The sequence below is a fragment of the Erigeron canadensis genome, chromosome 6 (genome assembly GCF_010389155.1).
Source record: "Erigeron canadensis isolate Cc75 chromosome 6, C_canadensis_v1, whole genome shotgun sequence".
Lineage (NCBI taxonomy): Eukaryota > Viridiplantae > Streptophyta > Magnoliopsida > Asterales > Asteraceae > Erigeron > Erigeron canadensis.
This window is the reverse complement of record NC_057766.1, coordinates 3,827,795-3,899,883: the sequence shown is the minus strand read 5'-3', so window position 1 is coordinate 3,899,883 and position 72,089 is coordinate 3,827,795. Positions and strand designations below refer to the sequence as shown.

The window sequence follows — 72,089 nt, the reverse complement described above, 5'->3', positions numbered from 1 at the left end:
TAAACTCAGTCATGACTTAATCAAAAGTACTTAATCTATTAACTCATCAAAAGTATTTGTTTTCTTGACTTATAAACAAAAAACAAATACATTGACTTTTTCTATACAAACATCATTTATCCATTCAGCCACTTAATGGTTAGAAAACAAACAACTAAAAAAAACATATAATTTAATACTAAAAATCTTTCCTAAATATGCAAATAAAAAATTAAATGATTATTTTATATCAATAAAATAAATATTCCCTCCGTCCTATTTTAATTGTCTTATTTTGACTAGTTAAGTTTTTTTCTTCCGATTTTGACCGTAAATATCTTTGTTTATGTTATATATTAGTTGATGAAAGTTATACCAATGAAAAGTACATTTAAAACTCAATCAATTGATATATGTTATATCAAGTGTTATATAACACAAACAAATATATTTACAGTCAAAGTTGAAAGAAAAAGACTCAAAAAGTCAAACTATAATACTTAGTATGGGACAGAGGGAGTAATAAATATTACAATCTATAAAACCAATTAACACTGTTTTCTTCCATATCCAAATATAAAGATTTAATATTGTACTTTTAATTTTCAAATATGTAAACCAATTAATGTACGATCAGTTTTAAAAATCTTAAATGGGTATATGTGATTTTTTTACTATATCTTTATCTTCGACTAATAATATTATATATTATGACTATGATTAAATGAAACATTCCAACATGGCACTAAATATCGCATTAGCTCAGTAGTTGTACCATCATATTTACAAGCTGCATGTTTTGAGTTCGAAACATGAAAAAACATTTAAAAAAGAAATCTCATAAAAAAGTCGTTCGGTGAAATAAGTTCTAGTCCTGCAGAGGAGCAGAGTTTTATCTCAATTAAATGTCGTGTCTTCTAGCGGTTTAGTTGGAGAATTTTCCTTCTACAAGGTATTAAGGGTGAAGGACTCTCTAATGTGGACCTGGTTAACACAACTTAAACTAGATCTCCTGAGAAATTGATCCACACCTTAAAAAAAATAGAATAAATAATATGATTGCATAATAACTAAGTTAAAATCCAATATGAAAATCAAAATATTAACGCCGACTAAGCCTATATTTATCATTTTTTTAGTTATATACTAGATTTTAGACCCGTGTCCAACACTGGACACGGGATTTACGATATTAACAATATTATATATTCATACATTTAAGTCATAAAAAACTTACAATTTTAAAAAAACACGGTTTTAAGTGTTATATTTTGCAAGTTGTAGTACAATAATCATAGGTTCCTCACTGTCATTATTAGCATATACATATTGATGAAATTGTTTGTCGTAGTCATTCCACAAGGCACATGCTATATATAATAATTTCTCCATTATAATATATTTTGAAACAGATGTACTCATAATATGATATTATTAGGAAAAATAATTAAGAATTAAAAAATAAACATATTTGTGATCCCGAACTTGACATTCAAGTATATGTATTTAATCATGATGCGCGTTCATAACACGCATATGTTTATTTTCAAACACTTGTTCTATGATAATATGATAACAATTAGGATTGTTTTTATATTCTTTGATAACAATTAGGACTCTTCTAATATTTGTTAATAAGTCATTAGGTTTTCAAATAATTTTTTTAGAAAATATTTCATATGTTAAAATTTTTTTTATTTAATTAAATGATTGTAAATTTTAAAAAATTCTATATGACTAAAAATAAATATAAATTAAGTATTCAAGGCTAATAAGTGTAAATTATTGATGGAAAACAAAAAAGTGTAAATTAATGAGACTTTTTCTACAAATTAATATAAATATTAATATAATAATATATTTGGATAATGATTATTAGGATTTTTAATTTATAGCTTATCTAAATGATGACATCATCAAAAGTCAATTTGATGAAACCAAACGATGTGATTAGTTAATTAGTCATTAGTTCAACTGTCTTATAGTATATATTAAGATTTCAGAAAAACATAATGCGTATCATAAAGATGATGTAATCTCTATATATAATAAAACAAGATTGTTTTTTACAAGTATTCTTAGAAAGTTTTTGATGTGGCAAATCCATATTTCATCTTAAAAAAGTTTTTTTTATTTATGATGTCATATGTAAATAAAATAGAAATAGCTCTTTACATGTTTTATAAATATATTAATCATTTATTTAAAGAATAAAAAATATCACTTATATAATATTACAAAAGACAATGTCTTTTTATTTAGTTGATTTATTAACTATATCATTATTGTGTTAGTTGAATTATTAAATTTATACCAAGTTATAATGTTTTAAGAAAAACATTACATAATTTTGTTTATAGTTTATAATTTAAAATTTTAATTAACATACCTGGGTTGAACCCGAGTTAATTAACTAGTTATTTAATTAGAGAAGAACTTGGTGTGGAAACAACTTTGTAAGTTTAAAAGGTTGATTGGTTTACATAGTTTATATATTTGGTAGAATAAAGTTTAAATTTCTTTTCATGTCATGGTAAGTTAACATATGAAAATATAAATTTATTTTAATCACATGTGACCTTGTCGTATTACATCAGGATTTGAATTTCATTTTTACATTTATAAATGATTTAATTTCAAGTTTGTGTTTGTTGTGGATGTGGTTCTAACCGGGGCATATATCTAAAAAGATTTATGCTACAACTATTGTTAACAGCTAACTACCAGCTAGCAACTATCAGCTATTTTTGTCAATCATACACAATTTTGCTATCTACCACTAAAAAAAATATATATAACTCAAAAATTCAATAGAAAGATCGTATAAAAAAGTAGTCAGTCGAAGTCTCAAAAATTAAAAGAATGTGGCCCAGTTGGATCAGCCCTAAAAATTTATAGTTTGTTGCCCAAATATTTAACCGCCCAGTAATTAAAATACTGTAGGATATATTGTGAGAATTTTTTTTTTGCAGAGTGTGAAATTTATTTTTGCAGAGTGAAAAAAAAAATTGTTCGCTTGATCGTGACTATAACAACGGACCTCTTACCACGAACCTCACAATGAGACAGCCACAATGGTGTGGGCTCATGGTGCAGGCACATAACATGCCAGTCTAAGATGCAATGGCTTAAAAAGTTCCTGTCAATTTTTCCGACTGAATCTAACTATCTAGCTTTTCCTCAACTGACTACTAACCTTCATATTTCTAAAGTACAAGAATTTAAAGTTTGTACATCCAAATGCATATCTTTGACAAAAATTTGCATTTCTGAACTGGAAAGACAGATATATAAACATTGATATATTGGGAAATTTACGAAAAAAGGTGAAGTACGTCGCCAAAAACAAGATGCTAATCTACATAACATGTTTAAAGACAAAAGCAGAACATGTATGAAGACAAGCAGAAGCCACCATGGCCAAAAAAGACAGACCAGCTGTATTGTTGGTTAGCAAAAAACCCAAAAGCAACACCAGAAGCAGCCTGTATTCATAAACGCAACCTACATTAGAGCTTTGGATTCATCAGAACATTCAAAAATATCTTGAAAATTGAACAATTATAGATGACTTGTTTTCGGTGGACTTCATTGCTCAACTTTCACCACGGACTTCTTGATGTGATTCTTTGGAACATGTCCACTCCTTTCAATTCTAATACTGTTTTTACTACAGGATGATAGTGACTCAGCCGAAACAACTAGTATACCATTGGCATCTAAGTTAAAGCACACTTTTATCTTCTGTTGACGTGCAGGGGCTGGCGGAATGCCATGAAGAGTGAATTTGTCAAGGAAGATGTTTTCGCTTAATTTTTTGCCCTCACCCTCATATACAGCGATGATTATGGCTGTTTGGTTGTCTACGCTTGTATGACAAATCCCTTTTTGGAGTGGATGACAAATCCCTTTTTGCTTTCTCGCAAGCTATTTTCAACCTCATCATTGCTCTAGCATTCATGCTTATATCCTTCCCTTCTTTTCTCTTGAATTCTTGCGCACAATGATTCACCATTAACTTGTCAAAATCTTCTCCACCAAGATGAGTGTCACCACCCACTGCCTTAACGGTAATGGTACCGTCTTGTCTTATATTGAGAAGAGACACGTCAAATGTACCCCCACCCATATCAAAGACCAACACAGTTTTCTCTTTTGGGCAATTTATGTCAGCACTCTTATCTAGACCATACGCAATTGCTGCTGCTGTTGGCTCGTTAACTAAACGCATGACATTTAGCCCAGCCAGCGTACCTGCATCCTTGGTTGCCTGTCGTTGCTTGTCACTAAAATATGCAGGAACAGTGATAACTGCATCTTTAACTATTGTTCCAAGATAAGCTTCAGCCGCTTCTTTCAAATCTTTTAGAATCATAGAAGATGTTTCTTCAGGAGAAAAAGTTTTTACAACTGAATCGTGTTCAAAGACAATCATTGGCTTCTCTTCACTTCCTTCAGTTACCTTAAAAGGCCATGACTCTATGTCCTTCTTCACACTACTATTACTGAATCTACTCCCCATTAAGCGTTTAACATCTGAATAAAGTAATAATATCCATAATTAGAGGTTCCTGAGTCCCAAAGACACATATTAAGATATTTAATCTAAAATCGAAAAAACGAAGAAATAATCTGGTCGACCAAGATATGGCAAGACATATTAGAGTGAATGTAGTGGTTCACGCCAACACACCAAAACATCGGCAACCACACACTATACTACACTACATTACACTACTAAACTACTGCTAACAATCACAAAATACTATAGATCCACAGTACCCTACATACCCACAAATATACAATAACCAAAAAAAAAAAAAAACCATTAACCACTTTGTTCCACTTGTTGTGGTTGTGGCAACGTTGAGCGCGACGACACCGACCTACGAGCGTCGTTGGAACCCATGTAGCTGACATCGTCAAGCCACTACAATCACTCTTAGAGCAAACGAAGGTGAAGTGAGACAAATTCTCCAAGTACCATTCTAACTTCCTAGGGTTTGGACTTTGGAGAATCCACACATCACCATATGTTGACAAACGATTTCAATTTTCGTAGTTTCAATTTTTGTTTTGTCATTTCTTTTGTAATTTCTGGTTGGTAACGGTTAAAACAAAAATGGTTTAATAGTATTATGGTTAGATAAGACAAAAAATATCACACTACAACAAAAATACTATCATTTATCTACACTTATCTTATTTTTTCATACTTTAAAAAATAACAATATATATACTTACTTTTATTCACTTGTATAATTGTGAAAATTTGGATACCCACAAAAGGTACTCCTATTTCCATCTCTGCCTAAATATACCTCTCAAGATACAATAATACTCGTATTGACATGTGCAGATCGAATATCACAATGGAAGATCTAGACTACGTTGTCTTAACCGGGTCCACATTAGAGAGTCTCTCACCTAATACCTAGGAGGAGGTAAACCCCCTAATAGTCCGTCCAAAGGCACAACAACATATTAGGGGAACACCTGCGTCTCCCCAAATCCATGCCCTAACTTGTGATATTTATTTGAATTTCTTCACACTTACAAAATTACTCGTATAATGTAAAGATTTTATACACAAAGTTATCTATACTATATTATAAAGCAAATAAGGTGTTCAACTTTCAACATGCTAATGCATGTTGTAGACTATTTCAAAGCCACATTAAATCAATAATCAACACTACTCGCCGCCAACAACGCCACCACCACCACTACCACAAGCAATCGCCGCCACCACCACCACACCACTGATAGGTTTACGAAGAAAACCTACAAACTCCCAAGATAAAACTCGTAGAGTGGGTGAGACTCCAAAAACAAAGAGAGAAGAACAGACTAAACTTCCATATATATTTCATTCATTCATACTTCACAAATGAGAATTTACAGACCTTAAATAGACAAAACATAAGACGTTGGTTAGTCCAACGTGTAGCACTACTAACATGAAAATAGGAGAATACATGGACTAATATGTAAAACGTGCAGTACTACTAACTGCCAAATACAAAGCATCCTTAATTTAAAATAGTAAAACTAATATGTAAAGCTATAGAGCCTGCGGTTACTATGTTGACCGGGATATTAACCGATAGGGACGTATCAACCCGGCCCCCATCACCTCCACCGCCATAATACCGCTGCATCGAGCGAGTACTATTCTTGTATGTAAAAAAAGATAACATTTATACAATTTTGAAGAGTGTTAAACAATAGAGGTAATCAAATGACGTTTTGTTGAAATGTAAGTTTGAAAAAACTGAAAAATAAGTTACTAAAGATAAATAAAAGTCACAAATAATCTTGTTACTTACCAAAAGCAGTGTTTTTTGAGTTTCTGGCGATTTGATTTTTGGCAGCCTCGCCAACTAAGAGGTAGGTCCCATTCCAAGCAACACAAGGAGGAGTATATATTAGAGTAATTGTAGTGGTACATATCACTATACCCAAATAAGCAACACGTACCACATACTAGTATACTACACTGGTAACTATCATAGGATACTAGACCCAACATAAAAATGTGGTTGTGCGTTGTAGCAACGCTCAAAGGGACAATACTGAAAAACTGGCGACATTGAAAGTCATGTCGCCAACGTTTCACAGTTCCTCTGAGTCAGCTTATAGGAGAATTCCACATCACCATAATAATGGTTCAAAAGAAAAAGGTTTAAAACCAATACAGTTCAAATAACAAAAAATAAAAATGATTTAATCACTCTGAATCACCAACGTACTTTTTTTTTTAAAACATGATTGCACCATAAAATTTGTAACCTAATTACATGGTTTGGAAAAAGAAAAATAGGTTGCTACTACAGATAAATAAACCACAATGAATCAATACACACATATATATATAAATAATCTTGTTACTAACCAAAAATAAATAAACCACAATGAATCAATACACATATATATATAAATAATCTTGTTACTAACCAAAAGCAGTGTTTTTTGGATTTCTGGTGATTTGATTTTTGGCAGCCTCGCCAACTAAGAGGTGGGTCCCATTCCAAGCAACGCATGACGGCGTAATCCTGTTGCCTTGCTGATTTGGAATGATCTCGACGCGGTTGTACTGATCGAACCACGCCGCGAAGCACGAGTATGTTGTTCCAAGATCAATTCCGATTGCTGTTTCTCGAACCCTTTTTGACATCTTGATAAACCCACTACGAATACTATTAACGAAGAGAAGGAATATTAGGTCTGGATGAATGATAATAATTATAATAATAATTTTTATTATTTATTATTATTATTATTATTATTATTATCCGTATATATACTATACTTCTTTTTTTTTTAACAATTTGTCGATAAGAACACCTCACTGTATAATGGTGAAGCTATGTAAACTATAAGTCGTTACAAGTGATTCAGGGAAAAAACCATAGACTTGTCACTCCTAAAAGTCGAAACCAAAACCTGTGGGAAAAACCAGAGATACATCTGCCAGTTGAGCTATCATAAACTTTTAAAAACCTGATATGTCTAATTTACCCTCCATATTAATACATCTTTATTTTCATTCTATACAGTCTGACTAAAATTCTCTTACAAAAATTTCAGACTTTATTACAATTCTCTTTGTTCGCCAAATATTTTTTTTGTTTGCTATAGTAAAAAACTATCATGTAAATAAAAGTTCCGATTAAGTATTTGATTTGAAATTAACATTTTCACAACACCTCAACGTTGTCTATTTTTGTTGCTACAACGTGCGGGCACCCATCTAGTCTTATAAAAAAAACTAACACTTTACTTATAAAAGTGTTGAAAACTTGTTCTATAATATCTTATATATCACCCTTTACTATATTTTCACTTACATTATTCTCTTTAATATTGATAATTAAATTACACTATGTATTATTTATTTTATAAAATATCTTCATTAATTCTTTACATGAATTACTTTTACATCAATAATCTACAACACTCATCTCCACCTCCACTGCCAACAGTCGTCCACACCACCACACCATCGCCGCTATGACTACTACAACTGTGCGCTGGTACCGTGCTAATACTATATTATAATATACATATATGATACAAACGATCAAAACTCGGGGGGTTAAGATCGAATATTTGCGATCTATTAAATCTTAGTAAATTCGTTTACTGTAACACCCGTCATTTAAAAATATGGATTTCCAAAAACTTTCGCCTAACGGCGTCAAAGAAAGCGGAATTAAACTTTAAAAGTCCAAACCAGCAAAATCTGTTTGGTTTATTTATTAAATGGTGTTACTAGTCATATCATCAAAACAAGTCTAAATGGAAATCCATCGGTTGCCCAACATTAAACAACCGACATTATAGTAAATACAAATCATAAATATCTAAACATAAATCAACGTCTAATGCGAATAGCCACTATGGGTAAACTACAGCCAGCTTCAAGATCATCTACCCATGCCTCACATCTTCTCACATCAACCTGCTCACTAATGTTGGACCCGAAGGCACAACACATTTTAAAAGAGCAAGTGTTAGATAACGAATTAGCTAAGTAAGATGACACCTCATTAATAAAACATTTGTCCATTTAAACATTATATAAAAGTCATATTAAATCGTTAAGGCACATATCACATCAATGCATCACATCATCCATAACATATCATCGCAGCAAACATCATCATAATAGGTTGAATCACCCTAGATGTGCCTAGTCATTTTTTATATCACATAACATATAAGCATCGTCGTATAGTGTGACATAAGTCACTTACATTAGGTGTGACATAAGTCACTAATCACATATAAGGTGTAAGTTTGTGTGTAGGCGATCACAAGACCTAACAGGGAACCTCACACCCGACTGGATGGATAAGCCTTTCAGCAGTCCATCAGTGTCGTTAAGGAATGGCAAGCCAATCCAGGAGTAGTCCGTATGTTCAAAGACATTGGTGGGTAATCACTCCACCCGGAGATACTCAAACCACGTAATTACGTTGCAAGGAGCCACCCAAGCAACTATATACGCACCCGCCGGGCAAGGGCAAGTACGGGTTAAGCTTAACACTTTCATATCGTATACGAGTTCGGTTTACATCACATATAGTTTAGGTGTCCACGTTACCTAAACATCGTCACATATCATCTTTTACGTTTGGGCCCTTAAACGTGCACGTGTCATGGCAACTTAATCAGTCTAGTGAACTAGATGAACAAGCCATGTAGTCATGCACATTATACATATGATCAACATATAACACATTTCAATTCATCTCAAGACATTACAGAGCATTTCGTAGCATATCATTACATCGCACACATTGTTACATCACGTACATCATCATATATCATTGCATATCGTATATCATTACAACATTGCATATCATTTATCATCTCAGATCGTACATCATTTCATATCATCTTTTGTTGCAAATCATCTATCATATCATATCATATATCATTTCATATCTTTATCATCTATTAAGCAAACATAGCATCTCATATCAGTACATATCATTGGGGTAGCATTTCAGGCTTCAATATGCATCTACATAGTCCATATCACCTCCCGTATAATCCCGAATACCCATAAGCAAACAAGATACCATTTGGGGAAGTTATTATATGAAAACTATGTTTTTGTGGAACCCCCAGCGTGTGAAAGTTGTGTATCTTACCTTATATCAGCTCACAACAACCTAAAGTAAGCTTACGGTGCTTGATAAGTACTCCCCGGAACTTAGAAACGAAATATAGGAAAACTAATTATCAACACGAGTTTTCAACATAAATAGGCTAGGTGCGCCTCACCCCTACCCATGGTGTGCCACACCAACTGAAAGAAAGTTGGGAGGAACATAAAGGTGTGTCGCACCCTATAACGCTCTATCGCACCTCTCCTCGGCCTCAGTTAGTGCGCCGCACCTATTGAGAGGTGCGCCGCACCTACTGATGAAAATTGCCACACTTCCTTTCAAAACACTAGGTGCGCCGCACCTATTGGACGAACCAGCAACCCTCATTAGTTTTTCACCCAAAACGAAAGCTAGTCAAAACCAAACGATCCCAAACCCCATGAACGACTTTTAACCCTCAAAATTCATCCTTTTAAGACTCTAATGATGCCATGAAAACAACCCTTAACATCCAATTGATTTGCAACACAATAACAATCGTTTTAGGTTATCGAATCGATTAAAACTCACGATTTAGACTCCAATCAACCCTCTAAAGACCTAGATCAGTTATGAAACAAATCAAGGGATTGAAAGGACATGAAATCAATGTAATAATACCTCAGAAACCTGTAGATTACAAGAAGGATGCAAACTATGGATCAGAACCTCTTCAAATCACCAAGAAACGATCGTAACACACAAGATTTGATCAAGGGAAGGGAGGGGGTGGTTCTAGGGATAGAGAAGTGTGTGTGTGAGATCTGAATAATGAAAGAATTAGGGCTAATCACCCCCTAATCTGCTGGACAAACTTTCTTAAGCTCACACTTAGGCCCCTCAACTTTACAACTTTACATTTAGGGCTTAAACGACTTAACGAGAATACTTACCGACACATTTAACACATCTTAATCATCTTTGACATCTTAAACACATTAACATATACGTCATTAAGGCATTGAAGCCTTCCACATATAGCACATTAATCACATATAAACATTAAATCTCCTAGAGACTTCACGGACACGTTGTGTTGACTTAACGACTCAAGTCAACCATTAATTAAAAATTTTGGGATGTTACATTTACTCAATAAGCGGGATAACTGGAGGGGTGCCCTGAGTACTTATTATATTAGAATTTATATTAATTTGTAGAAAAAGTCTCATTAATTTATATTTTTTTGGTTTTCATCAATAATTTACACTTTTTAGCCCTGAATACTTATTTTATATTTATTTTTAGCCATAAACTTGAGAGGATTTTTTGAATTTATAATCATTTAATTAATTAAAATTTTTTCAACATAATCTCTCATTAAAAGAGTACATAATCTTATCCTTTTTTATATATTAACTTTGTGTATTAATGTTTAAAGTTATAATTGTCACTCAAATCAAGAGTCCTATTCGTATTATAGACCCGCATCATGATCAAATATATATACTTGAATGTCAACTACAGGATCACAAGTATGTTTATAGATTAATTTTTAATTATTTTATTCGTAATAATATCAAATCACGAGTAAATCTGGTTTCAAAAAATTCTATGATAAAGAAATTATAGCATGTACCTTGTGGAATGAATACGGCAAATAATTCCATTAATATGTCTCAACTAATAATGAAAATGACGAACCTATGATTATGTAACTAGAACTTGCAAAATATAACACTTGGAACCGTATTATAAGCTTTTATGACTTAAATATATGAAAATTTAATATTGATAATATCGTAAACCTCGTGTCTAATGTTGGACACAAGTCTAAAACCTCTTATTGTACTATAAATATATATCTCTTTATGAGATAAATTATCTATTATGTCTGACTTCACGTCCATTGTTTTTATTTATTGTTCTCATTTTAGAGCTTAATAACAAATTTTTATACACAATTAATCTTCATGAAGAACACCCACAATATTCGGTCAGGTTTTGAATCCTGGTATATGGGTAAAAACTCACATGCCTCCAATTACTACCCAATCAATTGCCAATTGAACTTCATTGACCAATAATATAAAATTTGACTTTGACAATTGTTAGGCCTATGCTTATAAGGCCGGTGCTTATAGGTGCGTCTATCGGCGTACGACGCACAACCACCGGTAGACGCTATTAGCACGGGGACGTCTTCCATGGCGTCTGGTTGGTTTCTTCCGAGTTTAGACGTGCGGCGTGAAGAGAGTGGGGCCCGAAGTGGCCGTTTGAACCATTAAAAAAAAATTCACAAACTTTTTTTTAAATATAACGGCTAGTAGGCCATTAATTTTTTATTTTTTATTTTCTTTTTCTATTTATACCCCTTTCACACTACCATTTCAAATGATAACTTCATATCACTTCCAAACCATTTTATCTTTCTCAAACCATTCCATAAATCATTTTTCATAAACCATTCCATTCACAATGTCTAGAAGTGTGTGGACTGAAGCAGAAGATCTTTGTTTGTCGAGATGTTGGGTGACGAGGAGACCGGACCCTGTTACAGGTAGGTGTGAAATGAGCAATCCCGACGTCTCCTTTTGGGATGACGTTATTGAAATGTTCAACGCGGAGACCAATGGAGGACCACGAAGCAAGGCTCAACTGCAAGGTCACTGGAGCAAGATGCGGAAAGAATGTAAACCGTTTGAGGCAATTTGGACGCGGTTGATTGCACAAGGAGGCAACGGAGAGGATGAGCAATATTATGCAACGGCACATCAGATATATCGGGAGAAGCATGGGAGGGGATTCACATACGAGCACTGCTTCAGGCAGCTTATCTTTGTTCCTTTTTAGTTGTTCTGGATTATGAAGTAGACTTTTTAGTTTGATTAAGTGTGCTTTAGTTTTTTTTAAGTGTGTTTTAGCAGTTTGAATTGTGTGTTGTCTTTTACTATTGTAATGTTCTTAAGTATTTTAATAAAATAAGTCTACTTTAATAAAATAAGCTTATTCATAACTTTAATAACATTACAAACTTAATAAAGAAAAACATACAACATAACATTAAAAGAGCCTATTTATTTCTTCTTCATAAACTGCTTTGGCAAAGTTAATGAACTCATTCAAGGTGATGACCGCACAAGCAATTTCTTCCACAGCTTCTTGAATCTTGTCAAACTTCCCCTGCAAATAAGTAAAGTATTGACATTCAAGCTCAGTACAATGCCCCGTTTGTATATAATTGATTTGTTCTTGACACCATTTCTTTTTCGCTTGAAGTGTTAGATCAATTTCAACAAGTTGGTCTTTGAACATTTGGTGGTCGAGGATACCAGCCATGATACTGTCATTCACTTGATCGACAGTCATTGGACGTTTTCGGTAAGGGGCATTTGATGAAGAAGCCATTGCAGATATATAAAAGTTTGAGTTTTGAAATGAAATATCTGGTAAGGAGGCAGTATTTATAGCTGAAGTCAAAGACGCTCCTCCAACGTTCAAAATTCAAAATATTTACAATTACAGTCCCTCCAACGTTCACTTCAAAATATTTACAATTACAGTCCCTCAAACGGCCAAAAATTCAAAAAAAAATTACATTTACAGTCCCTTAACGACCTTCTACAATGTTACTATATAGATACCAACCCAAAGCGTTTACCAGTTTCATCACCGTTCAAAAAACTTGTTTCATCTGCTAACTCACTCAATATTCCAAATGGCTTCATCATCATCAAAGAACGTTCACCGACCTCGTCTCACCGAAGATGAGATGAAAACACGAATCATGGCCGATATCAATGAAGACACCCTCCTTCAAAATGAACTCTCTGGGGTTCTGGGTTTCCTACGGAAGAAGAGACACCAATGCGACCAACACGTTCAGGAAATAGAAGCACCAAGCCGCATGGTCTCGAAACACGAAGAGACATATTCTTATTTTCTGCAGGATGAGAGCAAAAGAGTGAAGAGGGTGATCGACAATGTTTTTAAGGCCGGTCTCACGTTGACTGACCAATGCATTTGGGCCGAATCGTACCACGACAACTGCGGAGAAGGCAAATCAACGTGGGAAGTGAAATGCCAAGAATATGACAAGTGGTGGGCCAATGAAACGGCTTACCGTAGATTAGGAAAAATGTCAATCAAAGATGATGACAATGAAGAGTAATCGATTAATTATTATGTATTTTATGTTTTTTTTTTCCAGTATTGTCTTTTTTTTTGTATTGTCTTTTTATTTTAAGTAATGTACTGCGTGTTTAATTATTAATAAAATGTGTTTTTTTTTTAATTTTGTGTAAAAAAAATGAAATAGTAAAATAGTGAATAAATAGTGAAGAAGTGAGGAAGAAGTGGAGTTATAACGAGGGGGTGTTCTTGGAGAGAAAAAGCTGATAAATAGTGGAAGAAGTGGGTAAGAAGTAGGGAAGAAGTAGCTCCTATAAGGAGTGGCCTAATAACGTCCACGTCCTTTGAGCTGCATCTAAGGGGAAGAGGATGCGGGACGCTATTAGCAGCGGGAGTCCTAGCCATGCGTCTTGCCATGATAGTCCTCCCGGAGAAGTTGAAGGATGCTCGGATGTGGGGTCAGGAGAGCGTGTATGCAACTAAAATTATATATAAAAAAAGACCTTTATTTCATTTTTTTTTAGGGTAACATGTGGGATAGAAGCTTGTCTTATAGACATGAAGAGTTCTGAAAAGAGTCCTATGTGGTGTGAGTAAAGAAGTCCTCAGGACTCCTTTTTATAAGGAAAGGCGTTAGGCACATAGATTAAATACCTACAACTTTTTATCTTTTACCGGGAGATACCAGCTCAACTCAGACATTAAGAATACCATAGTCATATAAATTAAATCAAACATTCGATCAACACTAGATCAGCTGGAAGAACAAATGTTTCACGAAAGATGTTTTCTTCGGTATTTTTGCACACATCCAAACATACATTCAAAGTAACAAACAAATACACTATTGCAGGATGCTAATTCATTATCCACACTTGTTTGAAATTAATTAAAATCCCATCTTTTGATTGACAACGGAAATAAATTTAACTATTCAATTTTTTCTCAACCGAGAAACAAGAATTTGCTTCCTAGAAACTATTAAAAGTCTCCATCTTTAATTGGACATGGCACATTAGATTAAACCAACACATGTCACAACTAATTTACCAAATGTGGAAATATAATACAAATAAATTTAAGGGTTAATGCAGGAATACTTCCTGTGGTTTGTTACTTTTTGCAGTGGTATTCCTCTTTTGATTTTTTAGCAACGTTGATCCCTGCAGAAATGTTTTAGTTGTAACGACAGTTCCTTTTTAACGAATCCATTAATTAGTATCGTTAAGTTTTCCATCTGAGTAGCAAGTGATGGATATTAATATCCTTCCACCTGCACAAACACAAAGGTGTTCAAAAGTATCTAAATTGTCGGATATTCGAACTTCGGGTATTCCAAATTTCATATTCTAATATGATTTTGAAATTTCTGGATATTCAAAAATATTCAAGAAGTCTTTTTTTTCTTGTTTGTTTAAATTTCAGTATTTTTTTTATTCAAAAATACTTAAAATATCTGGAAAGTTTAGTTTCAATACCCTTGGCGTGCTACTCATATGGGGAACTTAACGACATTAATTAACAGATTCATTATAAAGAGACTGCCATTGCAACTGAAATAGGTCTTCAGGGATAACCGTTGCTAAAATATCAAGAAAGAGATTGCCGTTGCAAAAAGTGACAAACCATGGGGACCATTCTTACATTTAACTCTAAATCTGATGCTCTACAAGATAATCAAGATTTCACCTCTTAAGAAGGCGGTGGACATTGCCAATTCCCAGAATATACCTCAGGTTTATTATTATTGTTATAGACATATAGTTATACTAGTACTAATACCTGTTCGATGGTACTTATATAGATTATATCATAAAGAAATTCGAATATGCCACATATATGATCCGTGAGTATAAAATAAATTGTGGTTAAGGTAAACCGATCATCGAAGAAAAATTATAATAAACAATAATAATAGATATAATATATGTTTAGTTAGATTTTGAATTTACCTTAAATATTTACAATTACATCAAAATTGAAACTTCTAAGCATAGTGGAAGACGCCAAATAGCCTTGTGATTTTGAACCGTAAACTCAAATTTTGTACATGTTAATAACATATTATTATAAATAATCTAAGCAATATGAGTTGAAAAATTGAGAAAAAAAAACAATTTTATTAATGAGAAAACGATCAATCAAATAAGGTTATAATGTGTTTTGTATTTATAAGACAAGAGTTAGAGTTTAATTTTAAGTCTAATAAGGAATTGAATCTATATACAACTAAAAAACTAATTTAATAAAATAAATAAATTAGAACCACACGTGTGGATCAAGGATTACGCCACATGTTGTTTTAAGAACATATCAATCATGTTTTAGTTTCTTGGTAGATGATCCAACGAGACCTAATACCCGTACGATATATGGTAGCTAAATAGATTGTATTATAAAAACATTGGATTATTATGACTTATACATGATTTGTGAGTATGAAATAAATTGTAGTTAAAGTAAACCGATGATCGAAGTTATGTTATAATAAACAGTAATGATAAATATAATATGTGCTTAATTAAAGTATTGGATTTACCTTAAATTTTTAAAATCACATTAAAATCGGAACTTGTAAGCATAGAGGATGACGACAAATAACCTTATTATAAGTAAACTCAATTTTTTAAAGTCTTTATATTATTAACTTATTATAAGTAATATAAGTGATAGGAGTTGAAGAAAACAAAGAAAAAAACTATTTTATTATTGAGAAAACGATCATTCAAATAAGGCTATAATTTGTTTTCAATCAATAAGTTAAGAGTTATAGTTTAATTAAAAATACTAATTTAATAAAATAAATAAATTAATAGAACACATGTGATCAAAGATTACACCATGTGTCGTTTCAAGAACATCTCGATCTTGTTTTAGTTTATTGGTAGATTGGATATCTTTGACACACTTGTGTCGCCTCCAAACCGATATGACATGAAGTTTTAAATATAACATTCATGTCTGAAACGGAAAGACAGACATAATAATGGATTCGAAAATTTTATATCCCAGAAATTAACTTGCCTGTGAAATTTGATATATTGGGAATATATGATAACTCAATTTACGAAAAAGGTTAACTACTTCTCCATAAACGAGATGCAAGGACTTAACATTTGATAATGGTAGCTATTACATTACCACAACATTAAAGACAAAAGCAGAAGCTAGCCACCATGGCCAACAAAGACAGACCAACTGATATGTTGGTTAGCAAAAAAACAGAAAAACAAGACCTGAAGCAACGTACATGAAATCAAGACAGTTTTCTCTTATGGGCAATTTATGTCAGCACTCTTATCTAACCAGATGCAATTGCGACTGACGTCGCCTCATTAACTAGGCAATTCATTTACTTAATAAGCGTACCTGCATCTTTGCTCAAGGCTTGAACCAGGGACCTCCCACCACGAACCTCACCACAAGACAGCCACAATGGTGTGGGCTCATGGTTGGAGGAGAACAAAGCCAAACAAACCACTGCAGCTACTCTTCTTTGTAATCACACATGACATGCAAATCTAAGATGCCATGGCTTACTCTTGATCTGTTTCCCAACTATAAATTTAACTATTAGGCTTTTCCTGAACAAGAGAATAAGTATCTTCTTATTATAAACTAAAAAGGATCTCCATCTTCTTTGGGCATGGCACAATTGATTAAACCCAACACATATCACACTATACTACTAAATTTGGGAATACAAATACATCTAATGCATTACAACTTTAACAAGACCTGAAGCAACGTACATGAAATCAAGACAGTTTTCTCTTATGGGCAATTTATGTCAGCACTCTTATCTAACCAGATGCAATTGCGACTGACGTCGCCTCATTAACTAGGCAATTCATTTACTTAATAAGCGTACCTGCATCTTTGCTCAAGGCTTGAACCAGGGACCTCCCACCACGAACCTCACCACAAGACAGCCACAATGGTGTGGGCTCATGGTTGGAGGAGAACAAAGCCAAACAAACCACTGCAGCTACTCTTCTTTGTAATCACACATGACATGCAAATCTAAGATGCCATGGCTTACTCTTGATCTGTTTCCCAACTATAAATTTAACTATTAGGCTTTTCCTGAACAAGAGAATAAGTATCTTCTTATTATAAACTAAAAAGGATCTCCATCTTCTTTGGGCATGGCACAATTGATTAAACCCAACACATATCACACTATACTACTAAATTTGGGAATACAAATACATCTAATGCATTACAACTTTAACAAGACCTGAAGCAACGTACATGAAATCAAGACAGTTTTCTCTTATGGGCAATTTATGTCAGCACTCTTATCTAACCAGATGCAATTGCGACTGACGTCGCCTCATTAACTAGGCAATTCATTTACTTAATAAGCGTACCTGCATCTTTGCTCAAGGCTTGAACCAGGGACCTCCCACCACGAACCTCACCACAAGACAGCCACAATGGTGTGGGCTCATGGTTGGAGGAGAACAAAGCCAAACAAACCACTGCAGCTACTCTTCTTTGTAATCACACATGACATGCAAATCTAAGATGCCATGGCTTACTCTTGATCTGTTTCCCAACTATAAATTTAACTATTAGGCTTTTCCTGAACAAGAGAATAAGTATCTTCTTATTATAAACTAAAAAGGATCTCCATCTTCTTTGGGCATGGCACAATTGATTAAACCCAACACATATCACACTATACTACTAAATTTGGGAATACAAATACATCTAATGCATTACAACTTTATCAAGATTTCTTATGTGAGAATATACAGTTTGTGATCCAAAGATTAAAGGTGAAGTAATTCTCCATATATAAACAAGATGCAATGAAATAACGTGTAGCAAAGTAGAAGCATAGTACAAGCCTTGCGAAGTATAACTAATCGTAGCTATTACATGCATAACATGTTTAAAGACAAAAGCAATTACACAAAAGCCACCATGGCCAAAACTAAGAAACCCAAAAGCAAGACCTGAATTAAGCAACCTGAATTCATAAACGCAACAGCATTAGAGCATCCTAAAATGTCTTGAAAGATCGAACAATTACAGGTGAAATGTTATTAGTGGACTTCATTGAACAACCTTGTTTGGGACATGTCCACTCCTATCGATTCTAATGCTATTTTTACTACCTGATGATATTGACTCAGCCGAAACAAGTAGTATACCATTGGCATCCAACTTAAAGCACACTTTCAGCTTCTGTTGACCTGCAGGGGCAGGCGGAATGCCACCAAGAATGAACTCGTCAAGGAAGATGTTTTCGCTAACTTTTCTTCCCTCGCCCTCATATACACATATAGCTGCAGTTGTTTGGTTGTTGTATAATGTGCAATACTGATCACGCTCCTTGATGGTGGGTATAGGTGTGTTCCTCGGAATTAACACACTCATATCATCTTCTCTGGTCAAGATGCCAAGAGAGAGAAGTCACATCTAATAATACCAAATCTTCTACCTTTTCATTCCCATTACCACTTAAGTTTGCAGCCAACAGTGCCGCACCATAAGCTACAGCTTCATCCGCGTTAATGCTCCTACAAAGTGGTTTCCCATCAAAGAACTCAGTCAACAGTTTTTGTACCTTGGGAATCCGTGTTGATCCACCAACAATAACTACATCATCAACGTCTTTCTTTCGCATATTCCCATCTCTCAGACAGTTCTCCACAAGCTTGATGCACATTCTGAAGAAAGCAGCATTAAGCTCCTCGAATTTTGCCTGGCTGAATTTTGTCGAAAAATCAATTCCCTCATACAAGCAATCAATTTCAATTGGTGTTTGTGTAGCAGATGACAAATCCCTCTTTGCTTTCTCGCAAGCTATTTTCAACCTCATCATTGCTCTAGCATTCATGCTTAGATCCTTCCTTTCTTTCCTCTTAAATTCTTGTACACAATGATTCACCATCAACTTGTCAAAATCTTCTCCCCCAAGATGAGTGTCACCACCCACTGCTTTAACAGCAATGGTACCGTCCTGTCTTATATTGAGAAGAGACACGTCAAATGTTCCTCCACCCATATCAAAGATCAAGACAGTGTTCTGTTTTGGGCAATTTATGCCAGCACTCTTATCTAGACCATAAGCAATTGCAGCTGATGTTGGCTCATTAATTAAACGCATAACATTAAGCCCAGCCAGCATACCAGCATCCTTGGTTGCCTGTCGTTGCTTGTCACTAAAATATGCAGGAACAGTAATCACTGCATTGGTAACTTTTGTTCCAAGATATGCTTCCGCAGCTTCTTTCAAATCTTTTAGAATCAAAGAAGATATTTCTTCAGGTGAAAAAACTTTTTTGACTGAATTGGTTCAAACACAATCATTGGCTTTTGTTCATTCCCTTCAATTACCTTAAAAGGCCATGACTCTATGTCCTTCTTCACACTACTATCACTGAATCTACACCCCATTAAGCGTTTAACATCTGAATAAAGCAATAAGATCCACAGTTGGAGGTTCATTATCCCCAAAGAAACATGTTAAAAGGCATTCAGAAATTCAAACTAAAAAAACAATTAATGAAAATTTTATATACAAGATAGCAGTCTACTTTTCATATTGTTCGCTGAATAACAACTTACTTCTTTTTTAATCATTATTAACCATCAAGTAATCCAAAATCGAGAGTTTGATGGAAAAACCTGGTGGACCAAGATATGGCATACCATATTAGAGTGATTGTAGCGGTTCACGTTACCACACCAAAACATCAGCAAGCACACTATACACTACACTACACTACACAGTAACAATCATAGAATACTGGATCCAGAATATATACCCTACATACCCACAAAATACCCAATAACAAAAATGAAGAAAAAAAAGTTAACTACTTTGTCCCACACGTTGTGGTTGTAGCAACGTTGAGCGCGATGACACCAACATACCGGCATCGTTGGACCCCATGTAGACGACATCATCAAGCCACTACAACCAATCTTATAGCTAGCGAGGGCTAAGTAACACAATTTTTGCAAGTACCATTCACCTTACTAAGGTTTGGAGAATCCACACATATCACCATATGTTGACAAACCAAAAGATATCACCTTTTGTGATTTCTTTTCTAATTTCAGGTTAGGTAATAGTTAAAACGAAAAAGGTTTTAACAGTATTACTGTTAACTAAGACATGTATGGTCATTTATCACACAGATTCACTTGTTTATTTCACTTTTTGGCCGGAGGTCATTCTGAAAGCAGTCCCTTTAACAGATAGACGGTTATATAAGACATATATATGGTCACTTATCATACAAATTCACTTGTTCATTTCACTTTTTGGCCAAAGGTCATTCTGAATGCAGACTCTTTACCCTTGGTTAGAGGCAAAACGTTGTACATCACACCTTCCCATACCCTGAATGTTGTGCTGACGTGTTGTTATATGGTCAAATCTATCAATATACTAAAACAAGATTAAAGGATTTTTTCAGAGATATGTGACATAATCCTTAATCAACACGTGTATTTTTAATGTATTTTTTAATTAAAAAATATAAGTTTTAAAATACATGACAATCTTTACATAGTTATTTGTTTCATTTAAAATAATGTTGATCCTTAGTTAATAAATTAAATTTAAAATAGTGTTTATAAAAAATTAAATTTGACGTTAAACCACATATTTTCCTAATATGTTAGTATTAGTGTAGAAATAGAATTCTAATGAGGCTTTCTTTTGGGATTTATATACTAAACCTATGCGGCTATGCTTATATATAAACTAAACTCAATCCCGTCAATGCGGCGGCGGTGGCGTAGTAATGGCGGAGGTGGTGATTGTGACGACGGTGATGGGGGCAGTGGGAACGATGATGGGGGCGACGATGGTGGTGAATGTTATAATAGTTTATGTTAAAGATAGTATCGAAGACTGCAAATCATAGGTTCAAATCTTGTCAATGGCAAGAGGAGAAACTATATCTTGTGATTCATATGTGAGAATGTGAGAAGGGTGAGTCACTGGGCACGAGTTCTATATGGTGTGCGCTCTGGGTACCAAGACGGTACATGGTACCAGAAGGTTCCTACCCATTTACCCCCTTAATTGAACTACATATTTAGCCATTATATCCATATTTGTCTAAAAATTCTTATATAATAATGTTTTAAAAGGACAAAGATGCATGTATTTTATTAACTTAATTAAAAGTGACAATTACCCGTCGCCGCCGTTACCACATCGTTCCCACTACAGGCATCGCCGCCAACGCAATACGCGAGCATTTGTCTAGTTTGTGAGAAAGCAAATACTCCATAAGTATTTAGGAATGAAAAGAGTTTTATTAATTTTTAATACAATCAAAGCTTTATAATCCAATTTTTATGTTACAATTTCATTCTTTATATATACGAAATAGGTAATTACACAACATAAATATAGTCGATCCGTATATCGTACGTGTATTAAGTAACAATACAACAAAAATATCATTAATCTACACCTATCTTTTCATACTTTTAAAAAAAAACAATTTATTTATTTACTTTTTTCTCCACATGTATAAATGTGAAAGTTTGTTATACTTATCTGAATTTCTTCACAGTTCACACTTAAAATGTAAAGATTTATAGATAAATTCATATGTAAACAGAAAGATAACTTTTTCAAATTTTTTATAAGAGTTAACCAAATAGATGTAATCAAATGAGTACGGAAAAAAATTGACAATTTTGCTGTTGTGTAAGTTTGAAAAAAAAAACTGGAAAAACGGCAACGCTACTTAAGATAAATAACCCACAACGAATACACATAACTTAATCTTGTTGCTTACCAAAAGCAGTGTTTGTAGGGTTGCTGGTGATTTGATTTTTGGCAGCCTCGCCAACTAAAAGGTGGGTCCCATTCCAAGCGACGCATGACGGCGTAATCCGGTTGCCTTGCTGATTTGGAATGATCTCGACGCGGTTGTGCTGATCGAACCACGCCGCGACGCACGAGTATGTTGTTCCAAGATCAATTCCGATTGCTGTTTCTCGAACCCTTTTTGACATGTTAAATTGATAAACCTTACTTACTGTTAGTCTGTTAACCAACAAGAATATATTAATTTTGATGAATAAGGGCGGGTAAAAAGTAGGGGTGTAAGAAATGAACTGGAAAACCGAAAAACCGGTCTGAACCGCGTGATCCGAAACCGAAAAACCGAAACCGGAAAAAACCGAAACCCGAAAAAACCGAAAACATAAAAACCGAAGTGTAACGGTTCGGTTACGGTTTTCAATATTCATTACCCGCGGTTAACCGAACCGAACCGAATTTTGATATATACCTACATATAATCATATATATGTATGTTTACACATATATGTATTCCATAAATACATCATTTACATATCTTTTTAGCTAAATTTTTGTATTTGTTGTCTAAGATATTAACAATTTTACTAACTTTATTTCACAATCTATAATTAATTTTGAATATTATAAGTAATTTTCTTATATATATACTCTTTTTAAAAAAAGTTGTTAACTTTGTTTAAGATATTTATCAAAAACATTAGTAATATCATATAAAAGACATTTTAAGTAGTAAATTATGATACTCTTAGATAGAAACTTGCGTTGTATAAATAAAACATTAAAAAAAGTAATTTACAATTAGATAAAATGTATATTTATTTATAAAACAAAATATTAATGTAGTTAAATAACTATTATATATATAAAAAAAATTAATTAATGCAATGTAAATTGACTATTGTAATTAAAACTTAAACTTTATATTAGCATAACTTTAATAAATTGTTAACCGAAAATAAAACCGAAATTAACCGACTTTTTCGGATAACCGATTTTCGGGTAACCGAACTTAACGGTTCAAAAATTCTAACTAACCGAACCGAACCGAAACCCGAAAAACGGTTCAAAATTTCTAGCTAACCGAACCGAACCGAACCGTTTACAGCCCTAGTAAAAAGCTAGGAAATATATATAATTTATTATTTCTAAAACTATATTTACTCGTATGAATCTTCGGTAGCACCCTTTGGAAATGTACTATCATTATTAGTAGTCGTATGAATCTTCGGTAGCACCCTTTGGAAATGTACTATCATTATTAGTAGTACAGTGAACTCCTTGAGCCTTGTGTAATTTGTCATACTTCAAATCTTTTCATTGGATTGACAAGCTACCGTCCCATCATATTTTCTTTTCATTTTTTATTTTTACTTTATTTTTGGAATTCATACAAAACAAAATGAAATATTCGGCTAGACATAGTCGTTTCGTATTTCTTTTATTAACGATAAATAAATTGCATCATAAGCCGATCTAAAAATGGGCGACGGTATATTTTTCATTAATAAAATTCTCTCTTTTTCTTTTTCAATTTTTTTAACTTCTATATTTTTTTTTTCTTGTGAAATAAGTTATATGAAGTATATTGAGTACGAATTAAACGATCTTACATCAAATAACAAGTAAGCGGGCAACAAACTTCTATCATTTATAATAATAAGTTATTAACATGAAAATTTTAAAATTAGAAATCATAAGCTATAACTTTTTAATATTATATACAAACCACTTGATCAAAATTAATATTTGTTTATATTTTGTAAATTACGGTAGATATTCATTGAATATTAAAACTATTTAAAAGACATTAATAGTATATTGTCAATTTTTGTAACTTGCCTCTTTCTATTTTCCTTTGTATTTAATTATCTTTGTACGTGGAATACAATCTACTTAATATAATATAAAACTAGATTATATTGATTATTCATCTAATATTTTACTAACCGATTATATTATCAGTGTTAAATTATATAGTTAATTTATCAACTTCACTCATAAATTTTATATTTAAATCTATATTTGTAATTTATCTCTATATTGTAACATTCGAGAAATTTGACTTTTGTTGACCCGTTAGTTTTGTGTACATTTGATTAATAATGATCATTTACTCTATATATGATCGAGTTTGGCTATGATTTAATTGTGTTCAAGGTGAATATACATTTTATATATATATAATGATCATTTTTAATCAAGTTGTGTTTACATAATATTCAAGGTGTTTTATGAGATCGAATGGTCGTTAATGTAACGGTCGATTGCTAACTTGTGGTGTAACTAGATTGATTAAGTAAATGAACTATCCATGGGTCAACCCATATCCTAGACCCATACCCATGACCCAACCAAAGTCTTACACCTCTCTCCCTCTCATTCATTCATTTTTCTTATCTCTTTCTCTCTATTAAATGCAAGAGCATTTAACTCTCTTGCACTCTCCTCCTTCTCTCTAAAATTAATACATCAAATTAAATGTTTCAAACAAGATTTTGTTAGGGTTATTTATCTATATCATCATCTTATCAACATATCAAAATTTGGGTTTATAAGTGCAAGAAATCATCCAATTCGGGTCATTTTCGGGTTTGACACTTTGGTAGAAGATTTGGTAAGTTAAAACTATCTCATATTCACCATTACATGTTTATAATCATGTTTCTAATCATATTCAAGTGTTTCCGGGTCACGAATTGAGCCAAAAGTCGAATTAGGGTTCTTGTTGATAAATGGGTCAAAAACAAATTTTTCTTGTTAATTTGATAAATGGGTCGAAATGATGAAGTGGGTTATGCTAACCATGTCTAAGAATACTTGTGTATACCTTAAGTGAGTCTTTTTCCCTTCAAAAATTGGTTTAGGTCGATTTAGGGTTTTGGTGTTCTTGGTGAAGTCTTGGCCGAAAATCAACATCTAATTGATGTTATGGAATGAAATTGTGGGTTGGGAATTGTTTACCCACGTCCATTTATGTGTGTTTGAGCTTCACAAAGTCGAATTTGAGGTTAAGTGTTAGTTTTGGGGGTTCATAGGTCGGTTTTGAAGGTCTTGGGGTAGTGTTTGGCTCATTTGGGGGCTGCTGGTCGACCAGGTGCAGACCTGGGCTTGCTGGGGCAGTAATTCCAGGCTGGGGCGCAGTGGCTGGGCAGGATTCTTGACTGCGGCGCAGTGAAGAAACACTGCTGCGCAGTTTGTTACTGCGGCGCAGTTGGTGCCTTTATGTATTGAAACATTTCCTAGCTCGACTTTAGTTATCCTAGGATCGTCCCGACCTTTCCGAAATGTCCTCTTATGACCTTATTGGTGCTTTACACAAGACAAACCATTCGTTCAAAGTCGTGAGTCAGTTTTGGAACCAAAATTGAGATTTTAACTCAAACTATATACATATATATACATATATCTTTTGATCCGTAAGTCCGTTTTGGACGTATGACCTATCGTTGAAATCGTGGGAGAGTCTACTTTCTCATGGTATAATCCTTTTGAAGTAAATCCATTTCCATTTCTAAAAATGTCTTGTCAAAGTGTCTTGTTCTTACTCGGAAAAGTTGTTTAAGCGTTTTTGGGTTTGTGACTCGGTTTAAACTTACTAAATCAACTTGTTTAGGGTTATAGAGTTGACTTTGATGATATTATGATATACATTCATAGGTTGTGGACTCGTAGCGGTCGGTGAGCGTTAATAACCCTTTGTTAACTCGTTATTGTTGCTTGGAAACCAAGGTGAGTTCATAGCCCCTTTCTTTACATGATTTTGGGGTGAAAAGTGTACATCGTGTTCATAGTTTAGTTTGATCGTTAGATGTTCCTTTATGTATGTCATCAAGGTTGTGTGGTTGTTTGGCTAGTTTATCAAGGTTATATGCTCGTTTGAATCATGAATCAAGGTTATGTGATTGTTTGGCTAGTGTATCAAGGTTATGTGTTCGTTTGAATTGTGAATCAAGGTTGTGTGATTGTATATGTTTGTATCAAGGTTATGGGGTTCATTAAATGATCCAATCAAGGTTTCAAGGCTTGGTGATCGTTTAACGATCCCAATTATGAGATCATTTAATGACCCAATCAAGGTTTCAAGGTTGTGTGATCGTTTATCGATCCAAATCAAGGTTTCAAGGTTTTATGATCATTTAATGATATAATTATGTTCATATCAAGGTTAAACGGTTATTATCCCGACACTTGTTTCTTATAGTCAAAACCTACGAACTCACCAACTTTATGTTGACGCTTTTTAGTACGCTTTTCAGGTAATCAAGTGAATCAAAGACGTGATGGAGGATTGAATTGCATGTGATAGGATTGAGCTTGGACTTTGTGGATCCGTGATTCATTGCACCCGTTTATGGGTTATGCCTAGGATCGTTAACCATCATTTAGACTATCTCTTTTGTAAACTATTGATGGTGTTGTGCTCCTTGTGCATTATTTGATCCGTAACTTGTAATTGTACTTGAATTATGTATGGATTACTCAATCCTTGAATGCATTTAGCACCTCTACTTAATTTCCATGTCACGCTGAGCTTTTCTACTAATGCCTCAAGTTTCCGCCTTGTTGGGGTGTTACATATATAACTAAGATTTGGTATTTTGATAATATATGATTACAAAAATGTTTATATATGTTTTAGACCGCGTCTTTTTATTATTTCAAAGATAATTATCATTTTTTTAAATGAGATTTTTTAATAAATTATATTTGATAAATATAGAATATAAAAAAAGAATTCAATGATTTATAAATATTCACGTTTCATTAGTCATGCTTTAACACATCTGATATATATTATATATTTATATCTATAAATTATACAAAAATTATTTACATTAGTTGTAAATTGACTATTTTTTTATATTATTATAAACTATCAATAATAATGTAATTATAAGTTAATTTTAGCTTACATTTTTAGTTAGTCTTATACAACGTGTGGGTTTAATCTAATAAGTTATATGTACATATAACAAATCAAACATACCGATTAATGATTGATGATATACATCATGTAAATATGCCAAGCGAAAGAAACAACTTATTATTTACTTTGCATTTTATGTCCTTCCAGATAATGTGTTCTTACACGGGATGATGGTAATTAAATAGTTATCATATCTAAAATAAAATTTGACTTTTAATTTCAACGCTTATATCAATTTGACTTTGTATTTCAATGATCAAGATTAACAAAATTTTATTTTTTTCACTTTGCTACGAGAACCATATATATATATAATAACTAGTTCTAATATCCGTACGATGTACGGTGGTTATATAAATTGTATCATAAAAAAATTCGAATATGTCTCATACATGATTGGTGAGTGTAAAATAAATTACCGATTATCGAAGCTAAATTATAATAAACAGTAATGATAAATATAATATTCCTATATGTTTAGTTAGAGTTTTGGATTTACTTAAAATTTTTACAATCACATCAAAATTGAAACTTGTAAACATAGTGGATGACGACAAATATCCTTGTGCTTTCGGATTGTAAACTCAAATTTTTTAAATGTTAAGTAATATAAGTAATATGAGTTGAAGAATTAAGAAAGAAAAAAAGACAAATTTATTAATGAGAAAACGATCAATCAAATAATGTTATATCGTGTTTTGTATCTATAAATCAAAAGTCAGAGTTTGATTTTAAGTCTAATAAGGAAATTGAATCCATATGCAATAAAAAAATGCTAACTTAATAAAATAAATAAACTAAAAAGACACGTGTCGATCAAGGATTACGTCACATGTTGTTTCAAGAACATGTCAATCATGTTTTAGTTTATTGGTAGATTTATTGTAGTCAATCTTGTAAATTTACTTATGTTATTTTTTCTCTTTCCATTTGAATTATAAAAACATAGTAGCTAAAAAAATTAAAGTTTTCAAAAGTTGTACATATTTGGAGGATATGTATATAAATCGTAATAATGGGTATCCTAATATAAGTAAAATTGAAATTTGTTTAAATAGGTAAATAATAGTATATTATTAATTATTAAAGATTAATATTTAATATTTAATATTAATAAGGTAACTTAAAATTAGGAAATCAAAAAGACACTTGTCGTCTAAAGAATAAGCCAAGTGTCGATTGAAAAAACCTTTAATCTTGTTTTAATTTATTAGTAGATATAAAATATTTAAATATTCATTATTTATCAAAATAGATTAAAAAGACACATGTCGTTTAAATAATATGCCACTTGTCTATTAATAAATACTTCAATCCTGTTTTAATTTATTGATAGATATAATATAATTATTACATATATCCCTCATTAGTACGTTTAAAGTTAACACACATTTTGGTGGAGATTTGAGCCACACATTTTTGTGTAGATTAATCAAATCCATTATATTTACCGTGTTAATGGTGGGTTTCCTTAACCCAATTACCCTAGCCATTGGAGCAACAACATTGTAATAGAAAACATCGTGTTTGCCTTCATTACTTGGAGCCAATGATGACTAGTCCGGTCAAAGGCATCCTAGATTTTACCTAAGGTCTTGAGTTCGATCTTTAAGGATTACAAGTTTTGGTTTTTTTTTTCCTGAATACTTGTAACGGCCCATGGTCATCATCCCGTTGTCTAAGGTACGTGCAAAGCTTCACCGTTATACAGTGAGGTTTTCCTAATGTCGTGTAAAAAGGTTGGAAATGGATGCAACTCATCTTTTTGATCAAAAATCGATGTCGAGGCTAACCAAGGGCGGATCTTTTAAGGGGCTGGATAGGGCCCTAATTTTTTTTCTCCCTGTGGTGGTTTTATCCATAATTCATTAAAAAAAAACATTTTCTTAATTTTATTTCCAGGTTTCTCAAACACTTTTGGCCCCGATTATTTCCCCTAGTGTTATTGTGGATCTCATGACTTTTGACATCCCTACTAAATTCCTCAAGATCCACCACTTGGTGTGAACCACTATAATCACTCCTATAAGTTATGCTATATCTTAGGTTAACAAGGTTATCTTCATCCTGTTTGATTTTAGACTATATGATGGTTATAAATGGATGAGTTTTCAGTTTATGATAGAAATTATCTTTTATTTTTACTTTCTTATAAAACAAACTAGAACTTCCCATTTTTCAACATTCTATCATTGAAAAATTAAAAATACCCTTAGGTTTTACCTAAAGGCGTGTTTGGTTTACATAATGTTTTTGGAAGAAATGAAATCTGTCAAGGGAATTGAAATCTGAAAGAATGGAATTTGACGGAATGTTTTTGATTTTTTGAGAATGCAAGCAACAGAAGGAATGAAATTCCTTCCCCCAATCCCCATGGAATGGAGATTCTAACAAATAATGAAATATTTACATTTCAATGGAATGAGATTCATCCATCTTTAAACAACCAAACGCACTAAGAAATGAAATTTAATTCCAATTCCATCAGATTCCATCAAATTATGTGAACCAAACGCGACCTTTTAATTTTAAACACATTCTCCACCCACACTATACCTAAAATATCTCCAAAATATTTTCCAACCATATCTATCAAAATTATCTCTCTCATTTATTCTCTAACTTAAATATACCTACTTAATATATAATACTCTTAATGAAATTATTTATAATATGCATTCACTAACCCAGAAAATAACTACACTACCCTTTACATTAAAATTATTTTACATTGATAACCACACCGTTACCGTCACCGCCGCTGCATTGTGTGAGTACCATCTTGATATGAAAAGGTAATTAAGTTGTGAGTCTTGTGAGTTGTGACACATGAAACAAAAAGTAAAGTAGATCGCGATGGCTATCTTAAAGATCAATTTTCCATTAATTGTTTTCTTTGTATTTTTTCAAAGTTTTGATGCCTTATTAGCATGTGTATTTGGGGCTAATGAACCTCCAACTGTGGATGTTATTGCTTTATTGAGACGTTAAACGTTTAATGGGGAGTAGATTATTTCAGTGATAGTAGTGAAGGAGGACATAGAGTCGTGGCCTTTTAAAGTAATTGAAGGGAATGAACAGAAGCCGATGATCGCATTTGAACATGATTCAGTAGAAAAAAGGTTATCTACAAAAGAAATATCTTCTATGATTATAAAAGATTTGAAAGAAGCTGCTGAATCATATGTTGGAACAAAAGTTACAGATACGGTGATAACTGTTCCTGCATATTTTAGTGACAGTCAACCAAAGATGCTGACTGAATTCTTCAATGGGAAACCAATTTGCAGGAGCATTAACACGGAATCAAGTTGTCGCTTACTGGTAATGGTGCTGGTGCAGAATATGATACTATTAGATGTGACACCATTATCATGGTTGGGATTTTCCAAACAAGTATCGGCGACCGAGTAAGTGCATTTATCGATGTATATCAAGGTGAGAGCGGCATTTAATCTTCATGGTATTCCCGCGGCGCATGTAGGTGTTGAAAAGTTGAAGGTTTACTTTGACTTAGATGCATCAAGGTTGTATCCACACAGGCGCTAAAAACAGTATAACAATTGTTAAAAGCAGAGTTTTATATATCGAAGGAGATTATGGGAAAGATGCTTCAAAAAGGCTAAGGAAGGACTTAAGAAACAAAGACGATCATTAATTTTTAATCAAATTAAATTAGTTTCTAATCAAATTACATTAGTCACCTGATCTGCATTAATATCAAATTCATTGATGGAGCCCAATTGTTCCATTGATTTTGGTCATGAATTGGCAGCATGAAGAGATCTACCTGCTCGAGCATAGAAATCACGAATTTGAACTATAAAGAGTCTCTATCTTCCTTTAGGCAGTTGACATTGCAATTGATTAAACCAAAACATATCACACATAAATATCTGTATTCTGAATAATAATCAAGGGCTTTGAATTCATCAGAACATTCTACACTATCTGGAAATTTCAACAATTATAGATGAGCTTTGTTTGGTGGATCATTGGTCAACTTTCATCACCGACTTCTTGATGTTATTCTTTGGGACATGTCCACTCCTTTTGATTCTAATACTATTTATACTACCAGATGATATCGACTCAGCCGAAACAACTAGTATACTGTTGGCATCTAACTTAAAGCACACTTTGTACTTTTGCTGACCTGCTGGGGCTGGAGGAATGTCATCAAGAATGAACTGGTCAAGGAAGATGTTTTCGCTTGCTTTTCTGCCTTCGCCTTCATATATAGAGATAAGTATGGCTGTTTGGTTGTCGAATTTTGTATGATACAATTTCTCCTGGATCGTAGGTATAGGTGTGTTCCTCGGGATCAAGACACTCATCTCATCTTCATTGACCCAGATGCCAAGAGAGACAGGTGTCACATCTGCACTCGCCAACACTGCTGCGCCATAAGCTACAGCTTCATCTGCGTTAATGCTCCTACAAAGTGGTTTCCCATCAAAGAACTCAGTCAGCATTTTTTGTACCTTTGGAATCCGTGTCGATCCACCAACAATAACTACATCATCAACGTCTTTCTTGTGCGTATTCCCATCTCTCAAACACTTCTCCACGTGCTTGATACACATGCTGAAGAACCAAGCATTTAGTTCCTCAAATTTTGCCCGGTTAAATGTCGTTGTAAAATCAATTCCCTCATACAAGCAATCAATTTCGATTGGCGTTTGTGGAGTTGATGACAGATCCCTCTTTGCTTTCTCGCAAGCTAAATTCAGCCTCATCATTGCTCTTGCATCCACGCTTAAATCCTTCCCTTCTTTTCTCTTGAACTCTTGTACACAATGATTAACCATTAACTTGTCAAAATCTTCCCCCCCAAGATGAATGTCACCACCCACCGCTTTAACAGTAATGTTACCGTCCTGTCTTATATTGAGAAGAGACACGTCAAACGTACCTCCACCCATATCAAAGACCAAGACAGTTTTCTCTTTTGCGCAATTTATGTCAGAACTCTTATCTAGACCATACGCAATTGCGGCTGCTGTTGGTTCGATAACTAAACGCATGACATTAAGCCCAGCCAGTGTACCGGCATCTTTGGTTGCCCGTCTTGCTTGTCATTAAAATATGCGGGAACAGTTATCACTGCATCTGTAACTTTTGTTCCAAGATATGCTTCCGCAGCTTCTTTCAAATATTTTAGAATCAAATAAGATATTTCTTCTGGAGAAAACAATTGTTCTACTGAATCGTGTTCAAATACAATCATTGGCTTCTGTTCATTCCCTTCGATTACCGTAAAAGGCCATGATTCAATGTCCTTCTTCACTCTACTATCACTGAATCTACTCCCCATTAAGCGTTTTACATCTGAATGAAGCGCAAAGCAGTAATATCCACAAGTGGAGGTTCATTATAATTAGTCCCAAAACATATGAATAACCCACAACGAATTAATAATTAATACACATATATAAATAATCTTGCTACTTACCAAAAGCAGTGTTTTTTGGATTTCTAGTGATTTGATTTCTGGCAACCTCGCCAACTAAGAGATGGCTACCATCCCAAGCAACACAAGAAGGCGTAATTCGGTTGCCTTGTTGATTCGGAATGACCTCCACACGGTTATGCTGATCAAACCACGCCGCAACGCACGAGTATGTTGTTCCAAGATCAATTCCAATCGCTGTTTCTCGAACCCTTTTTGACATCTTGATAAACCCACTACAAATACTATTAACAAAGATGAAAGAATGTTAGGTTTTAATAAATGCAATATATTTGCGATATGTTAAATCTTGGAATTATTTTGATTAGAAAAAAAAAGCCGAATCTCTCTTAGTTATAGTTTATGGGGACACTTTTATTTAAATGACAATTAGAATTTTTGCTTAGTTGTAATTTTTTCAACTATTTGCTATATTTTCATGCCATATAGATTATTAATATTAATATTAATTATTAATTATCATTTTAATTGATTTATTGTTACACAATGTGATATTACATTCTTATTTTACACTAAAGTAATATCTTATTTTTAAATAAAACATATTCCAAATATTTCAATTAAAATAAAAAAAAAGGTAAATGTCTAGGAATCCTTTAGTCCTATCGAGGAATTATTCCTCACAAGTTAACGACATTGCAACGCTGCCTATAAAGATTATAATTTTAGATGTTTTATTTTTCATATATGTGTCATGACAATTACTAATAAAAACTTCAAAAAAAAGGATAATATACAGTTACTTTTAAAATCTTAATATATTTTATTAAATTGAGAAAACAAAAGTCTAACTTTGTAATTGGTCAAAAAAAGTGATATATGTGATTGGTCAATAAGTTTTTAGATCAAATGTCTTTTAGTACATTAAAAGATTTTATGGACGAAAAAAAATTAAAAATAAAATGTTAATTTTTTTTTAATTAATTAAATGATAAAAATCTAAAACAAAATTCACAAGTTGATAACTATAAATTGTGATAATTATAAGTTAAGTATTAAGTGTGAGTAAAAAGTGTCAATTATCGATGGAAATCAAAAAAGTGTAAGTTAGTGGGATTTTTTCTATAAATATTAATATTAATATAATATACTAATATATTTAGAAAATGATTATTAAGATTTTTAATTTATAATTAAATTAATAATGACATCATCAATTTTCAATTTGATAAAATCGAGAGTTATGATTAGTTAATAAGTTATTAGGTCAGTTGTCTTTTAGTGTATATATATATATATAAATGAAGATATAAATTATCCATTTATTAGAAATTAACTCTTACGTTTATGCTTTAAAATTTAACTTCTGTTGATGGTTTATTTATGAAGTGTAAGTGTACTTTTAGATATACTATATTCATTGATTTCATTTTTATTTAACATAATTGTATAAATTAGACATTAAAAAAACAAGTCTATTGGTTAGTATTAAAAACTGTCTTAAATAAGTAAGTTTACATTTGAATACATTGTTATTACAATATTGTAGTTATATACTTTAAATATGGAAGATGCGTTCTTTATTTTTAATATACTTTTACAACAACGCTTATTCACATTTTTAATCTAGTCTACCAATAAACTAAAATAGGATTGTGATATTGTTTAAATGACAAATGGCATATTAGCTGCGTGACAAGTGTCCCTTTTTAATATTAAATCATAATCTTAATTAATTTCTACTTACTTTTTACCTTATGATTGTTAATTAAATATATTTATATTATATCGGATATCTACTCATTATATATTAAATCAAATAACTTTTAATTTCAAATAAAAAAAAAAAGTGTCAGCTCCAAAATTTGTTTGCTTACCCTATCCTTTTCAAAATAATAATAAAAAAAAAGAAAGTATCGCTCCAAAATTTGTTTGCTTACCATATCCTTTTCAAAAATGTAATTACTATATATCATCTATATCTTTTACGAAATTCAAAAAAAGATATAGAATTATTTTATTCAAACTCATTGTTTACGAAAACATATGGTATACAGTTAAGATTAGAAGTAAAAGAAAGAAACCAAAAGGTGGTTTGTTTTAACGGAAAATTATTTAGAGGATTTCTTGGTTTTCATTTAAACGAAAAGGATTTGTTTGGTTTGGTTCTATCCAAATAAGAAAAAAAGGTAAGTAGACTTCGAGCTTGGTCTTAGATGATTCAACCTTGAACTATTTGGACGATATCAAACTTTAAAAGTACACAGTGTCATCCAATAATGATATTGAAACATTCTTAGTATGACACAACAATACGTGTCTCATTAAAATAAAAGTTAGGGATTGCAATTAGTTAATTTATGTGCGTATGATAATAATGTCCAAGGGAATTTTGTAATTGTAGTTATTTTATGGATATTAGAATAGAAAATTTCTATGTTCATACAATTTCCATGTTCATAGAAACTATGATGACAAAAAGTTAATTGTGTCATATATGATCAATCCATATATCGAACGGGTATTAATACTATTTATATTTACATACATGAAGTCATCTCAATCTATTAAAGGAATCCACTCTTTTTTTCAATTGATTACGTAACAAGATCACACTAAAATTCAATAAATCTTTTTTAATATTATTTGATAATTAGTCCTTCTCAATTTATAATTAAGCCCCTTTTGGTCACAAACATTATTTTCTCCATCCATATCCCTACCAATCAATAGATCAACTTGCATTTCTTTCAATCCACCTTTTACTTTTTTCTTTCATGACATATAACATATTTATACTGAAATAGTTGAAATAATAATACTAATCTTTAAATAATACTAATAATACTAAATACTAGTTAATCTATTGAAATCTTGATAAAACTATTCATGATATCACCGTCAATTATTAATCATGGACAGATTCAACAATCAGATTTTGGGAAAAAGACTTCGACTTTATATGCGATATCATCATCTTTTGTTTGATTTGGTTGCTCTTCATATTAACATGTATGATAATTTTTATTTTATTAATTGTGTTATTTATTATCGTTTGATTCTTTTTTTCCCCAATATAATACGGAAAATTGCAAATATTAAAATCAATTGAAACTTTTTGAACTAAAATAAGTTTTAAAAAACCGATCAGTCTATATAGTTTGTTCTTAGAGTTTAGACCCGGGGTTTACGATATTATAAATATTAGATCTTCATACATTTAAGTTATAAAAGCTTATAAATTGAAGATATACGGTTCCAAGTGTTATACTTTGTAAGTTGTAGTACAATAATCACAGGTTCGTCACTATCATTATTACCTGAGACATATTGATGGAATTGTTTAGTCATTACAAAAGGTATATGCTATAATAATTTCTCTATTATACACTTTTTTGAGACCAGTTGTACTCATCATGTGATATTATTATGAAAAATAATAAAGAACTAAAATATAATCACACTTGTGATATTGTACTAGATATTTAAGCTTACGTATTTGATCATGATAAGGGCCCTTAACACGAATAAGTTTATTCTCAATCACCCATCCTATTATAATTATTGATGACTAAAAATAAATATAAATTAAGTACACATGACTAAGAAGTGTAAATTATTGATGAAAAACAATACACAAGCGGGAGTCAATTTGATGAAATTGAGCGATATATTTGATTGGTTAATAAGTTATTAAGTTTTGAAATAATTTTTTGTAGACAATATTTCATGTGTTGAAATTGTTTCAATGTAAATTTTTAAAAAATACCCTCAAGTTGATGACTAAAAATAAATATAAATTAAGCATTCAGGGCTAAAAAGTGTAAATTATTGATGAAAAACAAAGAGTGTAAATTAATGAGACTTTTTATATAAATTAATATAAATACTAATATAATAATATATTTATATAATGATTATTAGGATTTTTAATTTATTGTTAATCTAATTGATGACATAAGCGGGAATCAATTTGATGAAATTGAGCGATTTGATTGGTTAATAAGTCATTAGTTCAACTATCTTATAATATATATTAAGATAAGATTTGTATAGAACTTCCAATTGATAGTACATAAATGTTTTTCATTTGTTTGTTGATGTCATAGAGGGAAGTTGTTTGTGGCTATAATTTAGGAAAATTTGTTAGATCAAGTCATAATAACGATAACTTAGAACAAAATAGTGTTAATTTAAATTTATTGTTTATGTTTATATCTATCTCAAAATATTGTGCGGATTAGTGTTAGTATAATTTAAATAAATATAAATAGATAATGTTTGGTAGGTATTTGTCATCTGATAATCATATTTAAAATTCAAATTCCGTATTTTGTTATATATGTACCTCTTATCTGAAATTCAAATCCCGTTTTTGTTGTAAATATGGTTATCTTCCGCTAATATATATATATATATATATATACGCCCTGCATAGTGCATACCCCAAAATGGAGAGAGGTTATTCTTTGTTGTCAGAGATAAGTGACGTGTTGTGCTCTATGGGGGGATTACGACACTCAAGTTGATAACTTTTTTAAAGATCCAAATAATGATGGTCATGTTGTGATTATTATTCAACTTGCAAAGTTTCGCATCCGGGATGGTATTCTACTAAAAAGAAATATGTCGTTTGTTATTACATTAATTGAGATTACAGAGTTTTTGTCATAAATAATGTGTAAACTCATTTCGTATTCTAAAATTGCATCATGTGAACCACAATTGGATAACTGTTTGTATAGTACCCGTATTTGGATGAACTCCCACATGGCTGAAACTAAACACTTCATCGATAAGTATGTGTCATTATACTTATAAGCATCTATACTATACTCTAATTTCTAAGAGTATAGTTGGATTAGTTATGGGTTTCATTTTTTATTTAAGCTCAAATGCAAGAGATGGTGTGGTCTTTGGTGACACCAACTACAAGGTCCCTTTCATAGATCAGGAACAAGCTGTGTCCGCTCCTTGTGATTGGACTCAGCACATGGACAAAACTGATATATATCAATGACCTTGATGATTTTAAAAAGGTGAGTCGGTTTCTCATTGTTACACTTCTAATTATATGGTTCCGTTCTCTTTCCTAACACATATGTTTTTTAAATTGGAGGACACTGTTTGTTTGGTCTACGAAATGATAAGAGCTGTGCAATTCAAACATAATTGGTACTATATGGCACATCGAAAATGCAACAGACTTGCTCAAAAAGTTGAAGATGTGGATTTAACAAAGGTTGGCTACTTTAATATTGAAAACCAACCATACCATTGTGAACAGTGTCAAGCTTTTGTGTCTGATGTTTTACCGAGGTACTTGCATATTGATACTTAGACACTAATGTATTACATATTTCTTTGTTGCATACCAAACTCATTCATACTTAAACAAACGTTGTAGGTTTCGTGTCAGGGTAAGGGTGCAGGATAACACTGGAAGTGCATATTTTCTCATGTTTGACAAAGATGTCAGAAGCATAATATACACCCCTGCTGATGAGATTTTCAATAAAATAAAAAAGGTAAAGCCAACCTATAAATATACCAATAAAAAAGCATTTTATTGCGTTCTTTTCATTTACATTAGCTTACACAATTTCATAAGTACTACTCTAGGCCGAGGATTTGGACCTTTTTTCTTGAGAATTGGATAAATTAAGGTTGAGATTTCTCGGTATAACTTAAAGCACAACTGCAAGACATATATTGTGCGTAAGTTAACAGATGATGGTGAGCTTATTTCCGCTTTTCTCAAACGAATGGAACCAAGTTAGGTATATTTTTCCTCCCCTATTTTGGTGAGTTGCATAACAATAATCCTGTTTATTAATTATCTATGTTTTTAGAAATGTTTAAACATATATCGAAAACTTATGTCATTTCGAACCTACGAGGTTACTATATCCAGTGTTGATATGAGTCTAACTGGTGATGGTGAATTATATATAAGAAAAAATTGAACAATTTTGAACATCAACCAGAATTTCAAAGAATCAACCAGAAATTATATGAATAGATTATTATTATTATTATTATTATTATTATTATTATAATAATAGATGAGATATATGAAATTGTTATTATTACAATTAACTAATCATATAGATTATGACTAGATATAAAGAGAAAGATATGAGCAGCGGAAACAACAAAACGATTGATCGATATATGATTAATTATAATTAACCCTAAACTAATGTTTGGGTTGTATATGTATAACTCCAATTTTCCAAATGCACCCTTGTCTTCAAGACTTGAACACTTCTAGTCCAAAGCATATCTCTTTCTTCAAATGTTCAGAAGAGTCCTTCTACTTCTGTTCCTGCATAACTCATCCAAAACATAAGTAACTAAAATTTAAACATGTTTAAATGATCTTGAATCATTTCAACATCACAAGCCCAGTTTATTGCTTAAATAATTGTGTTGATGTATGCTTAAGCTTTTAGTAAAGATATTAGCCGCATTAAGATCAGACTGTATCTTAACAGTTTTTAACAACACAGAAGTGATCTTTTCCCTTACGAAATGTAAATCAATCTCAAAATGTTTGGTTCTTTCATGGAACATAGGGTTTGCTACAATTTTTTTAATTGCAGCTTTGCTATCACAATGTACATCAATAGGAATTGAACACTTAATGTTAAAATCACTTAAAAGATTAGAAAGCCAAATGATTTCACAAGTTATTGCTGCCAATGCCCTATATTATGCTTTAGCAGAGGATTTGGCAACAATATTTTGTTTTTTACTTTTCCAAGATACAACATTATTGTCAAGAAAATGAATATACAACTTGGATTGAAACTAAAATCGTGTAATCACTTTCAGAACAAACTATTTGAAGATACACCCAAATATTTGAATAGATAAGATTGGTTTCCCATTCTACAACTAGATTTTTTATTCATAAAAAAAATCTTGTACCAATAATATGTTAGATGGTTTTGTCTTGCGTGTAAAAAGAAAGAACGAGAGCCCCCTGACACAAACTCAACGTTTGTATATATCATTACCAAAAGGTCCAGAAACAAACTGATTGTTTTCTTTCTTATGAACTCTCGTGCGTGTGTGTATGTTTTTCACCCGAAAAACGATTTCTAACGCATCACGTAACCCGATTAACCGAATATTAAGATCAACCATTTGACAAATTAATCCAATACCACTACAGAGCATTAATATCGCTAAAATATCCAACACATGGCAGAGGATCAAGACACCGGATCTTTGCTCTTAGTTCTTCATGTTCACTATGTTGCCATGATAAAAGTTGTTATCGTTTAATTAATATGGAGTTCTTAATGTCAAAGTTGAATCCTGGAACCATTATCATTATTATCTTCCAAATTAATTAACTAGTCTGACCAAGGACTTTATCAAAAACTACCCCTAACATGTCATTTTTTCAAGAAATCTTATATGCTCAAATCAGCCCGAAACTCTTCAAACTACTAGCTACTCGATCGTATGATTTTTCTTCTCTTGACACGTTAACTGATGTTTCAGATGCATGCTGAGGTGGACATGGATATAATCGCCATATTGCTGCTTATGATTCTTGACGCAATGATCTTGTTTCATAAAAAGACTTATCTATATACAATTTTTTTCTTTTTCGTCAAGAATCAAAAGCCTTCTTGAGTGAAACATATATGTTATGCATTTGATATGCTTGTTGGCACCAGATTTAGTTTTACATTTACAAGGCTTATGATTTACTTAATGTAACTCAATTATAGAATGATCATTATGAAGATGCTGTCATTTGGAAAGTCAAAAAACTGGTGGGAGTGCTCTGTTTTCAATTTTAGAAAGTCAACAATTGTGGCAATTTTGATTTTTGCCAACCCATATGGGAAGTTGGGGAACTGTTGAAAAAGCTCAAATGTGAAAGCACAACCCTTGAAGCAAAACGTACAACCTTAACTCTATCCCTTTCTTAATTAAGCCTTGACATCTATAAATAGCCAACATTATTGTTCATGTTAATCAGTACTCATACAAGAATGTCAGACTGCAAAGGTAAATCTAGTTTCTTTAATTTCTTCTAATTACTTTTGTTAACATTTGTGCTTTAGAATATGAATTAAACAAATTTGGGTATTTGATTCAGGAAAGAGTTCATGGCCAGAGCTGGTAGGGGAGAGTGGAGAAGCTGCAGCCGCTAAGATCGAGAAACAGAATCCACGGGTTGATGCTATCGTGTTACGCGATGGAACTCCAACGACTACGGATTTTAGGTGTGACCGTGTTTGGGTGTGGGTGGACTCTTATGGGGTTGTCATTCGAACTCCTAACATTGGTTAAGCTCAAAATGAAGCCGGCCAGGGGACTATATCTATCTATCTATCTATATAATAATGTGCCTATTGTAATGTTTTTAAGTTTCTTGTGTTGTTTCGAGTTACGACGTGTATGATGTACGAATAAATAAATGAATGAATAAATGTGTAAATTCAAACATATGATATTCTCTATCAACTATGTAATGAATCTGAAACGGTAGCTATTCTAGGCACATGAAATAATTTGGTTCATTCTTGTTACTACTTATTTTAGTCCCAATAATATATCAGAAACAGGCAGTAAATTTCAGCTGGGTCAATCCGTTTTATACATGTTCAGCTAAGGTCAATTGAATTTGGAACTAATGGTTAGTCGATATATAGCCGGCTCAGCCAACCAAACAACTTGGTTCCGCGGATGACTTTAGGCCATGACAGAGTCACAGAACCAAACCAACCGACCCATGCTCGGTCTGAAAGAAAGTAGTGTCAAACTGGTAACGATCTCATATCCTAACAAATTGTGTATATCACATTGAGGTGTATAATTCTTCTTTTCGTAATCCTTAATTTCGTTTACATGCCAGAAAGTGAAATAATAGCTACATGGTAGCTTGATATTAGAAGATAATGGAAGACATTTAAAACAAAACAGAGACTTGTTTTTAAATTTTGGTGCAAAGATTTTTTTGGTTAATTTGAGCATGTGTGAAGTTAACACTTTTTAAAATGATCAACAAATTTCTGTTGTACAATACACGATTTTCACATTATTATTCAAGCTATTTGGAAGAGCTGGAAGCATGGAAGTTAACACTTTTTAAGGGGAGGAGTGTAGCTTCCGGTAAATCGAAGGGCGGTGAGTTATATATCAAAGATTCAAAGAATAAAATTAACAAGTGGCTTGGTGAAATCCATCTATCATGTTGTTTAGGATTTGATCTAGTGGTTTAGTATTCCTTTGGTGACTTATACGTCTCAAGTTGGAATCCCCACTTTAGCAAATTTTGAGATATAGGAAGTCTCTCTATGAGAGCTTGGTAGGATATATATCCAGATTCGAGTCTGAGAGGGCAAGATTTATCCCTATATATCAACTGTCGTGCTTTTGGATAGATTAATAGGCGATTTTCTTTCGTTGGGTTGAGGACTGGTGTGAGGTACTCTAAACCATATAGAACTTTGTGAACTGGTAAAGTCCGATCGGGTTCAAATTAGATATGTACTTAATTTATTTCTTCCTTATTTCATCTTTTGAAGTTTTCAATGTACATTTTTTCTTTGTTTGTATTTAGTAAATGTATGTTGTTTTAGTTGGTGTATTTAACTTATTTAAGTTGTTAAGCTTATGGGTTACTAAGATTAGGACGAAGATATCCTAACTTTTAAAGTCAAATATATTGATGGATTATCCAAAGTTTTCAATATAGAAAATCAATAGACGTGACAATTTTGATTTTTGCCAACCTAAACGGAAATTGTTGAAAAAACTTATAAGAAGGTTTTTGGTAAAATAAAACAACTATTAAAGTAAAACAAAAAAAATAATAGGTTTTTCTTCAGTGATAATCACCGTGCATTATGAAAATCATCGTATATCAATTGCTTCGTGAATTTTCATGCATCAATTTAATCATGATCTTTGGATCAAGATATTGTCTTTTTTGTTTTACCTTAATACTTATTTTATAATACCCAACCCCTAGGTAAGAATGCAACTACTGATAAGAAAAATTTACAATTCGTACTTCAGATTTCATATCTATTCATAGCCCATGTTGCCCATGTTTATGCATTTTTTCATATTTCTGTTAGCTAGAATATAATTTAAGCGAGTTTGAGCTACTGGAAAGAGTTCATGGCCGGAGTTAGTATGGGCGACAGGAGAAGCCGCAGTGGCTAAGATAGAAAAGAGAATCCACGTGCGGGTTGATGCGATTGTGTTATTGGATGGAAGGGATGAAACAACTGCGGATTTCCAATCGACCGTGTGTGGGTGTGGTTGGACTCTCGTAGTGTTGTGATCCTTTGAACTCCTTTCATTAGCTTAGCTTTATATGAAGCTAGGGGCCATCTATATGATGAACCTCTTGTAATGTTTGTAGCTCCACTATACTACGGAGAATAGTTATATTTAGCTGTCATGTTTTGTTTAAAGAACATATATAATGTGATGCACAAAAAAGAAATTTATAATGCAAGTGCAAAAACAAATAAATAAATAGGACATATTATACTGATACTCCTTATGGTCGTATTTTGCAAAAATAAATAAATGGATAATTTTTTCAATCAAAATATGGTATTTTAGTACTTTGGTTAAAAAGTTTTGTACAACTAGTAGTTAAATTTGATGTTTAAAAAGCCGGAGTTTATCAAATCAGCCAAAAGTGGCATACCCAATGCCTCATTTTGAAGTTCAATGTTATTAGTTGCATTAAATACAATAGTTAAAGGATGTGGAAGAAGACCATATATTTGAAGTCCGACATTGGGATGCCATTCTTAGCTGATTTGAAGGACTCCGATGTTTAGAACACCGGATTTATTAGTTTATAAAAACTTTTAGGCCAAAACATTGGATACAACTAGAGGTGTAAGAAAAAACCGATTAACCGAACCGAATCGATTTGTAACCGGTAACCGAAATCGGTTAATAATCGGAATAGTAAAAACCGATTATAGGTTACCAGAAATCGTAGGTTACTAACCGATTACTCTTTTCAAAACCAAAACCGATTATTAATCAGTTAACCTATAACCGGTTAATTATTCCAAATAATAACCGGTTAACCGGTTAATCACATATTATATACATATTATTAATTAAATCTATATATATATATATATATCAATATCAATCATACTATATACATACACTTATATATAATCAGAAAGATCGCACTATCAGATTATTTCATTTGCTTTCAATATATCTATACTATATATAGATTAATGCTTATTTCATCCGATCCAACATCAATTTTGGTTGTTTTTGAGATTTGGGATAATGAAATTTGTTGTGCTTAGAAAAAGATGATGTTTATTTGGAATATAAGTTTTTTCGGAATATGGGTTTGTCGCTTAGGCTTGTCGGAAATGATTGTTTTTTCACATTGTTCACCACTTTCTCAATATTATAATGGGCGGTTAAAAAAAACCGAATAGGTTAACCGGTATCGGTTAACCGGTTATTATTAATCGAAATCGGTTAGATAAGTTCCAGTTTTAAAACCTAGAAACCGGTTATTAACCGGGACAAGTTAACCGTAATCGATTATTACTGTTTCAAAAAATAACCGAAACCGATTATTAAAATTAATAACCGAAATCGGTTAACCGCTTCTTACACCTCTAGATACAACAAATAAGTTGAAACGGTTGATATCTGTACAATTTATTTATTGATCTTGTAGTTATGAACATGGTATTCACGTCACAGTCATGGACCTGGGTCGAATATGGTTATTGATTGTTGTTGTGACAAAGCTATTGTATCATTGAAGACTTATTGCAAGGACATTTAGATCAATTACAGATATGTGCCCTCACTAAAAATGATTTTTTCTTGTACGATTACATGATGGTATCGGAAATTTAAGAAATATTTACGAAGTCTCAAAACAATTTAACAAAGAGATCTCACTATTTTTAGTTAGTAGGTTTATCTTATATTAAACATAACACGGGATCATATCATTGGCTCCTCGCAAAGCCATTAGCCTTACGCCCTTACTCATAACCCACGCTATCATACATATAGGCCCAGGCCCCAGGGTAGCAACATATGTTAGGTCATCAAATTTTTAATCCTATTAATATACACTAGTTGTACGTAGTTTAACTTTTAAATATCTATTAGCCCATTAAAACCTTAGATAACATAAAAACACAATCCAAATTCGACCACTGAATATTAAATGTTTACCAATCCAATTGATTGTTCGGAATTTCTTTGCATTTTCAAAAGATATGTTAAGTAATTTTAAGTTAAGAATTCTATTGGATATTGGTTCACTCTAATTTTTTTGTAAACTTTTGAAATATTAAGAGTTGAAACATTGTTATTTGTGTGACTAGTTTAACTTTTACATTCGTATTCGTATATAAGCTATATAGCAATTGGATTAGTAGTTAGTTGCTGGTGAGAAGCTATAAATTACATTTTCTTTTAATTTTATATATTTAGCTAAAAGTTCTTTTAATTATTCTATTAATTGTTTATTACATATAATTTTTTTTAAAATAAGCTGTACACATTAAAAATATATATGTTGCTCGGTTTAGATGTACATGTTTCTAGAAGTCCGAGGTCCTTAAAATGACACTACCAATACTTAGACGGTAAAGAAGATTGTCGGAAATCAAACAACCTAGGATGTTGTTAAAAGATTAAGGCATTAAGCCATGACAAAAATAGTGACTAAAACACTTGCCTAAAAAAAGCAACACTTTATAATGCATAAATACTACTTTAGTAAAGAAAACTTGGTCGTATTATAGCATGAAAAACCACACTTTAATAGTTTCGTGAAAAACCACACTTTAAGGGGGCAGAGTGGGAGGAATTTATGGAAGTTTATGGGCCCAGCTCTGGGAGTATACCACCACCACTACTAATTTATGGAAAAAAATTATGGATGAAAGGTAATCGGGATGTGTAACCCCACTAGGGGAAAATGTGTAACCCCACCACAGAGGGTATTAGCGGCGACGTCGTCGCTAATACTGCGGGCCCCCATGTAAATCTGAACGAGAAATTAGCGGGGCCCCTGTCAGTGTCAGAGTATTAGCGGCGACGTCGCCGCTAATACCTTGGTTGGGTTGACTTTTGACTGGTGGTGTTACCCTCTGCCAAGGTAATATACCCTCTGGCCATGAATGGAGAGAGAAGATATGAGGGAGCGTGGGGGAGGATTTCGAGGTTGGGTCTAGCTGGTCAAAAGAGTCGTTGCTCAATTAAATAAAAAAAAACCCCTTTTCATCTAATATCTATATATATCTATACATCTATCAATTTTTTTTAAACAAAACTCAACCAAAAACCTTTACACACAATAACCTTTTCACATAAAAATGTCTTCAAGTTTTTTTTTAAAACACCCCCCCCCTTTTTTTTTTTTACATATATATATATATATATATATATATATATACATACATCTATCAATTTAACTTTAAAAACTCAAACAAAAACATATATCTCTTCAAACCAAAAAACCTTTTCACCTAAAAATGTCTTCAAGTTCTTCCGATGAAATTATCATCCCACCTCCGTTTTCCCAATTATCTACGGGTAGTACGTTTGATTTTTTTCAAAACGCGATCAAACGAATAGAAGAGCTCGAAGACTCGGGAAGCTCCCGTGACACCCGAACCTATATAGATCGCGAGAGAGAAGTCGCACATGACAAACTCATGCGCGACTACTTCAACGAAGACCCAAAGTTTGGGGAGAGTTGGTTTCGCCATCGGTACCGTATGAGTCAACGTTTGTTTTTGAAGATTGTTGCCGACATTGAAGCTAGCTACTTTCTCGTATTTTCGAGATGGAGTAGACGCGAGGGGAAGAAAGAGTTTCTTGCCGATTCAAAAATGCATATCGGCAATTAAACTACTTTCAACGGGTGAATCGGCGGACAACTATGATGACTATCTATGTATGGCCGAAAGAACAAGTCGTGAATGTCTAGAGTATTTTTGTGATGCGGTCATTCATTTGTACAAGCAGGAGTATTTGCGCAGGCCGACATCCCACGACGTTGCCATGCTGTACAATGCACATGAGGGGCGACATCATCCGCTAGGTATGCTCGGTAGCCTTGATTGTACGCATGTTGTATGGAGGAATTGTCCTAGGGACGAGAAAGGGCAATACACGCGAGGGGATCACAAAGTGCCGACTATCATGATTGAAGTTGTTGCGTCACAAGATTTATGGATTTGGCATGCGTTTTTTGGTCCCCCGGATCAAACAACGACATTAATGTGTTGAATCGGTCGTCGTTGTATGATCGATACTACTAGAAATGGAACGAATCCAAACACGTCATTCACTTTACGTGGCCGCTTGTACAGACGTGGGTATTTGCTTACCGATGGAATATATCCTAAGTGGTCTACGTTTGTAAAAGCGTATCAGCATCCAGTTGATCCAAAGGAAGTGAAATTCAAGCGAGTGCAAGAGGCGGCGAGAAAAGATGTCAGACGGGCTTTTGGGGTGCGTAAGGAAAATGGAAGATTTTGGAACGTCCAATCCGGATTATGGATAAGGAGAAGATAGGGAAAGTCGTTGACACATGTTGTATATTGCACAATATGATCATAAAGGACGACGGGAGGGCTATCTCACCGGTTCATATAATGGATGCACCGGTGCCTGCAACTTACGATCCTAGAGTTCTACAGGAGTTACATGACAAAAACGTCCATCATCGTCTTCGGTATGATCTTACGGAGCAAGTATTGATATTGGATTTGGCATACCTCAATGACCCAGCAGCTCAACCACCACTGATCGAGGATTTGATTTAGTATTATGTAGTTTATTTAGTTTTTAAAAAAATGTTGCATCGTATTTTTCTTTTTCTAGTTTATGTAATGTTATGTTTTTTTAATATTAAATAAAATGTTATGTATTATTGTTAAATTGTTTAAGTTAAAAAAAAAGGAAAAAGAAAAAAATAATAATTTGCGAGGTTTGAGAATTTATCAGCCGCCAATAAAAAGGGTTGGGAGGGTTGGTTGGGGGGGGGGGGGTTGGGAGATTAAATTGAGTTGTAAGGATTTTATTGGTGGAATTTGGGAGGGTTGATAAATTTCCCCATATCCACTCTACCCCCTGAGTAGATTAATGTCTTTAAGTACAAAGTCAAATATGAAAACTTCTTGATTTGTTAACATTATTATTGCCTCTTAATGATTTTAACAGAAACCCATCTTTCATTTTCGACGTAAGTGTTGACACAAAAACAGGTGAATCATCATCGTCATCTAACATTGTAACAATTTTAAAATGTTGTAAAACACCTGCCACCACCCTTTTCATTTGTAATAATGTCATATCTTTGCCCAAACAAATTCTCGTACCATCCTGAAACACCGAATATATATATATATATATATATATATATATATCTTTAGCCACAAACCTCAACTTCTTTGTTGTTTCATCCTTTCCCATCGAGCGCTCTGGTCGAAACTCCCTTCAATATGCACCCCAAAGCTTTTCTGCCCTTCCCATTGCATACGGATGGTAATTCACCATCACACCTGTAATTTGGTATACATCCTCATGGTAATTATAATTGAAAAAATTTTTGTTGACAAAGTACCTTTTATATGTATACTAGATTTTTGACTCGTGTTCAACACTAGACACGAGGATTACGACATAATAAATATTATAGATGTGATAACAATGAAGACTTTTGATTTGATTGACAATCGTAATTGTGTACATTAAGACACAGAATTAGTACATAAAAAAAGAGAAATTTGGTACTTTTTGAATGAGAGATAGCATGTGGAGTTTATATTGGTTTGAATTTAGGATTCAATTAAGATAATCGTAAAATGACTTTTTGTGGTGTATGGTGTTGGATTTAGGATATGGATTTGTGATTCCTATAATGTTTGGGAATTCTAGATTTCATACTATAATTGAGATATAATCTTCATAGAAAACACATATAACATTATCATATTATAATACTTTTCTTTAGGTAACATTGTAATTATTGTATTATAGTATTATTATATGTGTTATATTATTTTTCTCATATAAAATAATCAAAATTGAACAAAATAAAATTGTTGGATTGAAATAGAATTAATGTGATATGTCTGAAAGTATTATAAAGAAACTTCATATATGATTACACATCGATAGCTAAAAGTCATATTTTAATTATATATAATGATGTGAGATATGATTCACTTATATAAAAAAAAAAATAGAGAGGGTTACAGTTGGGAATGAAAGAAGAAAATATCATGTGTTTGGGAAATTGGAACCGAGCCAAATCTCAGCCACTCTTCCCAGCCAAGTTCCCCAGCCGATCTCGATCCCAGCCAATCCTAGCCGAGTGTCCCAACCGATCCCAGCCAAGTATCCCAGCCGATCTCAACCAAATTCCAGCCGATCTTAAGACATTTCATAGCTAGTGGCATCCTTCCCCTTCCATAACATCCAAGATCCTTTCCTTTCTGACATGTCAATATATATATATATATATATATTATAAAAAATAATGTATAAGGAAAGGTCCCACAAGCCTCGACGAAAGAGAGAAAGGGACGTGAGTATGGGGCATTATGTTTTCCTATCCACTATCTTTGCTCATGAGAAGGCATAGGGATAATATCATAATATATCTCCTCCTTGGCAAATCTCTAAGGAAATGGGTAAGTATTAGAATACATCTATCCTACCTTCCGAGTTGAGTAAATGTATGGATATAAAGTATAATAGAATTCTCGAAGGCTATTCCTCGTAATCTCGTACTCACATTTTGGATTCAAGGGCCTAGCCCATATCTGACAAGGCCCAAAATATGAGATGCCCTAATTGCCAGCCTATAAATACCCCATGATTGGATGTCAGAATTTATTCAATATTACATTCATCATTCATCATAAATCATACACACATACATACGTTCTCTCTCAAAATCTATCAATCAATCATCAAATAATCATCAATATAATCAATATTTAATACCCTCTAAAGATCGAAATATCTCTTTGGGAAAATCATTATTCACCTTAAATTCACGAAGAATTTAATAGGTTTGTACTACGCAGTAAGAGATTATAATGGTTTTCATTGGTTAAATCTCATTTGTGATTGAGTTTGAAGCATGCTCAAACAATATACACATCGATAGCTAACTGTTAACTAATGGATATACACTTGACACATCGAATTCAAGGATTTATAATATATACTAATTCATAATAATAGACATATTTTAATTAGATAGATAGATAACATTATATTATATTAAATATTAAGTATGAGTAGATTAAATAGTCGTGTAAATATATATTAATTATATAATACTCCGTAAAAGTCTAGAAAAGTCAAAATTGAAATTTGAATAAATCAAGAGCTGTGATTGGTTAATAAATTATTAGAGCAACTGTCTGCATAATAAAAGATGTTGTATATGGTCATCTCTTATTATGTTTAGGATATGTATTGACAGTTCAAATTGTGTTTCTATTAAATACTAAACATAAATATCAATATTTATAAATTATAAAAATTTAATATAATATTTGTTAATAAGTTATTAGGTTTTAAAATAATTTTTGTAGACAATATATCATATGTTAAAATTTTAATTAATTAAATGATTGTAAATTTTTAAAAAAATTCTCAAGTTGATGGCTAAATATAAATTAAGTATTTAGAAATAAAAATTGTAATTTATTGATGGAAAACAAAAAAAATGTAAATTAATGAGACTTTTTTTACAAATTAATATAAATATTAATAATAATATATTTGATTAATGATTATTATGATTTTTAATTTGTAGTTAATATAAGTGATGACATAAGCGAAAATCAATTTGATAAAATTGAATGATTTGATTGGTTAATAAGTCATTAGTTCAAATGTCTTATACTCTGTAGTATATATAAGATATTAAAAGAGAAACCTTAAATAGAATAATGAGAAATCTAGACCCTACATTTAAATTTATTCTTTATTTTTCACCTTTGGATCAAAATGCTTACATCATCTTTGACTAAACATTTAGTCAAAGACATTTTTAGTCTTCCAACTTTCACCATTTATTTCAAACATTTAGACATTTTGACCTTTTGCAACTTTATTTTAATAACAAAGCAATCTGAGAAACGCTTTTTAAAACAATTTTTTTTCAACTCTGATCCATATTTTAATGAGGATTTTTATTTACAAGTTTATAAATTCTTGATTTTTTAATGTGATGATGATGATTGGTCTTCCATATTCTAATTAGGGTTTTTCTGTAAAAGATTATTAAAATACTAGATAAATTTAATATACAAAATAAATAAGGTAATCAAAGAAAATATTTTTATACATTACTGTACATTTTTTCTTCTCTTAGCTTTTATATCTTTTAGTTTTTATTTTTTGTCAGCTTTTTATATGTACAAATTTAATTATTTTATATGTTTCTCACGCGTTTCACTCGGGTTATAAGCTAGTATACATAAGATTTTAGATGATGAAAAAAAATAAATACTATGTCTAAAAAAAATACTAATAAGGAAAATCTTTTTATATAATATCATTTAAAGGCAACTTGAGGTTTACTAAAATCATGATAATCGATTGTTTTAATGATTTAATCAAATCTATATCACGACCCACAAAACTCTTATTAAATAACATTAACTAGGATCGAATTTTCAAAATAAGGTATTAAACTAGTTGAGCTAGAGCATTGACTATTTATATGGTTATTATTGATTAAGGTGGTCACTAAAGATGTAGTTTATATATAGCAGAGAGATTAAATAAGAAGGTGTCTAAATTAAGGAGAGAAGGTCTTATGAACCAATCAAAACGTAACATGTGGATTTAAAAAAAAACGGGGTGGTATTTTTGTAAATAAATCAAACTTTTGTCAGCATGGTTCTGGATCAGCCTGGGTCCGGGTCAGCTTGGGTTATGATCAGCTTGGTTTGTCAGCTTGGTTGGGTAAGCTTGGTCAGCTTGGTTGGTCAGTTTGGGTTCTGGGTCCACTTGGGTAGCTTGGGTTCTGATCAGCTTGGTTAGTCAGCTTGGTCAGCTTGGTTGTGTCAGATTGGTCAGCCTGAGTTATGGGTCAGCTTGGTCAGCCTGGAATCTGGGTCAGCTTGGGATCTACATTTGTGTAGATTATGTGTAGTTTTGTGTCAAGCTGACCCAACCCAAGCTAACTAAGCTGACCCAACCTGACCCAGACCCCAAGCTGACCCAACCCAACCCTAAGCTGATCCAAAACCCATTATCTACATTTGTGTAGATTGTTTTAAGCTGACCCAACCTAAGCTAACCAAACTGACCCAATCTGACCCAACCTGAACCAGACCCCAAGCTGACCTAACCCAACCCCAAGCTCACCCAAGCTGACCCAAAACTCATAATCTACATTTGTGTAGATTAATCTACATTTTTGTAGATTGTGTCAACATGACCCAACCCAAGCTAACTAAGCTGACCCAACCTGACCCAGACCCCAAGCTGACCCAACCCAACCCCAAACTGACCCAACCTGACCCAACCTGGCCCATCCCCAAGCTAACCAAACCTAGCCCAACCTGACCCATCAGACCCTGACCCCAATCTGACCAAACTGATCATGCTGACCAACCAAGCTAATCAAAACCTAAGCTGACCCAAACCTGACCCAAGTTGACCCAACCCAGAACCCAAGCTGACCCAAAACCCATAATCTACATTTGTGTAGATTATGTGTAAATTGTGTCAAGCTGACCCAACCTGAACAGACCCCAACCTGACACAACCTGACACAACCTGACCCAGACCCAAGCTGACTAAACTGATTATGTTGACCAACCAAGCTGACCCAGACCCAAGCTGACCAACCAAGCTGATCGAAACCCAAGCTGACCCAGACCCAAGCTGATTGGTTCATAGGACCTTCTCTCCTTAAGACACCTTCTTCCAGGATCTTTACCATATATATATATATATATATATTTGGTGATGGAGCATATTAAGTTAAGGAAATTATTGATAGAGAAAAACTATATATGAACTTAAATATATGCCTAATATTTTGGATGTTTGATACATGTCAAATGAGTTTTTTCTTCTCTCCAAATTTTTACCAATTCATCATGCAAGAGAATGACAATTTAAAGACATTAGACTTCGTCGTATGGTACATTATTGTTTTTTAGTGGTACAAGTGTACAACATGAATCGTATTTTATGACGTTGCATTCTATAATAATCTAAAGCATATTTGATGTTGTACGGTTAAAAATGAATTGATCTACACAACACCACTTAAAAATAATTTAAGATGGTATAAATGAGAAACTTTAACTAAATGTGTTTAAGAAATTATAAAAATATGATATGGTTGAAATGATAATTTGCATTATAAACTTAAATAAATGAAAAAAAGGTATAAAATAGAGGATATCTATACGATGCGACGAATATAGCTACATCGGCGGCAGTTTGCTGATGACGATGAGTATTCATCAACATCACATTAAAAAGATCTTGCGCTTTCTAATGGGATGATCACCCATTGACGAATATTCTATTTTGTGTTCGAGTCCTATTTGAGCTAGATTTATTTTATAAAATTTAAAAGTTTATAAATTAATAAGTATTAAATTATAGCAAAAAAATTTATTTGTCAATAAACTGATTTGAATATACCAAAATACTCATAAAAAAGTACAATTATAATTGTTGTTTTAGTAATTTTTAATTAGAAAAGTAATAACGTTTTATATTAAATGGTTTTAACTAAAATATTGCAAAAAAAACATGTTCTGGGCCATTTTCTTCATGAAACTCTGAATCAGAGCTATCAGCCTATCGCCATAAAAGCAGAGTGTGAGAAAAGTAAATTGTCCGATTGCTCGTGACTGGCTAGTGGCTACCATGGACCTCCCACCACCAACCTCACCACGAGATAGATACAATAATGGTGCGGGCTCATGGTTGAAGGAGAATGAAGCCAACCGAACCACAACAGGCACTCTTATAAGTGATCACAGATAACAGGTAAGTCTAAAATGCCATGGCTTATAATGGGTCTCTTGATCTGTTTCCTAACTAAATTGAACTATTAAGCTCTACTTCAACAAGAAAATTCAAATCTCCATCTTCCTTTGGACATGTCAAAATTGATTAAACCAACACACATCACACTAAGAGTGGCCAAAAGTACCAAATGTGGGAATACAGATAACTCTATGCTATACAAGAAGACATTTGATATTGCCAATTCCCAAAATAGACCAATTGCATATCTTTGAGAGAAAGTTGAGTCGCCTCCAAACCGATATGACATGAAGTTCTGCATAAAACATGCATTACTGAACTGGAAAGACCGACATAAAAAAATTTATACACAACATGTTAGCAAGTAGAAGAACTCTTATCTAGACCATATGCAATTAAAAGCATAGTAAAAGCCTTGCACAGTATATTAATAGTAGCTATTAAGTTACCACTTCTTAATTTACATAACATGTCTAAAGACAAAAGTAGAAGCCACCATGGCCAAGAAAGACAGACCAACTGAGATGTTGGTTACAAAAACCTGTTTTTGGTGGACTTCATTGCTCAAGCTTCTTGATGTAATTCTTTGGGACATGACCACTCCTTTCAATTCTAATACTATTTTTACTGCCCGATGATATTGCCTCAGCAGAAACAACTAGTATACCATTGGCGTCTAAGTTAAAGCACACGTTTATCTTTTGTTGATGTGCAGGGGAAGGTGGAATGCCACGAAGAATGAATTTGTCAAGGAAGATGTTTTCGTTAATTTTTCTGCCCTCGCCTTCATTTACACTGATAAGTCCGGATGTTTGGTTGTCGCATTTTGTAGCATAAACGTGCTCCTTGATGGTGGGTATAGCTGTGTTCCTTGGGATCATGACACTCATATTATCTTCATTGACCAAGATGCCAAGAGAGAGAGGGGTCACATCTAACAATATCAAATCTTGTACCTTTACATTCCCATTACCAGTCAAGTTAGCAGCCAACACTGCTGCACCATAAGCTACAGCTTCATCTGCGTTAATGCTCCTACAAAGTGGTTTCCCATCAAAGAACTCAGTCAACATTTTTTGTACCTTCGGAATTCGTGTTGATCTACCAACAATAACTATATCATCAACGTCTTTCTTTTGCACCTTCCCATCTCTCAAACAGTTCTCCACATGCTTGATGCACATTCTGAAGAAACCAGAATTCAGCTCCTCGAATTTTGCCCAGCTGAATTTTGTCGAAAAATCAATTCCCTCATACAAGGAATCGACTTCAATTGGTGTTTGTGAAGTTGATGACAAATCCCTCTTTGCTTTCTCGCAAGCTATTTTCAACCTCATCATTGCTCTAGGATTCACACTTAAATCCTTCCTTTCTTTCCTCTTAAATTCTTGCACACAATGATTCACCATTGACTTGTCAAAATCTTCTCCCCCGAAGATGAGTGTCACCGCCCACTGCTTTAACTGTAATGACACCGGCCCGGCTTATATTCAGAAGAGACACGTCAAACCTACCTCCACCCATATCAAAGATCAAGACAGTTTTCCCTTTTGGGCAATCTATGTCAGCACTCTTATCTAGACCATACGCAACTGCGGCTGATGTTGGCTCATTAATTAAACGCAAGACATTAAGCCCAGCTAGTGTACCAGCATCTTTGGTTGCCTGTCGTTGCTTGTCACTAAAATATGCAGGAACAGTTATCACCGCATCTGTAACTTTTGTTCCAAGATATGCCTGATCAGCAGCTTCTTTTAAATCTTTTAGAATCATAGAAGATATTTCTTCTGGAGAAAATTTTTTTTCTACCGAATCGTGTTCATCATTGGCTTCTGTTTATTCCCTTCAGTTACCTTAAAAGGCCATGACTCAATGTCCTTCTTCACCGTATTATCATTGAATCTACTCCCCATTAAGCGCTTCACATCTGAATAAAGTAATATCATCCACAGTAGGAGATTCATTAATGCCAAAGACACATGTTAAAAAGGAGTTCAATAAACTCTAACTTTGAAAAACAAACAAGAAAACGATTAATCGAAAATTTATCTATAAGATAGCAGTCTACTACTTTTCATTTTGTTCCTTGTGTGTGACAGCTTACTCTTTTATTATATTCTATAACCATCATAATCTTAGAACTGGTTCATTTTTAACCATCATGTAATCCAAAATCGAGACAAGGATGGAATAACCTTCTTGGTCACATGACATATGAGAGTGATTCTAGTGGTTTACATATACCACCACCACACCATAACATCAGCAACAGGAGACACCACAAACTACCCAGCTAACCCACAAAACACAGGACCAACAATACCACACAATCACACATACCACAATGTACCCAATAACAAAAGAATGAATAAAATGATATCATTAACCACCTCGCCCGCTAAGGTTGTATAATTCCTAAGTTTAACGAAAAATGATGATGAACTCCTGACTCTCCCCCTTGCCGAGTTAAGTCTGAGTCACAAGTTTTCCAACATCGATACAGACAAAATGATGATGAAATGTGAATCTATTCGCTAATATTATGTTTAAGTTGGAGCTTTGAACTATTCCGTTAGTCTTTCTAAACATTATGTTTAAACTTGAATTTTCTAATACTTTTTTAAAGTTTTATCACATATAATTTCAAAAATCAAGATGTCTATATTGAAAATCCCAATCCGGATATTCCGATTCAAGTCTGAGTCTCCAAAAACTCCTAGCTCCCCTGTGTTCAAGTTGAGTCTGAGCCACAAGTTCTGTGGTCGTTGTGAACCATGTCACTATCATCGCCAAGCCACTAAGTTTACAACCACTCTTAAAGCTAACGTGAGTGAAGCGACACATTTTTTCCAAGTACCATTCAGCTTAATTACTAAGGTTTGGGATCGAAATTCACACATCACCATATCTTGACAAACTGAAACATATATTAATTATCCTTAGTCTTTTCTTTTCTAATTTCGTATTCGGGTTATATGATAATTAAAAGAAAAAGGTTTAATCATCGGTAATTATGATGTCCACTTTGTGGTGAACCTCAATGGAAAATAATCTTTGTTACTTACCCAAAGCAGTGTTTTTAGGGTTCCTAGTGATTTGATTTTTGGCAGCCTCCCCAACTAAGAGATGGGCCCCATTCCAAGCAACGCATGACGGTGTAATCCAGTTGCCTTGCTGATTCGGAATGATCTCCACATGGTTGTGTTGATCCAGCCACGCTGCGACGCACGAGTATGTTGTTCCAAGATCAATGCCAATTGCTGTTTCTTGAACCCTTTTTGACATCTTTATTGATGATTAAACCCTACGTACTTACTGTTAATAAACCAAGACGATAATTGTTAATTAGGTTTTGAATTAATGTAAGCTGTTGGATCAGTGGTAAACACTCGACAGAGGTCATGGGTTCGATCCTTATCTCATGCAAAACCTCCCTATACACCGTCGAGGTATTGGGGCTCAAAACCCGCAGAAGACGACACTGAGCAGTTACTTACCTTAGGTTTTGAATTAATGTGATAAAGAATATTTGAAAACGTATGAAAACATATGTAATGATTTATCTCTTAAGCTATATGCTGAACCTTCAGCACCGCCCTTTTAGTTACTTTAGATAATGTAAAATGTATCTAATTAATTTATAAGGCCTGTCCTTGTAAAGATGATCGTTCTCCAGCTTCTTTACTGCCACATCACATCACATAATCCAAGACTCTCTTCAAGATACTCAATGTTTATAAGGACAACTTCTTCAGAACTTATTCGTCACATCATCAAAAAATTTTTATTATATTCTATTACTTAAAAAAATAATAATAAGCAATTTATAATTGATAAATAAAATCACATGTAAATTAATAAAATTTTAAACATACAAAAGTTAAAAGACTAAATTAATTTTTAAGGGGTTATATTTAAAATTTTTGAAACTATCAAAATTATTCATCAATGTAGTAATAGTTAAGGGTTAAATTTGAAAATTAGTTTTATATATAATAAATATATATATATCATGACACAGCCCCCTTTCTCTTTCGTCTTCACTAAATCGGCCGGCCAAAACACAAAATTGATCCTCCACCTGCAAATCAACACACACTCACACAATACAGAAACATATACAAAAAACTAATTTTGAACGTTGGGGATAAAAAAAAAAAACATAAACCTCAAACGGACCCACATTGGAGCGTTTTCGAACTTCTTGGCGGAGAACAAAGGGGAGGACGCAGACACAAGGACGATCAAGGCCACTAGGGCGTCTGCGTCTTCCGACCTAGGGACGCTCACGTGGAAGTATTATAAGCACCGGCCTAAAGGCTAGAAATCCTCATCGAGCCTAGTGTTTGTCATGCATACATCTTTTTACTAAGAGTAAATTGCAAAAAAAAAAAAAAAGTATTCAAGTTTGTTAGTTTTTAATTTAAAGATATTAATTTTTTTTTAATTATTAAAAGTTATCCGAAATTTTAGATATATGAATTTTTGGATAAAATCGGATCAGATTACGAGTTCGGATATAGATAGTTTTGAACACCCTATTGGTTCCACCATATACGAAAATTTAATAAAAATCGCAGTTAAATTATATCAAATTTTTTTTAATTTAATTTTATGTTTTGAAAAGTTTGATACCTTTTATTGATTAAGAAAAAAAAGTTGAATACCTTAACATTAAAAATTAAAAACTTGGATTCCTTTTAATGTTCTAAAAAAATTGAATACCTTAAATTTAAAAACTAATAAATTTGGATATTTTTTTTGCAATTTACCCTTTCCCATCATATTTTCTCAATTTTTCTTTCATTTTTCAACTCATGCCACTTTGTTTAATTTTATTATATTATTTAAATATTTGTTTAAACTTAAGTGAGTTGTTTGTAATAAAAGTAAATTAATTAATAAATCAATAAAACAAAGATGATTATCAAAACAATACTTCAATCACAATGAAATAACAATATGAACAAACTACAAAGTCACATTAAAATAATACAATATTGCTATATCATGCATGAAGAACAAACAATAAACTTGTTGATGCTTTTCAAATATTACAAATTATGATAAACATTTCCACACTTGTGAAGTGAACAAATATAAGTATTGATATCGGGTTGGGTTGTATCGGAGTAGACAATACCCCAGTCCATGCCCCGAAAGAGTTTGTATGTCGGGTATTCTCATTAGATATCGAGTTGCCTCATCGAGTCGTGTTTCTTGTTGCCATCCCAAGGTTTATGGTACATATATTGTCTAGCCAATTAATAAATTCTATTTTATTTTCTTTTATTTTATATATTTTTACATGAAAATTTTATTTTTCGGTTTTAACCCTTTACATTTTAAAATTAAAGTTTTTGTTATTTAACTCCTGGGTACCAACATCTTTCTTTATTCCTTTATTTTCAACATTTACATTTTCAAACCAAAATTATTGTACAAATTTGGCACTATACGTTTTAAACACTGTTATTTTTAGAGAAAATAACTTATATACCCAAAAATCATGTTATATATACCAAAATACCCACTTTTTTTTTAGTTTTCATTAAATAGCCATAAAATCGCAAATCTGAATGGAGAATCGCAAGTTGGGATGGAGATTAGCAAACAGTCAAAATCGCAAATGAGATTTGCGATTTAGGACAAAATCGCAAATCTCATTTGCGATTTGCGATTTAGGCTTAAAATCGAAAATCTCTTTTGCGATCTTGGATCCATATGTATTCGACCCGACCCTATACTTATAAACCCTAAAATCGAATAGTCATTACAAGAATCGCAAACCACCCCCAAAATCGCTGCCACCACCCTCAACCACCCCCGTTGGCCTTCACCATCAACCACCACCAGAATCGATCATTCCATCACCACGTCGGCCATCACCACTAGCCATTCTTCACCATTCCAATTCATTACATCCCCAAAATCGATTTCATTCCAATCGATTTCATCTAGAATCGAACTGCCCAATTAATCAAGAACAAAACAATGGAAGAAAGTCAAGCAAGTCAAGAAAGGCCCGGACCTAAGGTTGATATTCTGCCATTTTTCTTATTTTGATTTTGGATTTTTGTGAAGTTTAATGATTGTTAAACATTTATATATATTCTGCCATTTTTCTATATGTAAACTTTTATATATATATTTTAAGATAATGACTAGTTTTATATAAATTTCATAACTTTAATATAAATTTCACAACATTTATATATATTATCCTGGAGCAAAAATCTCACAACTTTTATATTAATTTCACATCTTTTATATTGATGTATGTAAGGTTTCTATCTATTTGAATCTTAATTAGTGATGCTACTTGGTTTTTTCTTATTGTTTTTAAGGAATATATCCAGTGTTCGTTGACTTTGAGGGGTAGAATGAGCATAGCTAATGGTATCGCAAAAACTCTTACACCGAGCCAGAAAGAATTGTTTACTACTACTTGTTTTGGCTCATGGCTGCAAGTACAACAAGGCAGCGGAGACCCGTTGTTGACTCATCTATTTTTGCAGCATGTGACTCATGAGGTACCAGTGTCATTTGAACGTGGTGACCAGGAATTGTGGTTCTATTTTTCACCATTTCATTATGCCCGATTTAGTCGCGAGGAGTTTTGCTTAGTGACTGGTCTACGTTTCGGGCGGCATGACTCATTCGGTCCATACATTGAGCATATCCGCACCCCATTATGGGTGTTTCGTGTTTTTCCCGACTACAAGGGTGGTGATACTCTTAAATTGATAGATTTCAAGCAAGTGTTTGAGAGTGGTCATTCTAAGGGGTTGGATGATCATGATTTCGTTCGAGTATGTCTTATATTACTTGTTGAGGCTGGATTTAGTGGAAGACAACCATTGCAACATGTTAGTAAGGATTTGTTATTATTGGCTGAAGATTTGGAAGCATGGAACGTGTTTCCTTGGGGATTATATCTTTGGCAAAAAGTGTATGAACAACTTAGCACTATGGCCAAACGTGGTGAAAAAGTGGGACATGGTCGTAAATATACTTTAATTGGCTTTATTTGGGCATTTAAGGTATGAAATATAGTGTTCAACACAACTTATTTTATATTTAAATATGTATATCTTATTTATTTAGTTAGTTAATTTAATGTGTGTGAATTAAATTGTAGATATGGATTTATGAAGCCTTTCCCCATATGCGTTATTATGCAAGGAAGATGAAAAATGTGATTCCAAGAGCCATTTGTTGGGATAGAATTACGTTATTAAAATGGCCTAAGTTGTTGGAGATTATGCCGATTAACGATATAAGTGCCACAAATATTTATTTTAATTAGTTTGTATATTTATTCTTAATGTTTAAGCACGACTATATTTTATATGTTGATAGGTTATTGATGAGCCGCTACTCACACTAATACCTACAGAGGATGAGGCTAAGACTGATTGGTGGCAAGCTAGCAAGCGGTTTTTTGATGGGGTAGATGACATGGATCCCCCGATATTTCAGGTTCAAGCTAGGGATCGACTCAATTCACCGCCACCACGATCACCACCTCCTCAAGATAATCGTCAACCCAATTCTCCACCATCATCAACTCTTCACCATGATCGACCCAATTTTCCACCATTGTCATCCCCCATGAGAGCGACAAAGATGCCACACATGCATTCTCCTCCTCAACCTCCACTGGGCAACAATGTAACATCGACTGATCCTGAGATATGTGCTTTGCGGGATGAGTTACGTTCTTTATTTGAGATAGTGTTACCATTACAGAAGGAGGTGATTGCTTTACGACCATTACGTGAAGAGGTGCGTTCTTTGCGGGAGAAGGTTTGTGCTTTGGAAGTGGATCTCACTACTCTACAGTCGCTAGACGACGCGGTATAGTTTATTTCAAAATCTAGTTATGTATTTATAATTCTGTATACGTTTATTTTGATATTGGTTTATGTACTCGACTTTATATTGCATGAAATGGATGATATAGATGACATTTGCTATTCTGAGCCAGACCATCCGTCTGCATTCGTTGTTCGTTCTGTGCGACGGGGTATACGCCCCAAACGTGTTGGACAACAATTAAGGTCTCCATACACAACAAGACATTTCAGACGACGTCACAAGAAAAAGGAAGCTCCTAATGTTGAGGACCATGTTAAATGTGGTGAGCCAAAACCGATTCCTGCTTCTGAGGCACCCCCCGTTCGACAGACACCTCTCGTTCCATATGTACGTGTTAATGAACCAGAAGTTATATGCCGATTTCCTAGAGAGTATAGAGATGCTAGTTACATACAAAATATTGATTGGACCACATACCAATTACCCAAAAGTACCATCAGTCTGGATGATCGGTTCAAGTTAGTAGAGACAATTGAGGATAGCACTCTTTGGGCAAGAACTCCAGTCGAATTTTATCTACATGAGCGGGGCCAGGGATGCTACGTTGACTTTTCTCTACACCGTCTACGTCATGTTCGTCTTGATTGTAAATGGTGGGGTATTTTATTTGGGGTAGAAGAATCCGGTTATCTTGATACAAGTGTAAGTATTATATTATATATGTTATATGTCTTTATTATCTTAATAAAATGTACTAATCAATATGCTTTTTTTTTTTTTATCATATTTCAAATAGCATATCGATGTGTGGAGAACTCGACTTTTGATTCAGAGGTCCAAATTAGTGCTTAGAACAAGGACAATGGATGATGGTGAAGAACGGGAAAAGCTTGAATCAAAATTACGATGGACTATCATGCCTCCATCCTTTATGGATTGTGAGTAATATGTTGGGACACCAGAGTCATATAGAGTCGCTGATGGCAATTGTTCACTTCATGCTGGATGGTGGATGGTTGATAAGGTTAGCTTACAATCTTTTCAACACATATGTATCAAATAAGTTAGTATTTATTTAAAGGCCTGTTTGTAGGTGTTTATCCCCATGTGTGCAAAACGTCATTGGTTTCTTATTGAGCTACAACTTCCGTCATTTAAGGTGATAGTCTATAATAGCTATAATAGTTACTTCGGGGATAAGGAATTGGACGGACTAATAGTGCCTAAATTGAGTAAACATTTACCAAAGTACTTGAATACCATATGTTATTGGGAGAATTCAGGAAATAAAAAGCCAAAAAAGATACAGATTACTGTCGATAAAGACAAGAGTGTGCCTCAACAAGCTTCAGATAGAGGGGATTGTGGTGTATTTGTTTGCATGTTTTTGGAACAGATATGTATCAGACGCGAGAAACCTAAACTCAAATGTGGTATGACCAGTGCCATAGCAGGGTTGTCTTACCGTCATTACATGGCAGCTAACATATATATCCAACGTCTTCTACCAAGGGGTTATAAAGATGCAGAATGATCAGCAGGTATTAACAGATATCTATATCCTCTTGTTAGTTGCACAATAGGGCGAGAATATTTGAGCAGTAAACATAGTTCATGTGTCTGATTGCTTTTATAAATTAGCAGAATATGATAGTGCTCTTAAATAGAAGTCTCCTTGTTGTTTGAAGAATATGATGGTTGGTCTTTGTACTGTGAAGGAGATGCAGAAATGTGATAAATGTGCCCGTTAGTTCTGATGCAGAAATTGTTCGTGTTTTTAATGTTAAATTTTTTAGCAATTTGTGCTCTCTACTTTTGTATGCACCTATTTAATATATTAGTATATCCACTGTAAGGAATATTGTAAGTAATATTGATTAGGTATGCACCTATAGAGCAGTTTTTCAGCAGTTTTTTTGTTGTATTTTCAGCAGTATTAAGCTGTTTTGAGTTGCTTTTCAGCACTTTTCTTTTCCTGTTTTTCAGAACTTTATTTGCTGCTTTTCAGCACCTTTTTATTGCTATTTTCAGCAGTTCTATCTGCTGTTTTTCAGCAGAATATTTTGCTGTTTTTCAGCATATTTTTGCTGTTTTTCAGCAGATTTTTGGCTGCCTTTTGATTTGTTGGTGTGTAAATATATAGTTAGGCAGAAAAGAACCGTGATCAGAACTAATGTTTATCGACTCATTTGCATATATTTGTTGGATATAATGGCTTCCAGCAGATTTTGTGGAGTTTACTGGAATAAATGGTAAGAAAGCTATAATTTTGAAGAATCTTGAAGGTGAGGAGTGGAAAATGAGTGTGCAGTCGAAAACAAGCAAGCAGGAGTTGTATTACGCGTTAGCCCAATGATTCAACACATGGTTATTCCTAGAGCCTGAACTTATCCGAGCCGACCAAAACTGACCATTTGTATTACGAATCCTTTCACTTTTCTCCACTCGTTAATCTGTAAGACTGTATTATATTTATTGCAGCTTTTGCTGTTTCAACCTTGTCTGCCACTGTATATCTTATGAATATAAGTCTTGAATACTAGTGTCCTATAACCCAGATATGATAATTCAGAAGTCATTCCATCAACTCTTGTGCAATCTCAGGAGGGTGACAATTAATAAACGCCTTAACAAACCTTTTATCCGTCATCCTCAAAGCAGTTAACACTTTGGGCCCATCAATTCTTGGAGCCAAACCCATTTCATCTATCTTCCATGCAACAGTCATTCGCGGTTTCATCACCTTTTCAAGATTAATGTAAAGCAAAAATGGGTGACCAAGTACAACACTTGCAGGTAGCTTCTTTGTCAACTGATATATAGTTAGGCAGAAATATATAGTTAACGATAACAACATGAAATCAAATAGAATCTAATAAGTTCGATAACAACCTAACTTTAATAATTGATACAAACTTTGCATCTAAAAATCCCTTAAATTGATAGTCCCAAAAGGTGATGAGTGTGACTTTGACTTTGGTTGGGATCTCGAGTTCCCTTTACTTGCTATCGAATGAACTTTTGATTTTGACGAACATCCATATTCTGTGGGTGGAGGAAAAGATGTTTGTGACGGCATGGGTTCTCCACATGTCATCCTTGTATGACCACGTTCTTTGCAACGACTACATGTTGGGTTTTTCTTCTCCTCACCCTTAGACGGAATACGATCACGATTTTTGGGTCGCCCAGGTAGCCTTCTGTCCATAACCGGTGGCAAAACTGTTTGTAAGTCATCTGGTATCTCCCATTCAGATGGATGTGGCATGGGATAGACAATCTTAGCATAAGTCTGACGATATGCTTCTGAAGTGTAGCACTCCATAGCATATACACTTGAATCATCTTGGTTTAGATGAAGAGGAACTTTTATAACATGACCACATGGAAAACCAGAAGTTTGCCATTTCCCACAAGTACACGTCTTTGCATTTAGATCGACAAGCCCATTCAAGTTATGATCTATAACTTCAAACAATGTGTTTGAGCAAGGCTCAACTCTCCATGATGTTGACTTCACAACACGTTTTGCAATCTTTTTCTCTGTCCATGGTGTAACACGATGTTCCAATGTTTCTGTACATTTAAAGAAGTAATTAACTTGTTAAAATTTATCACAATTATAGATAATAATAATAAGTGAGAAAGTTAAACAAATAATACCTGCAACGTTTCTTTTCCTATAATACCACTCTTGAAGAGATGCGCGAAAAAACTCCATTAACATAGTAATCGGTAATTTTCTTGAATGACGACTTAGAGAGTTGATTGATTCTGCACTATTAGATGTCATGAAACCATACCTTGCTCCAAGAGCGTGCACTCTTGACCATCTTTCAAACCCTATATCATCTAGTGTTCGAGCAGCTTCAGGCAAAACATGTCTCAAACGATTTATATGCCTATTAAAGTCCACTTCTCGATAAGCTTTCACCGCTTTCCAGTATGTCCATTTGTGATGCTTTATACCGGGAGACCTTGCTTTTAGATTTCTAAATAAATGAACAGCACAAAGTCCATGAAAAGCATCTGGAAAACACCTTCTAATAGCCATATCAATTGAGTTTGCCCTATCGGAAATGATTGTCAAATTGCTAACATTTCCTATGCAATCCCTAAGATGCCCCAAAAACCATGTCCACGAATCAAAGGTTTCAGATTTGCCAACCCCATAAGCTATTGGTAAGATCCCATTATTAGCATTCATACCTACTGCTAATAAGTTCGTTCCAAGATATCGACCTTTTAGATGTGTCCCGTCAACTATAATAACCGGACGCAAGAAAGAAACAAACGAACGTATCTACAAAAAAGTAAATAATTTAAATGTGAAAAATATAATTAAACTAAAACGCAGGTGGAAAATTTATCTTGATTTACTAACCACTGCACCAATGGCGATAAACAACAACTCAAAACGTCCATCTCTATATGTTTTGATATGAGTTACCGACCCGGGGTTTTTCAACTTTAAATTATGACAATAGGCTGGGAGTTGGGCAAACGATTCTTCTGGTGACCCCCTCAACAATTCCAAGGCATAACACTTAGCTCTCCAAGCTTGAGAATATGAGATACTAATCTTGAACCGGGCATTTATGTCGGTCATAATCTCATGACCCCTATATACCCTTCCTTTTACAAACATCAACTCGGCCAAAAATCCACCCAATACCTTTTTATTTGCCTGTCTATGATGAGGATAGACTTGGATTCTTGAACAAGTATGTTGATCAATGAAAGTAGTGACTTGAAACATTTCACAATCTTTTACCCTCCTTGAGATCATACGCCACGTACAACCTTTTTGATCAATTCTACACTTTGTTTCAAAACGATGTTTATCTGATCTTGAAACAACTAGTTGATAGCCGTCTTCCACACATTTCGTATATAAAGCTATCTTCAAGTCTTCCTTTGTATCGAAACAATCACCTTTCTTGATATGATTAACTTTGGTATAACATTCAGCAGGTATCTTTACCAATTCTTCTTCGGGTATTGGAAGTAATTCTGGCATATTCCAATAGTACTCGTGTGGCTTTTTAAATTCCCGACCTCTCTTGTCACAAACTTTTTTTTTTTTTTCTCATCATGGAGTTCTTCTTCTTCTTCTTCCCCATCTTCATCTTCTTTTGGGTTATATGAATTAAAAAAATGGGTGTTCAACAGTTTCTTTCACAACAATATCCTCCACATCATTATCATCATCAATAATTTGTTCCTCAACATGAACTGATTCTTCTTGTTTACTTTCACCAAAAAACCAATCTGAATCATCTTCAAGATCATCATATGGACTAAGATCAAAAAATTGTGGATTTTGAGAATGTTGCAAATATTGAATGGGTTGGCTACGAAAATGATCAGAAATTTGTAATTGTTGTGGAACAATGAAATTTTGATGATGATAATTATTTTGTTGTGAATTGTGAACACCAATACTAGGAGCCGAAGAACTTAGTCGATTACTTCCCGTTCCAGATCCAATTTCAGTACTTTGCACAACAACATACAATGTAACAATATCTTCAAAAACACCAGTATAACTCATGAATCGATCAACATCTTCATCATCATTTAACATGTAAACTTTACCATTTTTCGAATAAGTTAACCTCAACTCACTTTCAACATTTAAACTTAGTTTGTTTGCAACACGTAAAATTAACTTTTTATAAGTTAACTTATTAACGGGGAGTTGTAGTGACTGATGAAGAGGTTCTGGTTTATATTGTAAACTACCATTTATATTCTCCCATGACCCTCCATAATATAAATCTATCCAAACATTTGATTCCATCACCAATTACTTATATGAAATCATAAGAATATTTTAGATATAATTTTGAAAGAAAAATGAATTGAAGGTGAAATGATCCATGCTATTTTTCTTATCTTTTATGTTATACAGCAAAAATATGTAACAAGTACAGAAAATCCAGCAAAAATCTCATAACCTTATCCAAAACCTTATCCCAAAATCGCAAATCGCAAATCCGATTTGCGATTTAGAGTCTAAATTGCAAATCTTATTTGCGATTTGCGATTTACAGTCTAAATCGCAAATCTTATTTGCGATTTGCGATTTGCGATTTGCGAATTTATGGGTATTTTATGAAAACTCAAAAAAACATGGGTATTTTCGTATATTTAAAGTGATTTTTGGGTATTCAAGCTATTTTCTCTTATTTTTACTCTAAAGATTTCATTTTAAATTTTAGTCAGCAAATGAACCGTTTCCTTTTCTAAAAAAGTTTTAACTAACATGTATAATTAACACTACATGTCCCTCTAAAAAATTGTAGGGCTTGTTTTAACCCCAACCCATTAAGGCGTATGCCTATTAGATGATTTCATAACGTATTTGTAACACATTACAACACCATTGTTGAAGATTAATTATTAATGTTTATAATATTCCATTGTTATATTTGTGTTATTGTTCATATTCGTAACATATTATAATATTAGTTTAAAAGTGTGTATTAGTGATACACTAAAAACTACAACTTACCGCTCCAATTAAAAAGTACATTTATTTTTGTCAAACATAGACGTATTTTGTTATTTCTACTAGAGTGAAGCTTTACAGACAAAAATTGTAAATTTTCCTCATTTTTAGACCGGAAGGTCTTTTTCTACGGTAGAAGTTCCAAAAGAGTAAAAAATCACAATTGCACTGAAAGTGTATAAACCCTAGAAGGTCAAGCTAATTAAAATGTCAGACAACATTCCTTTGGAATTGCAAGTTGAACTAATCAAAAGGGTTCATGTAAAGTCATTGCTTCAATTCCGGTCAGTTTCGAAAGAATGGAAGTCAATCATCGACAGCCCGGATTTTGGTGATGATTACTGCCTCCGCCATTCGCAGCCCCGTTTGCTGATAAGGTACCTTCCTTATGACACTTTTATATGCAATAATTACAAGTACGTTTTGATTGCTGCTGATGATGATGATACTTTTCACCAACGCCAATTTCTTACTGCCGCTCTTCCCGAATCCGTTAATGATTCAAGAATGGTCGGTTGCTCTCACGGCTTAGTTTGCTTCTATGGTTTTGATGCCAGTGACAGAAGTCCAATGGCTGTTGTATGGAATCCTTGGATTCGAAAATCTGTTGATGTTCCTGTCCCTAATGTTCTGTTTGTTCCGTACGAAACTATTTTAGGTTTTGGGGTTAGTCCTCAAACGAAGGACCCCAAGATTGTTAAGATTATTAGTTCCATTCATCCTAAAGCTGACACTTCAGTTCCCACCCCTTGGCGAGTTGAGGTTTTTACTCTAAGCTCGGGGACTTGGAAAACTCCATCAAACAATTTGCCTTTTCGTAATTCAATTAGGTTTCGTTGGGGTCAGGTTGCTCTTGACGGGGTTATTTATTGGCTTGCTTTTGAATGGATTAAAGTGGATGATGGATTACAGCTTCACAATCTGATCATGTCATTTGATTTGAGTAGTGAGGGATTCCAAGAAGTGCGCCTTCCGGATAATTTAGCATGCCGAAACATTTATGATTTGTCTATCTCTAAGCGAATGGAGTCTATTGTTGTGGTTGAAAAAACTAGAAATACTTTTGTTGTATGGATGATGGGGCAAGGTGTTACTAAATCGTTTACAAAACTATTCAATGTTATTACACGGGGTTCATCTTTTTGTATAGTAAGTGAATTTATGAAGAATGGCGAACCTATAGTTGACCATGGATCTGATGCACTTTTTGCTTATGACCTTTACTCTGAACGGATCAAGTATCTTGGGATTGCTGGACAAAGTCGAAGGTTTTCGTGAATTTCTACATAGAAACTCTACTTTTGATTGATCAATGAAATTTTAGTGCTTTTTGGCATTGAGAAGTGTGGAGCAAAGAGCATATAACATTGTGGCAGGCGCTCAAGGTATGGAAAATGAAAATCAAACCATATACTAATGCTAGTTGAAGTTAATGAAATTTTAATGCATTTCATATTGGATTGATTATGTTTGTTAGTAGCGGGATTAATGTGTCTTATTATCATTATGTTGAAATTTTACTTATATTTGGTTTTGCTGTAATTGCAGTACTACTTACTAGGTACTTTTTTTTTATGTAATACAAAATGGTCTGCTATTTGTTAAGGAGAGTTCAACTTGGTAAAGCATAATCAGTCATTAACATAGTGAGGTAATATTTGGTACAATAATAAACTTATATGTGTACATGCTTATGCTGTAAGCTTGTAAAGTTCTGATTAATCTTTACATAGTGAGTGTCCGCTTATTGATCAAGTTATAACGTGCTAACTGCATTAAATAGTCTATATAAAAGACCCTTTGTATAGCTAGAAAGTTTTCCTGAAAGTAACGCTATACACTAAATGTCGCATTGCACTATGTTATAATCGCAATGGGGTAATGTTTGGTCAATTTTAACTGAAATAGTTGGACATGCCTGTACTACAAGTTTGTTTATGCCTATTATCACTTTCAGTCTCTACTTGGTCTTGGGTTATATCCTACTATCTCTGACGCTAAGCTTGATTAGCCAATATATTAGTAACTGGTGTTTCAAAAACATCTACTACGCTAGTCACCATTAACCTCTCGACACTAAATTCTTGTATTGCAAAGTGTGGAGCTAAAAGCATATAACTATTCTGGCAGTCACACCAGGTATGGAATTTGAAGTGGAATTAAACCATAAATAAGTTAAAGTTAATGAAAAGTTTAATGCATTTCATGTGGGTTGATTATGTTTGTTAGTAGTGGGATTAATGCGTCTGATGTTTATCATGTTGAAGCTGATGGACAACTATATCTACATAATTATTTGGTTTAGTAGAATGGTAGTAATTTTATTACTACTTCATGGATACATTTTGTTAGATGATACAAAATGGTCTGTTATCTGTTAAGGAAAGTTCAACAATTAGTCATTAACATAATCAGGTACTGTTTGGTAGCAATAAAGTGATTTATGTGAACATGCTTGTTTTATAAGCTTGTAAAGTGCTGATTAATCTTTACATAGTGAGTCTATACTGATTTATCCCGTTAATAAAAAAAAAGGTCTTGAGTGCGATTCTCCGTTAGAGATTTTATGTGACTTGTGCCTGTATGGATAGTCAGACTTAGGAAGAGTGTTGGCAGTGGTATTGGACCTGTAATGCGTATATTAGACCAGTTATAGTTATTCACATGGTTGTAAAACTTGGTCAAGTCGGCCCATACCTTGGAGAAACATAGGATTTTGGCTGATGTGTACACATGTGTAAGTTCAACCTACACATGTGTAAGTTATGTGTAACTACCAAAAAGAAAACGAAAATTAAAAAGTCGTTAAAAGTATATCGAATTGGATCTCTAATGAAAGAGGACATAATTTTAAGACTACCCATGCTTTTTGTTTTGTCTAACGATTTACGGTTTGTGAGTTAGAACATTTTGAATGATTTGGGTGAATTTTATTATTTAATTGAAGAGAGAAAAAGAGGAAAAGAATGTGTGGTCCAGAATGGTTCTTGAGTTTTTTTTTAAGAGTTCTCAAAATAACTCACCCCTATACCTATATATATATATATATATATAGAAGGACATTGTCTATCATCTTTATTATTTCATACAACTGCTTGAAATTTATATCTACTATAATAATAACAAAAACCTTTTTCTTTGAAAACATTTCTTGGATGATGAAATCAAACTATAAATAAAATAAATACTTGATGAGATGAATTTGTGAACACTTTGTGTCCATGTTCTTACCAAGTTTCACGTGCATAAAAAAAAGAAGCAATTCCTATATTGAGCAAAAGGAGAATATGGCTTTATTTTTATTTATTTTTTACTTATAAATCATAAATAACTTAGGAGTAGTGATGTTGGGACTGATTTTTACGAGGTGCTTTGGTGTGATAAGTTTTTCCGACAAGATGTCGTTGTGATAAGGCGGTGGTGTATGGCTGGTCGAAAGTCAGATTTTTTGGAGGGAAAGAATAGAGTGTACTATATTTAGTTTTGTTTTTACTTCATGGTGAAGTTTGGGGTTAAAAAATGCAAGGGGGACCATGTGCTGTTATATATATATATATATATATATATGTTAAAAAGATAAAATGAGAACTAAAAAAATGTCGAGAACTACGAGAACTATTTTTGTCCTTTAGATTAGTTAAATCAAGGGTTGAGATTATTAATGGTATTTATGTAATTATTTTAAACAATAGTTAATCTATAATTAATAAAAGAGCATAAAAGGAATAAATAAAGATTAAAAATTTACGGAACGTAACAGTATGCTTGAATCGTGGAAAGCTAAATTTCATATCACTAGTGGAATCTTATTTTCTTTTTTAACCTCAAAACAATTATATATGAAGTTT

The 72,089-nt window shown here is 33.2% G+C and overlaps 5 protein-coding genes and 3 pseudogenes across 5 annotated transcripts; 3 read left to right on the top strand and 5 right to left on the bottom strand.

Annotated features, from left to right (window-relative positions):
* Positions 1 to 3,808: 3,808 nt before the first annotated feature.
* LOC122604140 (heat shock cognate 70 kDa protein-like) lies at positions 3,809 to 7,156 on the bottom strand. The gene is made up of 2 exons (XM_043777038.1): positions 6,937 to 7,156; positions 3,809 to 4,515 (listed from the first exon to the last, which is right to left on the bottom strand). The coding sequence occupies exons 1-2, from the start codon at positions 7,154 to 7,156 to the stop codon at positions 3,809 to 3,811; spliced, it is 927 nt and encodes a 308-aa protein (XP_043632973.1).
* A 4,900-nt stretch (positions 7,157 to 12,056) lies between these two features.
* LOC122604139 lies at positions 12,057 to 12,431 on the top strand. Its single transcript, XM_043777037.1, has one exon. It carries the CDS (start codon positions 12,057 to 12,059, stop codon positions 12,429 to 12,431), a length of 375 nt encoding a protein of 124 aa, XP_043632972.1.
* Positions 12,432 to 18,746: 6,315 nt separating this feature from the next.
* Positions 18,747 to 22,709, bottom strand: LOC122603279 (annotated as a pseudogene).
* An 8,728-nt stretch (positions 22,710 to 31,437) lies between these two features.
* LOC122604138 lies at positions 31,438 to 33,120 on the bottom strand (annotated as a pseudogene).
* A 7,660-nt stretch (positions 33,121 to 40,780) lies between these two features.
* Positions 40,781 to 41,327, top strand: LOC122605513 (glu S.griseus protease inhibitor-like). Its single transcript, XM_043778468.1, has 2 exons — positions 40,781 to 40,889; positions 40,981 to 41,327. Exons 1-2 carry the CDS (start codon positions 40,850 to 40,852, stop codon positions 41,172 to 41,174), a joined length of 234 nt encoding a protein of 77 aa, XP_043634403.1. The 5' UTR covers positions 40,781 to 40,849; the 3' UTR covers positions 41,175 to 41,327.
* A 13,136-nt stretch (positions 41,328 to 54,463) lies between these two features.
* LOC122604137 lies at positions 54,464 to 57,191 on the bottom strand (annotated as a pseudogene).
* A 7,459-nt stretch (positions 57,192 to 64,650) lies between these two features.
* On the bottom strand, positions 64,651 to 66,747 carry LOC122604136. The gene is made up of 3 exons (XM_043777036.1): positions 66,112 to 66,747; positions 65,391 to 66,030; positions 64,651 to 65,303 (listed from the first exon to the last, which is right to left on the bottom strand). The coding sequence occupies exons 1-3, from the start codon at positions 66,745 to 66,747 to the stop codon at positions 64,651 to 64,653; spliced, it is 1,929 nt and encodes a 642-aa protein (XP_043632971.1).
* A 1,701-nt stretch (positions 66,748 to 68,448) lies between these two features.
* LOC122604135 (putative F-box protein At3g16590) lies at positions 68,449 to 69,519 on the top strand. Its single transcript, XM_043777035.1, has one exon. It carries the CDS (start codon positions 68,449 to 68,451, stop codon positions 69,517 to 69,519), a length of 1,071 nt encoding a protein of 356 aa, XP_043632970.1.
* Positions 69,520 to 72,089: the final 2,570 nt, after the last annotated feature.

Coding starts and splice junctions, on each gene's coding strand:
- LOC122604140 (XM_043777038.1), bottom strand. CDS start 7,156: ATGTCAAAAAGGGTTCGAGAAACAGCAATCGGAATTGATCTTGGAACA. Junction 4,516..6,936: donor TCCAAAAAACACTGCTTTTG/GTTAGTAACAAG, acceptor TACTTTATTCAG/ATGTTAAACGCTTAATGGGG.
- LOC122604139 (XM_043777037.1), top strand. CDS start 12,057: ATGTCTAGAAGTGTGTGGACTGAAGCAGAAGATCTTTGTTTGTCGAGA.
- LOC122605513 (XM_043778468.1), top strand. CDS start 40,850: ATGTTAATCAGTACTCATACAAGAATGTCAGACTGCAAAG. Junction 40,890..40,980: donor AAGAATGTCAGACTGCAAAG/GTAAATCTAGTT, acceptor TATTTGATTCAG/GAAAGAGTTCATGGCCAGAG.
- LOC122604136 (XM_043777036.1), bottom strand. CDS start 66,747: ATGCCAGAATTACTTCCAATACCCGAAGAAGAATTGGTAAAGATACCT. Junction 66,031..66,111: donor TTATCGCCATTGGTGCAGTG/GTTAGTAAATCA, acceptor ACTTTTTTGTAG/ATACGTTCGTTTGTTTCTTT. Junction 65,304..65,390: donor TAGGAAAAGAAACGTTGCAG/GTATTATTTGTT, acceptor TTAAATGTACAG/AAACATTGGAACATCGTGTT.
- LOC122604135 (XM_043777035.1), top strand. CDS start 68,449: ATGTCAGACAACATTCCTTTGGAATTGCAAGTTGAACTAATCAAAAGG.